The sequence below is a fragment of the Solea solea genome, chromosome 18 (assembly GCF_958295425.1).
Source record: "Solea solea chromosome 18, fSolSol10.1, whole genome shotgun sequence".
In the NCBI taxonomy this organism is placed as follows: Eukaryota; Metazoa; Chordata; class Actinopteri; order Pleuronectiformes; family Soleidae; genus Solea; species Solea solea.
This window is the reverse complement of record NC_081151.1, coordinates 429,962-502,050: the sequence shown is the minus strand read 5'-3', so window position 1 is coordinate 502,050 and position 72,089 is coordinate 429,962. Positions and strand designations below refer to the sequence as shown.

At 42.5% G+C, this 72,089-nt stretch overlaps 1 protein-coding gene across 1 annotated transcript; it reads left to right on the top strand.

Annotated features, from left to right (window-relative positions):
* Positions 1-39,686: 39,686 nt before the first annotated feature.
* Positions 39,687-55,473, top strand: LOC131445328 (uncharacterized). The gene is made up of 33 exons (XM_058616318.1): positions 39,687-39,790; positions 40,055-40,225; positions 40,343-40,548; positions 40,679-40,779; positions 40,888-41,006; positions 41,261-41,416; positions 41,929-42,143; positions 42,227-42,312; positions 42,452-42,579; positions 45,569-45,694; positions 46,004-46,194; positions 46,272-46,363; positions 46,682-46,821; positions 47,161-47,285; positions 47,431-47,557; positions 47,944-48,156; positions 48,620-48,790; positions 49,037-49,183; positions 49,664-49,713; positions 49,793-49,925; positions 50,040-50,122; positions 50,228-50,354; positions 51,037-51,227; positions 51,903-51,993; positions 52,107-52,227; positions 52,378-52,559; positions 52,692-52,847; positions 53,078-53,211; positions 53,296-53,429; positions 53,525-53,619; positions 53,978-54,209; positions 54,451-54,501; positions 55,065-55,473. Exons 1-33 carry the CDS (start codon positions 39,731-39,733, stop codon positions 55,148-55,150), a joined length of 4,440 nt encoding a protein of 1,479 aa, XP_058472301.1. The 5' UTR covers positions 39,687-39,730; the 3' UTR covers positions 55,151-55,473.
* The last annotated feature ends 16,616 nt before the right edge of the window (positions 55,474-72,089 follow it).

Sequence of the window (72,089 nt, the reverse complement as noted above, 5' to 3'; positions counted from 1 at the left end):
GGTGGCTTTTGCGACTAGAGTAACAGTTTTGTTTTGCTTGTCTGCAGTGCAAGGAGACCACGGTTGATGGTGAGTTTGTAAAACAGCGTGCACTGTCAGTGTGATGACAGAATTGCATCTGGAGGCACAATGTCTGACGCTTGTAATTTCTTCTTTTCACAGAGGACCTCGTATGTGCTGCAGTCGATGGGTAGGTGAATCACAGCTTTGTTTGGATCGGTGCAGTTCTTTTAGGTGGCCTAATTAAGGTAACACTCTTTTCTTTGTGATGTGTTTCTCAGATCCCGACTTGAACAAACCCTGTCTACTGCCAATTCCTCTGAAGCCCTGTGCAATTTGACCATCACAATGCATGCCTGTTCCTCGGTAAATGGTTCTTTTCAGTGAAGCTGAGAAAGCCTCGGCTTTGTCGTACATTGCCGTCCTAAGACGAATCTCTGTAAGCCATGGGATTCTTTGCTTCATATCCTTTGTGCTTTTGTTCAAGGCCTCTCATCTCACGCCCAGCAACTTGGCAACCCTGTTGAAATGCTCACTGGAAAGCCAAAAGACATACACTGTCGAGGTCTGGAAGCTTCTCTTCCGAAAAACATCAGCTGCACTAGACCAAGCACTTGAATCATTTGCAACCATGGTAAACCCTGTCCCGTGATTTCATGAATGCTGCGTTTCCCTGGGGGAATTCTGTCTGATCATTAAAGGGACTTTTCTACTCCCAGGCCTCCAACAACAGCTACCCATCCTCCTCAACTGCTCTCGAGGCGCTTGCAGAGGTCAGATTTGCCAACTTCAGCCAGTCACGGTTGCAGAGTGACGAGTTTGTCAACAGCTGGTTCCAGACAAGGCTCCCTCCGTTTTTGGCTTCTCCATCCAGGAACTTCCTATCCTGCCTCAGCTCAAACAACTTCAGCTGCCAAACTTACCAGACTGTGTAAGCAAATACGTGATAAGTTGCTCCACTGTACACCAACCAGGTGGTGGAGGCTCCTGCAGTTTGGCTTTGGTTAGACATTAAAAGTGCTCCTTTCAAATTTCAGTGTCCGGGCATTCAGCAGACAGAAGTCATTCATGGACAGAGAAAGACAGCAAGCAGTCTTCACTCATTTCATCAAACCGTTCCTTTCAAGAAATGGCTCGTCAGGTAAGGGCAAGCAGTCAGGCTCAATACGGTATAGTCCCAGTCCCGATAAATGCAGCATCCCTCCAGTGACCTTTGCTTCTGTCTTCTTTGCAGATCCTGGCTGTGTCTCATCTAGCAACGGAAGCACAGAGTGGCTACAGGCAAACCTTGGTGGCTTCTCTGGTTTTGCAACCCTGTCTGATTTAAAGCTCCTCAATCCCAACGTCTCCGTTGTAAGTGGAGACTGAAGTTGTATTATGCTTCACTTCCCAAACTCAAACGTCTGAGCAATGATTTTTGCAATTACTGCTGTTTGATGACATATTGATGTTCTTTTTTTTTAGGCTGAATCCTTGTCGGTCTTGACTCCCGCTCAGATGGCACAGCTAACACTGACTTCAGGGGCATCCAATGACACGGCGCAAATCGACCTTGTGTTTGAGCAACTCGAGAAAGGCGATGCTCTGGAAAGTGTGAATGAATTCCTGACAGAGCTGACAGCAGACGAAAAGGTATACACCCCTTGGCGCTGGGAGAAGAATAAAATTGCAGGCTTTCAGCCAAGCAAAGGCAACCCGTTGATTTGAGCCTCATCCTCAAAAGCAGTTGTAGGGGGACCCGTTCATGTCGCATATTTCTGTTACTTTCCTCCGGCTATCTCGTGCAGTGTGCTTGAATCATGCTAACCGTGTGGTGCTTATATCCTCTGACGTTGCAATTTGACAGAGCCCTGACTTCCAAGCTGTTGTGAGAGATCGCATAATGAACAGGACCTTCCACATCATGAGCCTCCATTTGATCAACTTCAACACAGCGGACTGGTTTGCTTGGTTCCACGTCAGACTGGTTCCCGTCCTTTCAGGTTTCCGTGCAGTGATGCTCACAGATGTAGCCGCAAATATAAACTGCACAAACTACCAAGTTGTGTGAGTAGAATTTCACAAGCACGCACCAAATTATGAAAACACAACCATGGGACTCTGCAAAATTGTTTCCTTTTGAATTTTTGCAGTGTGAGTGGGTTGGTCAAAGGTTTCCCTGGAATGCCTGAGCACAGACAACTGGGAATCGCAAATGCTATGCTGGCTTACCTCACATCTGCCAGGGTCATCAGTGAGCCAGGTAGGGATGCTGCCGTATACCGTGCCACATGGTTTTCTTGTGTGGACTTGTCCATGGGCTTGAGTTGGCGTCTGGTGTCCGCTGAAATGGCATCGGGAAGAACTCTTGTGTCATCTGCATCAATAAACAAGAATGCTAGGTAATTGTCTGATACACTAACATCCATGTGTTGACCTCAGTTTGTAGGCCAGGAAGTAAGAGCGATGCTGAGTGGCTTGAGGAAAACATGGGTCCATTTTCACAGTATGCAACATACACTGACCTCAAAGCGTTGAACCTCTCTGCGGTAAGTCACACAATTCCTCTCCCAACTTTGCTCGAAAACTTCCAGTGCAAACGGTGTCGGTGTTGCCATGTCAGCGCAAGCAAAGCAGCTTGAGTTGCCTCTGCTTTTGTCATCAGGTGGCGGTTTTGGACGTCCTCTCACCAAAAGAGAAGGCTGAGCTGATCCTGGATCCCGACAGCGGTGCTTTAGAGAATGAGACCATCCTTAGGGAGGTGTTCAAAGGCTTGAAGTCACAGGATGATGAGAAGCTCGGTCAGTTCTTCCAAGCTTTTGCAGACATCAACAAGCAGGTGAGAAATAACCTTGGAGAATGTTATTTTTTGCCAAGTCGTTGCTTGACAAACGGGTCATGCGATACCCTGCCCGAGCCTCGTGAAATGTTTGCAGGGGCGAAGACGTGGCTGAGATGTTGCTCTCCGTGATGCATTTCTGATGTGCTGAAGTCATGTAGTGTTGCAGACAGTGTTTCTAATTCTGTCCCCCATGCACTGGAGTACGAAAAAGCCTTACCAACCATGCTTTCGTTTCAACAGCCAGTTATTAAAATGAACCCTTTCATTTGCAGAGAAACATCACCTTCATCACAAATCCAACTGCACGAGACACCATCCTGAACCTGACCTTGACAGCCCTTGCTCCTGAATTTAAAGCCTTTGAGCCTGAAGACTTTGAGCTGTGGTTCCAGGTCAATTTGGTCAGCGTCATGGCCAGCATCCATCCTGGCAGCTTGGTGGTGATTCCCAGGAACATCAGCTGTGCCTCCTACGAAGCTATGTAAGAAGCCACATTTCTCAAGTCCAAAGTCAGACCCTTCAAGTTTGCGTGATGTGGAAGAGTCAAACAAATGTTTGCTGTCTCCTTTCAGTCTCACCGGTCTCAGGCAAAGCGTAAACACCCTGCCAATGCACCTTTCACACGATGTGAGATCAGGCATAGCATCGTTCCAGGAGACATTCAAGCGTACGTTGACATGCTCTTTCCAAGCCAGTTGATTACCTCCACTGTGAAGATAGCTATACTGACGCCATGCTTCCTTTGATTTTGCTTTCAAACAGGTTGCTCACTTCTCGAATCCTTGGTGGTAAGTTCAATTCAACGAGAGTACTACTGGAATCAAAAACTTAAAGCACTGTTTACTGAGACAGTGCTTTCGCATGTCAACATTGTTTAGAAGACAAGGTTAAAGAATGTAGAATTTAGGTGGCTTTTGCGACTAGAGTAACAGTTTTGTTTTGCTTGTCTGCAGTGCAAGGAGACCACGGTTGATGGTGAGTTTGTAAAACAGCGTGCACTGTCAGTGTGATGACAGAATTGCATCTGGAGGCACAATGTCTGACGCTTGTAATTTCTTCTTTTCACAGAGGACCTCGTATGTGCTGCAGTCGATGGGTAGGTGAATCACAGCTTTGTTTGGATCGGTGCAGTTCTTTTAGGTGGCCTAATTAAGGTAACACTCTTTTCTTTGTGATGTGTTTCTCAGATCCCGACTTGAACAAACCCTGTCTACTGCCAATTCCTCTGAAGCCCTGTGCAATTTGACCATCACAATGCATGCCTGTTCCTCGGTAAATGGTTCTTTTCAGTGAAGCTGAGAAAGCCTCGGCTTTGTCGTACATTGCCGTCCTAAGACGAATCTCTGTAAGCCATGGGATTCTTTGCTTCATATCCTTTGTGCTTTTGTTCAAGGCCTCTCATCTCACGCCCAGCAACTTGGCAACCCTGTTGAAATGCTCACTGGAAAGCCAAAAGACATACACTGTCGAGGTCTGGAAGCTTCTCTTCCGAAAAACATCAGCTGCACTAGACCAAGCACTTGAATCATTTGCAACCATGGTAAACCCTGTCCCGTGATTTCATGAATGCTGCGTTTCCCTGGGGGAATTCTGTCTGATCATTAAAGGGACTTTTCTACTCCCAGGCCTCCAACAACAGCTACCCATCCTCCTCAACTGCTCTCGAGGCGCTTGCAGAGGTCAGATTTGCCAACTTCAGCCAGTCACGGTTGCAGAGTGACGAGTTTGTCAACAGCTGGTTCCAGACAAGGCTCCCTCCGTTTTTGGCTTCTCCATCCAGGAACTTCCTATCCTGCCTCAGCTCAAACAACTTCAGCTGCCAAACTTACCAGACTGTGTAAGCAAATACGTGATAAGTTGCTCCACTGTACACCAACCAGGTGGTGGAGGCTCCTGCAGTTTGGCTTTGGTTAGACATTAAAAGTGCTCCTTTCAAATTTCAGTGTCCGGGCATTCAGCAGACAGAAGTCATTCATGGACAGAGAAAGACAGCAAGCAGTCTTCACTCATTTCATCAAACCGTTCCTTTCAAGAAATGGCTCGTCAGGTAAGGGCAAGCAGTCAGGCTCAATACGGTATAGTCCCAGTCCCGATAAATGCAGCATCCCTCCAGTGACCTTTGCTTCTGTCTTCTTTGCAGATCCTGGCTGTGTCTCATCTAGCAACGGAAGCACAGAGTGGCTACAGGCAAACCTTGGTGGCTTCTCTGGTTTTGCAACCCTGTCTGATTTAAAGCTCCTCAATCCCAACGTCTCCGTTGTAAGTGGAGACTGAAGTTGTATTATGCTTCACTTCCCAAACTCAAACGTCTGAGCAATGATTTTTGCAATTACTGCTGTTTGATGACATATTGATGTTCTTTTTTTTAGGCTGAATCCTTGTCGGTCTTGACTCCCGCTCAGATGGCACAGCTAACACTGACTTCAGGGGCATCCAATGACACGGCGCAAATCGACCTTGTGTTTGAGCAACTCGAGAAAGGCGATGCTCTGGAAAGTGTGAATGAATTCCTGACAGAGCTGACAGCAGACGAAAAGGTATACACCCCTTGGCGCTGGGAGAAGAATAAAATTGCAGGCTTTCAGCCAAGCAAAGGCAACCCGTTGATTTGAGCCTCATCCTCAAAAGCAGTTGTAGGGGGACCCGTTCATGTCGCATATTTCTGTTACTTTCCTCCGGCTATCTCGTGCAGTGTGCTTGAATCATGCTAACCGTGTGGTGCTTATATCCTCTGACGTTGCAATTTGACAGAGCCCTGACTTCCAAGCTGTTGTGAGAGATCGCATAATGAACAGGACCTTCCACATCATGAGCCTCCATTTGATCAACTTCAACACAGCGGACTGGTTTGCTTGGTTCCACGTCAGACTGGTTCCCGTCCTTTCAGGTTTCCGTGCAGTGATGCTCACAGATGTAGCCGCAAATATAAACTGCACAAACTACCAAGTTGTGTGAGTAGAATTTCACAAGCACGCACCAAATTATGAAAACACAACCATGGGACTCTGCAAAATTGTTTCCTTTTGAATTTTTGCAGTGTGAGTGGGTTGGTCAAAGGTTTCCCTGGAATGCCTGAGCACAGACAACTGGGAATCGCAAATGCTATGCTGGCTTACCTCACATCTGCCAGGGTCATCAGTGAGCCAGGTAGGGATGCTGCCGTATACCGTGCCACATGGTTTTCTTGTGTGGACTTGTCCATGGGCTTGAGTTGGCGTCTGGTGTCCGCTGAAATGGCATCGGGAAGAACTCTTGTGTCATCTGCATCAATAAACAAGAATGCTAGGTAATTGTCTGATACACTAACATCCATGTGTTGACCTCAGTTTGTAGGCCAGGAAGTAAGAGCGATGCTGAGTGGCTTGAGGAAAACATGGGTCCATTTTCACAGTATGCAACATACACTGACCTCAAAGCGTTGAACCTCTCTGCGGTAAGTCACACAATTCCTCTCCCAACTTTGCTCGAAAACTTCCAGTGCAAACGGTGTCGGTGTTGCCATGTCAGCGCAAGCAAAGCAGCTTGAGTTGCCTCTGCTTTTGTCATCAGGTGGCGGTTTTGGACGTCCTCTCACCAAAAGAGAAGGCTGAGCTGATCCTGGATCCCGACAGCGGTGCTTTAGAGAATGAGACCATCCTTAGGGAGGTGTTCAAAGGCTTGAAGTCACAGGATGATGAGAAGCTCGGTCAGTTCTTCCAAGCTTTTGCAGACATCAACAAGCAGGTGAGAAATAACCTTGGAGAATGTTATTTTTTGCCAAGTCGTTGCTTGACAAACGGGTCATGCGATACCCTGCCCGAGCCTCGTGAAATGTTTGCAGGGGCGAAGACGTGGCTGAGATGTTGCTCTCCGTGATGCATTTCTGATGTGCTGAAGTCATGTAGTGTTGCAGACAGTGTTTCTAATTCTGTCCCCCATGCACTGGAGTACGAAAAAGCCTTACCAACCATGCTTTCGTTTCAACAGCCAGTTATTAAAATGAACCCTTTCATTTGCAGAGAAACATCACCTTCATCACAAATCCAACTGCACGAGACACCATCCTGAACCTGACCTTGACAGCCCTTGCTCCTGAATTTAAAGCCTTTGAGCCTGAAGACTTTGAGCTGTGGTTCCAGGTCAATTTGGTCAGCGTCATGGCCAGCATCCATCCTGGCAGCTTGGTGGTGATTCCCAGGAACATCAGCTGTGCCTCCTACGAAGCTATGTAAGAAGCCACATTTCTCAAGTCCAAAGTCAGACCCTTCAAGTTTGCGTGATGTGGAAGAGTCAAACAAATGTTTGCTGTCTCCTTTCAGTCTCACCGGTCTCAGGCAAAGCGTAAACACCCTGCCAATGCACCTTTCACACGATGTGAGATCAGGCATAGCATCGTTCCAGGAGACATTCAAGCGTACGTTGACATGCTCTTTCCAAGCCAGTTGATTACCTCCACTGTGAAGATAGCTATACTGACGCCATGCTTCCTTTGATTTTGCTTTCAAACAGGTTGCTCACTTCTCGAATCCTTGGTGGTAAGTTCAATTCAACGAGAGTACTACTGGAATCAAAAACTTAAAGCACTGTTTACTGAGACAGTGCTTTCGCATGTCAACATTGTTTAGAAGACAAGGTTAAAGAATGTAGAATTTAGGTGGCTTTTGCGACTAGAGTAACAGTTTTGTTTTGCTTGTCTGCAGTGCAAGGAGACCACGGTTGATGGTGAGTTTGTAAAACAGCGTGCACTGTCAGTGTGATGACAGAATTGCATCTGGAGGCACAATGTCTGACGCTTGTAATTTCTTCTTTTCACAGAGGACCTCGTATGTGCTGCAGTCGATGGGTAGGTGAATCACAGCTTTGTTTGGATCGGTGCAGTTCTTTTAGGTGGCCTAATTAAGGTAACACTCTTTTCTTTGTGATGTGTTTCTCAGATCCCGACTTGAACAAACCCTGTCTACTGCCAATTCCTCTGAAGCCCTGTGCAATTTGACCATCACAATGCATGCCTGTTCCTCGGTAAATGGTTCTTTTCAGTGAAGCTGAGAAAGCCTCGGCTTTGTCGTACATTGCCGTCCTAAGACGAATCTCTGTAAGCCATGGGATTCTTTGCTTCATATCCTTTGTGCTTTTGTTCAAGGCCTCTCATCTCACGCCCAGCAACTTGGCAACCCTGTTGAAATGCTCACTGGAAAGCCAAAAGACATACACTGTCGAGGTCTGGAAGCTTCTCTTCCGAAAAACATCAGCTGCACTAGACCAAGCACTTGAATCATTTGCAACCATGGTAAACCCTGTCCCGTGATTTCATGAATGCTGCGTTTCCCTGGGGGAATTCTGTCTGATCATTAAAGGGACTTTTCTACTCCCAGGCCTCCAACAACAGCTACCCATCCTCCTCAACTGCTCTCGAGGCGCTTGCAGAGGTCAGATTTGCCAACTTCAGCCAGTCACGGTTGCAGAGTGACGAGTTTGTCAACAGCTGGTTCCAGACAAGGCTCCCTCCGTTTTTGGCTTCTCCATCCAGGAACTTCCTATCCTGCCTCAGCTCAAACAACTTCAGCTGCCAAACTTACCAGACTGTGTAAGCAAATACGTGATAAGTTGCTCCACTGTACACCAACCAGGTGGTGGAGGCTCCTGCAGTTTGGCTTTGGTTAGACATTAAAAGTGCTCCTTTCAAATTTCAGTGTCCGGGCATTCAGCAGACAGAAGTCATTCATGGACAGAGAAAGACAGCAAGCAGTCTTCACTCATTTCATCAAACCGTTCCTTTCAAGAAATGGCTCGTCAGGTAAGGGCAAGCAGTCAGGCTCAATACGGTATAGTCCCAGTCCCGATAAATGCAGCATCCCTCCAGTGACCTTTGCTTCTGTCTTCTTTGCAGATCCTGGCTGTGTCTCATCTAGCAACGGAAGCACAGAGTGGCTACAGGCAAACCTTGGTGGCTTCTCTGGTTTTGCAACCCTGTCTGATTTAAAGCTCCTCAATCCCAACGTCTCCGTTGTAAGTGGAGACTGAAGTTGTATTATGCTTCACTTCCCAAACTCAAACGTCTGAGCAATGATTTTTGCAATTACTGCTGTTTGATGACATATTGATGTTCTTTTTTTTAGGCTGAATCCTTGTCGGTCTTGACTCCCGCTCAGATGGCACAGCTAACACTGACTTCAGGGGCATCCAATGACACGGCGCAAATCGACCTTGTGTTTGAGCAACTCGAGAAAGGCGATGCTCTGGAAAGTGTGAATGAATTCCTGACAGAGCTGACAGCAGACGAAAAGGTATACACCCCTTGGCGCTGGGAGAAGAATAAAATTGCAGGCTTTCAGCCAAGCAAAGGCAACCCGTTGATTTGAGCCTCATCCTCAAAAGCAGTTGTAGGGGGACCCGTTCATGTCGCATATTTCTGTTACTTTCCTCCGGCTATCTCGTGCAGTGTGCTTGAATCATGCTAACCGTGTGGTGCTTATATCCTCTGACGTTGCAATTTGACAGAGCCCTGACTTCCAAGCTGTTGTGAGAGATCGCATAATGAACAGGACCTTCCACATCATGAGCCTCCATTTGATCAACTTCAACACAGCGGACTGGTTTGCTTGGTTCCACGTCAGACTGGTTCCCGTCCTTTCAGGTTTCCGTGCAGTGATGCTCACAGATGTAGCCGCAAATATAAACTGCACAAACTACCAAGTTGTGTGAGTAGAATTTCACAAGCACGCACCAAATTATGAAAACACAACCATGGGACTCTGCAAAATTGTTTCCTTTTGAATTTTTGCAGTGTGAGTGGGTTGGTCAAAGGTTTCCCTGGAATGCCTGAGCACAGACAACTGGGAATCGCAAATGCTATGCTGGCTTACCTCACATCTGCCAGGGTCATCAGTGAGCCAGGTAGGGATGCTGCCGTATACCGTGCCACATGGTTTTCTTGTGTGGACTTGTCCATGGGCTTGAGTTGGCGTCTGGTGTCCGCTGAAATGGCATCGGGAAGAACTCTTGTGTCATCTGCATCAATAAACAAGAATGCTAGGTAATTGTCTGATACACTAACATCCATGTGTTGACCTCAGTTTGTAGGCTAGGAAGTAAGAGCGATGCTGAGTGGCTTGAGGAAAACATGGGTCCATTTTCACAGTATGCAACATACACTGACCTCAAAGCGTTGAACCTCTCTGCGGTAAGTCACACAATTCCTCTCCCAACTTTGCTCGAAAACTTCCAGTGCAAACGGTGTCGGTGTTGCCATGTCAGCGCAAGCAAAGCAGCTTGAGTTGCCTCTGCTTTTGTCATCAGGTGGCGGTTTTGGACGTCCTCTCACCAAAAGAGAAGGCTGAGCTGATCCTGGATCCCGACAGCGGTGCTTTAGAGAATGAGACCATCCTTAGGGAGGTGTTCAAAGGCTTGAAGTCACAGGATGATGAGAAGCTCGGTCAGTTCTTCCAAGCTTTTGCAGACATCAACAAGCAGGTGAGAAATAACCTTGGAGAATGTTATTTTTTGCCAAGTCGTTGCTTGACAAACGGGTCATGCGATACCCTGCCCGAGCCTCGTGAAATGTTTGCAGGGGCGAAGACGTGGCTGAGATGTTGCTCTCCGTGATGCATTTCTGATGTGCTGAAGTCATGTAGTGTTGCAGACAGTGTTTCTAATTCTGTCCCCCATGCACTGGAGTACGAAAAAGCCTTACCAACCATGCTTTCGTTTCAACAGCCAGTTATTAAAATGAACCCTTTCATTTGCAGAGAAACATCACCTTCATCACAAATCCAACTGCACGAGACACCATCCTGAACCTGACCTTGACAGCCCTTGCTCCTGAATTTAAAGCCTTTGAGCCTGAAGACTTTGAGCTGTGGTTCCAGGTCAATTTGGTCAGCGTCATGGCCAGCATCCATCCTGGCAGCTTGGTGGTGATTCCCAGGAACATCAGCTGTGCCTCCTACGAAGCTATGTAAGAAGCCACATTTCTCAAGTCCAAAGTCAGACCCTTCAAGTTTGCGTGATGTGGAAGAGTCAAACAAATGTTTGCTGTCTCCTTTCAGTCTCACCGGTCTCAGGCAAAGCGTAAACACCCTGCCAATGCACCTTTCACACGATGTGAGATCAGGCATAGCATCGTTCCAGGAGACATTCAAGCGTACGTTGACATGCTCTTTCCAAGCCAGTTGATTACCTCCACTGTGAAGATAGCTATACTGACGCCATGCTTCCTTTGATTTTGCTTTCAAACAGGTTGCTCACTTCTCGAATCCTTGGTGGTAAGTTCAATTCAACGAGAGTACTACTGGAATCAAAAACTTAAAGCACTGTTTACTGAGACAGTGCTTTCGCATGTCAACATTGTTTAGAAGACAAGGTTAAAGAATGTAGAATTTAGGTGGCTTTTGCGACTAGAGTAACAGTTTTGTTTTGCTTGTCTGCAGTGCAAGGAGACCACGGTTGATGGTGAGTTTGTAAAACAGCGTGCACTGTCAGTGTGATGACAGAATTGCATCTGGAGGCACAATGTCTGACGCTTGTAATTTCTTCTTTTCACAGAGGACCTCGTATGTGCTGCAGTCGATGGGTAGGTGAATCACAGCTTTGTTTGGATCGGTGCAGTTCTTTTAGGTGGCCTAATTAAGGTAACACTCTTTTCTTTGTGATGTGTTTCTCAGATCCCGACTTGAACAAACCCTGTCTACTGCCAATTCCTCTGAAGCCCTGTGCAATTTGACCATCACAATGCATGCCTGTTCCTCGGTAAATGGTTCTTTTCAGTGAAGCTGAGAAAGCCTCGGCTTTGTCGTACATTGCCGTCCTAAGACGAATCTCTGTAAGCCATGGGATTCTTTGCTTCATATCCTTTGTGCTTTTGTTCAAGGCCTCTCATCTCACGCCCAGCAACTTGGCAACCCTGTTGAAATGCTCACTGGAAAGCCAAAAGACATACACTGTCGAGGTCTGGAAGCTTCTCTTCCGAAAAACATCAGCTGCACTAGACCAAGCACTTGAATCATTTGCAACCATGGTAAACCCTGTCCCGTGATTTCATGAATGCTGCGTTTCCCTGGGGGAATTCTGTCTGATCATTAAAGGGACTTTTCTACTCCCAGGCCTCCAACAACAGCTACCCATCCTCCTCAACTGCTCTCGAGGCGCTTGCAGAGGTCAGATTTGCCAACTTCAGCCAGTCACGGTTGCAGAGTGACGAGTTTGTCAACAGCTGGTTCCAGACAAGGCTCCCTCCGTTTTTGGCTTCTCCATCCAGGAACTTCCTATCCTGCCTCAGCTCAAACAACTTCAGCTGCCAAACTTACCAGACTGTGTAAGCAAATACGTGATAAGTTGCTCCACTGTACACCAACCAGGTGGTGGAGGCTCCTGCAGTTTGGCTTTGGTTAGACATTAAAAGTGCTCCTTTCAAATTTCAGTGTCCGGGCATTCAGCAGACAGAAGTCATTCATGGACAGAGAAAGACAGCAAGCAGTCTTCACTCATTTCATCAAACCGTTCCTTTCAAGAAATGGCTCGTCAGGTAAGGGCAAGCAGTCAGGCTCAATACGGTATAGTCCCAGTCCCGATAAATGCAGCATCCCTCCAGTGACCTTTGCTTCTGTCTTCTTTGCAGATCCTGGCTGTGTCTCATCTAGCAACGGAAGCACAGAGTGGCTACAGGCAAACCTTGGTGGCTTCTCTGGTTTTGCAACCCTGTCTGATTTAAAGCTCCTCAATCCCAACGTCTCCGTTGTAAGTGGAGACTGAAGTTGTATTATGCTTCACTTCCCAAACTCAAACGTCTGAGCAATGATTTTTGCAATTACTGCTGTTTGATGACATATTGATGTTCTTTTTTTTAGGCTGAATCCTTGTCGGTCTTGACTCCCGCTCAGATGGCACAGCTAACACTGACTTCAGGGGCATCCAATGACACGGCGCAAATCGACCTTGTGTTTGAGCAACTCGAGAAAGGCGATGCTCTGGAAAGTGTGAATGAATTCCTGACAGAGCTGACAGCAGACGAAAAGGTATACACCCCTTGGCGCTGGGAGAAGAATAAAATTGCAGGCTTTCAGCCAAGCAAAGGCAACCCGTTGATTTGAGCCTCATCCTCAAAAGCAGTTGTAGGGGGACCCGTTCATGTCGCATATTTCTGTTACTTTCCTCCGGCTATCTCGTGCAGTGTGCTTGAATCATGCTAACCGTGTGGTGCTTATATCCTCTGACGTTGCAATTTGACAGAGCCCTGACTTCCAAGCTGTTGTGAGAGATCGCATAATGAACAGGACCTTCCACATCATGAGCCTCCATTTGATCAACTTCAACACAGCGGACTGGTTTGCTTGGTTCCACGTCAGACTGGTTCCCGTCCTTTCAGGTTTCCGTGCAGTGATGCTCACAGATGTAGCCGCAAATATAAACTGCACAAACTACCAAGTTGTGTGAGTAGAATTTCACAAGCACGCACCAAATTATGAAAACACAACCATGGGACTCTGCAAAATTGTTTCCTTTTGAATTTTTGCAGTGTGAGTGGGTTGGTCAAAGGTTTCCCTGGAATGCCTGAGCACAGACAACTGGGAATCGCAAATGCTATGCTGGCTTACCTCACATCTGCCAGGGTCATCAGTGAGCCAGGTAGGGATGCTGCCGTATACCGTGCCACATGGTTTTCTTGTGTGGACTTGTCCATGGGCTTGAGTTGGCGTCTGGTGTCCGCTGAAATGGCATCGGGAAGAACTCTTGTGTCATCTGCATCAATAAACAAGAATGCTAGGTAATTGTCTGATACACTAACATCCATGTGTTGACCTCAGTTTGTAGGCCAGGAAGTAAGAGCGATGCTGAGTGGCTTGAGGAAAACATGGGTCCATTTTCACAGTATGCAACATACACTGACCTCAAAGCGTTGAACCTCTCTGCGGTAAGTCACACAATTCCTCTCCCAACTTTGCTCGAAAACTTCCAGTGCAAACGGTGTCGGTGTTGCCATGTCAGCGCAAGCAAAGCAGCTTGAGTTGCCTCTGCTTTTGTCATCAGGTGGCGGTTTTGGACGTCCTCTCACCAAAAGAGAAGGCTGAGCTGATCCTGGATCCCGACAGCGGTGCTTTAGAGAATGAGACCATCCTTAGGGAGGTGTTCAAAGGCTTGAAGTCACAGGATGATGAGAAGCTCGGTCAGTTCTTCCAAGCTTTTGCAGACATCAACAAGCAGGTGAGAAATAACCTTGGAGAATGTTATTTTTTGCCAAGTCGTTGCTTGACAAACGGGTCATGCGATACCCTGCCCGAGCCTCGTGAAATGTTTGCAGGGGCGAAGACGTGGCTGAGATGTTGCTCTCCGTGATGCATTTCTGATGTGCTGAAGTCATGTAGTGTTGCAGACAGTGTTTCTAATTCTGTCCCCCATGCACTGGAGTACGAAAAAGCCTTACCAACCATGCTTTCGTTTCAACAGCCAGTTATTAAAATGAACCCTTTCATTTGCAGAGAAACATCACCTTCATCACAAATCCAACTGCACGAGACACCATCCTGAACCTGACCTTGACAGCCCTTGCTCCTGAATTTAAAGCCTTTGAGCCTGAAGACTTTGAGCTGTGGTTCCAGGTCAATTTGGTCAGCGTCATGGCCAGCATCCATCCTGGCAGCTTGGTGGTGATTCCCAGGAACATCAGCTGTGCCTCCTACGAAGCTATGTAAGAAGCCACATTTCTCAAGTCCAAAGTCAGACCCTTCAAGTTTGCGTGATGTGGAAGAGTCAAACAAATGTTTGCTGTCTCCTTTCAGTCTCACCGGTCTCAGGCAAAGCGTAAACACCCTGCCAATGCACCTTTCACACGATGTGAGATCAGGCATAGCATCGTTCCAGGAGACATTCAAGCGTACGTTGACATGCTCTTTCCAAGCCAGTTGATTACCTCCACTGTGAAGATAGCTATACTGACGCCATGCTTCCTTTGATTTTGCTTTCAAACAGGTTGCTCACTTCTCGAATCCTTGGTGGTAAGTTCAATTCAACGAGAGTACTACTGGAATCAAAAACTTAAAGCACTGTTTACTGAGACAGTGCTTTCGCATGTCAACATTGTTTAGAAGACAAGGTTAAAGAATGTAGAATTTAGGTGGCTTTTGCGACTAGAGTAACAGTTTTGTTTTGCTTGTCTGCAGTGCAAGGAGACCACGGTTGATGGTGAGTTTGTAAAACAGCGTGCACTGTCAGTGTGATGACAGAATTGCATCTGGAGGCACAATGTCTGACGCTTGTAATTTCTTCTTTTCACAGAGGACCTCGTATGTGCTGCAGTCGATGGGTAGGTGAATCACAGCTTTGTTTGGATCGGTGCAGTTCTTTTAGGTGGCCTAATTAAGGTAACACTCTTTTCTTTGTGATGTGTTTCTCAGATCCCGACTTGAACAAACCCTGTCTACTGCCAATTCCTCTGAAGCCCTGTGCAATTTGACCATCACAATGCATGCCTGTTCCTCGGTAAATGGTTCTTTTCAGTGAAGCTGAGAAAGCCTCGGCTTTGTCGTACATTGCCGTCCTAAGACGAATCTCTGTAAGCCATGGGATTCTTTGCTTCATATCCTTTGTGCTTTTGTTCAAGGCCTCTCATCTCACGCCCAGCAACTTGGCAACCCTGTTGAAATGCTCACTGGAAAGCCAAAAGACATACACTGTCGAGGTCTGGAAGCTTCTCTTCCGAAAAACATCAGCTGCACTAGACCAAGCACTTGAATCATTTGCAACCATGGTAAACCCTGTCCCGTGATTTCATGAATGCTGCGTTTCCCTGGGGGAATTCTGTCTGATCATTAAAGGGACTTTTCTACTCCCAGGCCTCCAACAACAGCTACCCATCCTCCTCAACTGCTCTCGAGGCGCTTGCAGAGGTCAGATTTGCCAACTTCAGCCAGTCACGGTTGCAGAGTGACGAGTTTGTCAACAGCTGGTTCCAGACAAGGCTCCCTCCGTTTTTGGCTTCTCCATCCAGGAACTTCCTATCCTGCCTCAGCTCAAACAACTTCAGCTGCCAAACTTACCAGACTGTGTAAGCAAATACGTGATAAGTTGCTCCACTGTACACCAACCAGGTGGTGGAGGCTCCTGCAGTTTGGCTTTGGTTAGACATTAAAAGTGCTCCTTTCAAATTTCAGTGTCCGGGCATTCAGCAGACAGAAGTCATTCATGGACAGAGAAAGACAGCAAGCAGTCTTCACTCATTTCATCAAACCGTTCCTTTCAAGAAATGGCTCGTCAGGTAAGGGCAAGCAGTCAGGCTCAATACGGTATAGTCCCAGTCCCGATAAATGCAGCATCCCTCCAGTGACCTTTGCTTCTGTCTTCTTTGCAGATCCTGGCTGTGTCTCATCTAGCAACGGAAGCACAGAGTGGCTACAGGCAAACCTTGGTGGCTTCTCTGGTTTTGCAACCCTGTCTGATTTAAAGCTCCTCAATCCCAACGTCTCCGTTGTAAGTGGAGACTGAAGTTGTATTATGCTTCACTTCCCAAACTCAAACGTCTGAGCAATGATTTTTGCAATTACTGCTGTTTGATGACATATTGATGTTCTTTTTTTTAGGCTGAATCCTTGTCGGTCTTGACTCCCGCTCAGATGGCACAGCTAACACTGACTTCAGGGGCATCCAATGACACGGCGCAAATCGACCTTGTGTTTGAGCAACTCGAGAAAGGCGATGCTCTGGAAAGTGTGAATGAATTCCTGACAGAGCTGACAGCAGACGAAAAGGTATACACCCCTTGGCGCTGGGAGAAGAATAAAATTGCAGGCTTTCAGCCAAGCAAAGGCAACCCGTTGATTTGAGCCTCATCCTCAAAAGCAGTTGTAGGGGGACCCGTTCATGTCGCATATTTCTGTTACTTTCCTCCGGCTATCTCGTGCAGTGTGCTTGAATCATGCTAACCGTGTGGTGCTTATATCCTCTGACGTTGCAATTTGACAGAGCCCTGACTTCCAAGCTGTTGTGAGAGATCGCATAATGAACAGGACCTTCCACATCATGAGCCTCCATTTGATCAACTTCAACACAGCGGACTGGTTTGCTTGGTTCCACGTCAGACTGGTTCCCGTCCTTTCAGGTTTCCGTGCAGTGATGCTCACAGATGTAGCCGCAAATATAAACTGCACAAACTACCAAGTTGTGTGAGTAGAATTTCACAAGCACGCACCAAATTATGAAAACACAACCATGGGACTCTGCAAAATTGTTTCCTTTTGAATTTTTGCAGTGTGAGTGGGTTGGTCAAAGGTTTCCCTGGAATGCCTGAGCACAGACAACTGGGAATCGCAAATGCTATGCTGGCTTACCTCACATCTGCCAGGGTCATCAGTGAGCCAGGTAGGGATGCTGCCGTATACCGTGCCACATGGTTTTCTTGTGTGGACTTGTCCATGGGCTTGAGTTGGCGTCTGGTGTCCGCTGAAATGGCATCGGGAAGAACTCTTGTGTCATCTGCATCAATAAACAAGAATGCTAGGTAATTGTCTGATACACTAACATCCATGTGTTGACCTCAGTTTGTAGGCCAGGAAGTAAGAGCGATGCTGAGTGGCTTGAGGAAAACATGGGTCCATTTTCACAGTATGCAACATACACTGACCTCAAAGCGTTGAACCTCTCTGCGGTAAGTCACACAATTCCTCTCCCAACTTTGCTCGAAAACTTCCAGTGCAAACGGTGTCGGTGTTGCCATGTCAGCGCAAGCAAAGCAGCTTGAGTTGCCTCTGCTTTTGTCATCAGGTGGCGGTTTTGGACGTCCTCTCACCAAAAGAGAAGGCTGAGCTGATCCTGGATCCCGACAGCGGTGCTTTAGAGAATGAGACCATCCTTAGGGAGGTGTTCAAAGGCTTGAAGTCACAGGATGATGAGAAGCTCGGTCAGTTCTTCCAAGCTTTTGCAGACATCAACAAGCAGGTGAGAAATAACCTTGGAGAATGTTATTTTTTGCCAAGTCGTTGCTTGACAAACGGGTCATGCGATACCCTGCCCGAGCCTCGTGAAATGTTTGCAGGGGCGAAGACGTGGCTGAGATGTTGCTCTCCGTGATGCATTTCTGATGTGCTGAAGTCATGTAGTGTTGCAGACAGTGTTTCTAATTCTGTCCCCCATGCACTGGAGTACGAAAAAGCCTTACCAACCATGCTTTCGTTTCAACAGCCAGTTATTAAAATGAACCCTTTCATTTGCAGAGAAACATCACCTTCATCACAAATCCAACTGCACGAGACACCATCCTGAACCTGACCTTGACAGCCCTTGCTCCTGAATTTAAAGCCTTTGAGCCTGAAGACTTTGAGCTGTGGTTCCAGGTCAATTTGGTCAGCGTCATGGCCAGCATCCATCCTGGCAGCTTGGTGGTGATTCCCAGGAACATCAGCTGTGCCTCCTACGAAGCTATGTAAGAAGCCACATTTCTCAAGTCCAAAGTCAGACCCTTCAAGTTTGCGTGATGTGGAAGAGTCAAACAAATGTTTGCTGTCTCCTTTCAGTCTCACCGGTCTCAGGCAAAGCGTAAACACCCTGCCAATGCACCTTTCACACGATGTGAGATCAGGCATAGCATCGTTCCAGGAGACATTCAAGCGTACGTTGACATGCTCTTTCCAAGCCAGTTGATTACCTCCACTGTGAAGATAGCTATACTGACGCCATGCTTCCTTTGATTTTGCTTTCAAACAGGTTGCTCACTTCTCGAATCCTTGGTGGTAAGTTCAATTCAACGAGAGTACTACTGGAATCAAAAACTTAAAGCACTGTTTACTGAGACAGTGCTTTCGCATGTCAACATTGTTTAGAAGACAAGGTTAAAGAATGTAGAATTTAGGTGGCTTTTGCGACTAGAGTAACAGTTTTGTTTTGCTTGTCTGCAGTGCAAGGAGACCACGGTTGATGGTGAGTTTGTAAAACAGCGTGCACTGTCAGTGTGATGACAGAATTGCATCTGGAGGCACAATGTCTGACGCTTGTAATTTCTTCTTTTCACAGAGGACCTCGTATGTGCTGCAGTCGATGGGTAGGTGAATCACAGCTTTGTTTGGATCGGTGCAGTTCTTTTAGGTGGCCTAATTAAGGTAACACTCTTTTCTTTGTGATGTGTTTCTCAGATCCCGACTTGAACAAACCCTGTCTACTGCCAATTCCTCTGAAGCCCTGTGCAATTTGACCATCACAATGCATGCCTGTTCCTCGGTAAATGGTTCTTTTCAGTGAAGCTGAGAAAGCCTCGGCTTTGTCGTACATTGCCGTCCTAAGACGAATCTCTGTAAGCCATGGGATTCTTTGCTTCATATCCTTTGTGCTTTTGTTCAAGGCCTCTCATCTCACGCCCAGCAACTTGGCAACCCTGTTGAAATGCTCACTGGAAAGCCAAAAGACATACACTGTCGAGGTCTGGAAGCTTCTCTTCCGAAAAACATCAGCTGCACTAGACCAAGCACTTGAATCATTTGCAACCATGGTAAACCCTGTCCCGTGATTTCATGAATGCTGCGTTTCCCTGGGGGAATTCTGTCTGATCATTAAAGGGACTTTTCTACTCCCAGGCCTCCAACAACAGCTACCCATCCTCCTCAACTGCTCTCGAGGCGCTTGCAGAGGTCAGATTTGCCAACTTCAGCCAGTCACGGTTGCAGAGTGACGAGTTTGTCAACAGCTGGTTCCAGACAAGGCTCCCTCCGTTTTTGGCTTCTCCATCCAGGAACTTCCTATCCTGCCTCAGCTCAAACAACTTCAGCTGCCAAACTTACCAGACTGTGTAAGCAAATACGTGATAAGTTGCTCCACTGTACACCAACCAGGTGGTGGAGGCTCCTGCAGTTTGGCTTTGGTTAGACATTAAAAGTGCTCCTTTCAAATTTCAGTGTCCGGGCATTCAGCAGACAGAAGTCATTCATGGACAGAGAAAGACAGCAAGCAGTCTTCACTCATTTCATCAAACCGTTCCTTTCAAGAAATGGCTCGTCAGGTAAGGGCAAGCAGTCAGGCTCAATACGGTATAGTCCCAGTCCCGATAAATGCAGCATCCCTCCAGTGACCTTTGCTTCTGTCTTCTTTGCAGATCCTGGCTGTGTCTCATCTAGCAACGGAAGCACAGAGTGGCTACAGGCAAACCTTGGTGGCTTCTCTGGTTTTGCAACCCTGTCTGATTTAAAGCTCCTCAATCCCAACGTCTCCGTTGTAAGTGGAGACTGAAGTTGTATTATGCTTCACTTCCCAAACTCAAACGTCTGAGCAATGATTTTTGCAATTACTGCTGTTTGATGACATATTGATGTTCTTTTTTTTAGGCTGAATCCTTGTCGGTCTTGACTCCCGCTCAGATGGCACAGCTAACACTGACTTCAGGGGCATCCAATGACACGGCGCAAATCGACCTTGTGTTTGAGCAACTCGAGAAAGGCGATGCTCTGGAAAGTGTGAATGAATTCCTGACAGAGCTGACAGCAGACGAAAAGGTATACACCCCTTGGCGCTGGGAGAAGAATAAAATTGCAGGCTTTCAGCCAAGCAAAGGCAACCCGTTGATTTGAGCCTCATCCTCAAAAGCAGTTGTAGGGGGACCCGTTCATGTCGCATATTTCTGTTACTTTCCTCCGGCTATCTCGTGCAGTGTGCTTGAATCATGCTAACCGTGTGGTGCTTATATCCTCTGACGTTGCAATTTGACAGAGCCCTGACTTCCAAGCTGTTGTGAGAGATCGCATAATGAACAGGACCTTCCACATCATGAGCCTCCATTTGATCAACTTCAACACAGCGGACTGGTTTGCTTGGTTCCACGTCAGACTGGTTCCCGTCCTTTCAGGTTTCCGTGCAGTGATGCTCACAGATGTAGCCGCAAATATAAACTGCACAAACTACCAAGTTGTGTGAGTAGAATTTCACAAGCACGCACCAAATTATGAAAACACAACCATGGGACTCTGCAAAATTGTTTCCTTTTGAATTTTTGCAGTGTGAGTGGGTTGGTCAAAGGTTTCCCTGGAATGCCTGAGCACAGACAACTGGGAATCGCAAATGCTATGCTGGCTTACCTCACATCTGCCAGGGTCATCAGTGAGCCAGGTAGGGATGCTGCCGTATACCGTGCCACATGGTTTTCTTGTGTGGACTTGTCCATGGGCTTGAGTTGGCGTCTGGTGTCCGCTGAAATGGCATCGGGAAGAACTCTTGTGTCATCTGCATCAATAAACAAGAATGCTAGGTAATTGTCTGATACACTAACATCCATGTGTTGACCTCAGTTTGTAGGCCAGGAAGTAAGAGCGATGCTGAGTGGCTTGAGGAAAACATGGGTCCATTTTCACAGTATGCAACATACACTGACCTCAAAGCGTTGAACCTCTCTGCGGTAAGTCACACAATTCCTCTCCCAACTTTGCTCGAAAACTTCCAGTGCAAACGGTGTCGGTGTTGCCATGTCAGCGCAAGCAAAGCAGCTTGAGTTGCCTCTGCTTTTGTCATCAGGTGGCGGTTTTGGACGTCCTCTCACCAAAAGAGAAGGCTGAGCTGATCCTGGATCCCGACAGCGGTGCTTTAGAGAATGAGACCATCCTTAGGGAGGTGTTCAAAGGCTTGAAGTCACAGGATGATGAGAAGCTCGGTCAGTTCTTCCAAGCTTTTGCAGACATCAACAAGCAGGTGAGAAATAACCTTGGAGAATGTTATTTTTTGCCAAGTCGTTGCTTGACAAACGGGTCATGCGATACCCTGCCCGAGCCTCGTGAAATGTTTGCAGGGGCGAAGACGTGGCTGAGATGTTGCTCTCCGTGATGCATTTCTGATGTGCTGAAGTCATGTAGTGTTGCAGACAGTGTTTCTAATTCTGTCCCCCATGCACTGGAGTACGAAAAAGCCTTACCAACCATGCTTTCGTTTCAACAGCCAGTTATTAAAATGAACCCTTTCATTTGCAGAGAAACATCACCTTCATCACAAATCCAACTGCACGAGACACCATCCTGAACCTGACCTTGACAGCCCTTGCTCCTGAATTTAAAGCCTTTGAGCCTGAAGACTTTGAGCTGTGGTTCCAGGTCAATTTGGTCAGCGTCATGGCCAGCATCCATCCTGGCAGCTTGGTGGTGATTCCCAGGAACATCAGCTGTGCCTCCTACGAAGCTATGTAAGAAGCCACATTTCTCAAGTCCAAAGTCAGACCCTTCAAGTTTGCGTGATGTGGAAGAGTCAAACAAATGTTTGCTGTCTCCTTTCAGTCTCACCGGTCTCAGGCAAAGCGTAAACACCCTGCCAATGCACCTTTCACACGATGTGAGATCAGGCATAGCATCGTTCCAGGAGATATTCAAGCGTACGTTGACATGCTCTTTCCAAGCCAGTTGATTACCTCCACTGTGAAGATAGCTATACTGACGCCATGCTTCCTTTGATTTTGCTTTCAAACAGGTTGCTCACTTCTCGAATCCTTGGTGGTAAGTTCAATTCAACGAGAGTACTACTGGAATCAAAAACTTAAAGCACTGTTTACTGAGACAGTGCTTTCGCATGTCAACATTGTTTAGAAGACAAGGTTAAAGAATGTAGAATTTAGGTGGCTTTTGCGACTAGAGTAACAGTTTTGTTTTGCTTGTCTGCAGTGCAAGGAGACCACGGTTGATGGTGAGTTTGTAAAACAGCGTGCACTGTCAGTGTGATGACAGAATTGCATCTGGAGGCACAATGTCTGACGCTTGTAATTTCTTCTTTTCACAGAGGACCTCGTATGTGCTGCAGTCGATGGGTAGGTGAATCACAGCTTTGTTTGGATCGGTGCAGTTCTTTTAGGTGGCCTAATTAAGGTAACACTCTTTTCTTTGTGATGTGTTTCTCAGATCCCGACTTGAACAAACCCTGTCTACTGCCAATTCCTCTGAAGCCCTGTGCAATTTGACCATCACAATGCATGCCTGTTCCTCGGTAAATGGTTCTTTTCAGTGAAGCTGAGAAAGCCTCGGCTTTGTCGTACATTGCCGTCCTAAGACGAATCTCTGTAAGCCATGGGATTCTTTGCTTCATATCCTTTGTGCTTTTGTTCAAGGCCTCTCATCTCACGCCCAGCAACTTGGCAACCCTGTTGAAATGCTCACTGGAAAGCCAAAAGACATACACTGTCGAGGTCTGGAAGCTTCTCTTCCGAAAAACATCAGCTGCACTAGACCAAGCACTTGAATCATTTGCAACCATGGTAAACCCTGTCCCGTGATTTCATGAATGCTGCGTTTCCCTGGGGGAATTCTGTCTGATCATTAAAGGGACTTTTCTACTCCCAGGCCTCCAACAACAGCTACCCATCCTCCTCAACTGCTCTCGAGGCGCTTGCAGAGGTCAGATTTGCCAACTTCAGCCAGTCACGGTTGCAGAGTGACGAGTTTGTCAACAGCTGGTTCCAGACAAGGCTCCCTCCGTTTTTGGCTTCTCCATCCAGGAACTTCCTATCCTGCCTCAGCTCAAACAACTTCAGCTGCCAAACTTACCAGACTGTGTAAGCAAATACGTGATAAGTTGCTCCACTGTACACCAACCAGGTGGTGGAGGCTCCTGCAGTTTGGCTTTGGTTAGACATTAAAAGTGCTCCTTTCAAATTTCAGTGTCCGGGCATTCAGCAGACAGAAGTCATTCATGGACAGAGAAAGACAGCAAGCAGTCTTCACTCATTTCATCAAACCGTTCCTTTCAAGAAATGGCTCGTCAGGTAAGGGCAAGCAGTCAGGCTCAATACGGTATAGTCCCAGTCCCGATAAATGCAGCATCCCTCCAGTGACCTTTGCTTCTGTCTTCTTTGCAGATCCTGGCTGTGTCTCATCTAGCAACGGAAGCACAGAGTGGCTACAGGCAAACCTTGGTGGCTTCTCTGGTTTTGCAACCCTGTCTGATTTAAAGCTCCTCAATCCCAACGTCTCCGTTGTAAGTGGAGACTGAAGTTGTATTATGCTTCACTTCCCAAACTCAAACGTCTGAGCAATGATTTTTGCAATTACTGCTGTTTGATGACATATTGATGTTCTTTTTTTTAGGCTGAATCCTTGTCGGTCTTGACTCCCGCTCAGATGGCACAGCTAACACTGACTTCAGGGGCATCCAATGACACGGCGCAAATCGACCTTGTGTTTGAGCAACTCGAGAAAGGCGATGCTCTGGAAAGTGTGAATGAATTCCTGACAGAGCTGACAGCAGACGAAAAGGTATACACCCCTTGGCGCTGGGAGAAGAATAAAATTGCAGGCTTTCAGCCAAGCAAAGGCAACCCGTTGATTTGAGCCTCATCCTCAAAAGCAGTTGTAGGGGGACCCGTTCATGTCGCATATTTCTGTTACTTTCCTCCGGCTATCTCGTGCAGTGTGCTTGAATCATGCTAACCGTGTGGTGCTTATATCCTCTGACGTTGCAATTTGACAGAGCCCTGACTTCCAAGCTGTTGTGAGAGATCGCATAATGAACAGGACCTTCCACATCATGAGCCTCCATTTGATCAACTTCAACACAGCGGACTGGTTTGCTTGGTTCCACGTCAGACTGGTTCCCGTCCTTTCAGGTTTCCGTGCAGTGATGCTCACAGATGTAGCCGCAAATATAAACTGCACAAACTACCAAGTTGTGTGAGTAGAATTTCACAAGCACGCACCAAATTATGAAAACACAACCATGGGACTCTGCAAAATTGTTTCCTTTTGAATTTTTGCAGTGTGAGTGGGTTGGTCAAAGGTTTCCCTGGAATGCCTGAGCACAGACAACTGGGAATCGCAAATGCTATGCTGGCTTACCTCACATCTGCCAGGGTCATCAGTGAGCCAGGTAGGGATGCTGCCGTATACCGTGCCACATGGTTTTCTTGTGTGGACTTGTCCATGGGCTTGAGTTGGCGTCTGGTGTCCGCTGAAATGGCATCGGGAAGAACTCTTGTGTCATCTGCATCAATAAACAAGAATGCTAGGTAATTGTCTGATACACTAACATCCATGTGTTGACCTCAGTTTGTAGGCCAGGAAGTAAGAGCGATGCTGAGTGGCTTGAGGAAAACATGGGTCCATTTTCACAGTATGCAACATACACTGACCTCAAAGCGTTGAACCTCTCTGCGGTAAGTCACACAATTCCTCTCCCAACTTTGCTCGAAAACTTCCAGTGCAAACGGTGTCGGTGTTGCCATGTCAGCGCAAGCAAAGCAGCTTGAGTTGCCTCTGCTTTTGTCATCAGGTGGCGGTTTTGGACGTCCTCTCACCAAAAGAGAAGGCTGAGCTGATCCTGGATCCCGACAGCGGTGCTTTAGAGAATGAGACCATCCTTAGGGAGGTGTTCAAAGGCTTGAAGTCACAGGATGATGAGAAGCTCGGTCAGTTCTTCCAAGCTTTTGCAGACATCAACAAGCAGGTGAGAAATAACCTTGGAGAATGTTATTTTTTGCCAAGTCGTTGCTTGACAAACGGGTCATGCGATACCCTGCCCGAGCCTCGTGAAATGTTTGCAGGGGCGAAGACGTGGCTGAGATGTTGCTCTCCGTGATGCATTTCTGATGTGCTGAAGTCATGTAGTGTTGCAGACAGTGTTTCTAATTCTGTCCCCCATGCACTGGAGTACGAAAAAGCCTTACCAACCATGCTTTCGTTTCAACAGCCAGTTATTAAAATGAACCCTTTCATTTGCAGAGAAACATCACCTTCATCACAAATCCAACTGCACGAGACACCATCCTGAACCTGACCTTGACAGCCCTTGCTCCTGAATTTAAAGCCTTTGAGCCTGAAGACTTTGAGCTGTGGTTCCAGGTCAATTTGGTCAGCGTCATGGCCAGCATCCATCCTGGCAGCTTGGTGGTGATTCCCAGGAACATCAGCTGTGCCTCCTACGAAGCTATGTAAGAAGCCACATTTCTCAAGTCCAAAGTCAGACCCTTCAAGTTTGCGTGATGTGGAAGAGTCAAACAAATGTTTGCTGTCTCCTTTCAGTCTCACCGGTCTCAGGCAAAGCGTAAACACCCTGCCAATGCACCTTTCACACGATGTGAGATCAGGCATAGCATCGTTCCAGGAGACATTCAAGCGTACGTTGACATGCTCTTTCCAAGCCAGTTGATTACCTCCACTGTGAAGATAGCTATACTGACGCCATGCTTCCTTTGATTTTGCTTTCAAACAGGTTGCTCACTTCTCGAATCCTTGGTGGTAAGTTCAATTCAACGAGAGTACTACTGGAATCAAAAACTTAAAGCACTGTTTACTGAGACAGTGCTTTCGCATGTCAACATTGTTTAGAAGACAAGGTTAAAGAATGTAGAATTTAGGTGGCTTTTGCGACTAGAGTAACAGTTTTGTTTTGCTTGTCTGCAGTGCAAGGAGACCACGGTTGATGGTGAGTTTGTAAAACAGCGTGCACTGTCAGTGTGATGACAGAATTGCATCTGGAGGCACAATGTCTGACGCTTGTAATTTCTTCTTTTCACAGAGGACCTCGTATGTGCTGCAGTCGATGGGTAGGTGAATCACAGCTTTGTTTGGATCGGTGCAGTTCTTTTAGGTGGCCTAATTAAGGTAACACTCTTTTCTTTGTGATGTGTTTCTCAGATCCCGACTTGAACAAACCCTGTCTACTGCCAATTCCTCTGAAGCCCTGTGCAATTTGACCATCACAATGCATGCCTGTTCCTCGGTAAATGGTTCTTTTCAGTGAAGCTGAGAAAGCCTCGGCTTTGTCGTACATTGCCGTCCTAAGACGAATCTCTGTAAGCCATGGGATTCTTTGCTTCATATCCTTTGTGCTTTTGTTCAAGGCCTCTCATCTCACGCCCAGCAACTTGGCAACCCTGTTGAAATGCTCACTGGAAAGCCAAAAGACATACACTGTCGAGGTCTGGAAGCTTCTCTTCCAAAAAACATCAGCTGCACTAGACCAAGCACTTGAATCATTTGCAACCATGGTAAACCCTGTCCCGTGATTTCATGAATGCTGCGTTTCCCTGGGGGAATTCTGTCTGATCATTAAAGGGACTTTTCTACTCCCAGGCCTCCAACAACAGCTACCCATCCTCCTCAACTGCTCTCGAGGCGCTTGCAGAGGTCAGATTTGCCAACTTCAGCCAGTCACGGTTGCAGAGTGACGAGTTTGTCAACAGCTGGTTCCAGACAAGGCTCCCTCCGTTTTTGGCTTCTCCATCCAGGAACTTCCTATCCTGCCTCAGCTCAAACAACTTCAGCTGCCAAACTTACCAGACTGTGTAAGCAAATACGTGATAAGTTGCTCCACTGTACACCAACCAGGTGGTGGAGGCTCCTGCAGTTTGGCTTTGGTTAGACATTAAAAGTGCTCCTTTCAAATTTCAGTGTCCGGGCATTCAGCAGACAGAAGTCATTCATGGACAGAGAAAGACAGCAAGCAGTCTTCACTCATTTCATCAAACCGTTCCTTTCAAGAAATGGCTCGTCAGGTAAGGGCAAGCAGTCAGGCTCAATACGGTATAGTCCCAGTCCCGATAAATGCAGCATCCCTCCAGTGACCTTTGCTTCTGTCTTCTTTGCAGATCCTGGCTGTGTCTCATCTAGCAACGGAAGCACAGAGTGGCTACAGGCAAACCTTGGTGGCTTCTCTGGTTTTGCAACCCTGTCTGATTTAAAGCTCCTCAATCCCAACGTCTCCGTTGTAAGTGGAGACTGAAGTTGTATTATGCTTCACTTCCCAAACTCAAACGTCTGAGCAATGATTTTTGCAATTACTGCTGTTTGATGACATATTGATGTTCTTTTTTTTAGGCTGAATCCTTGTCGGTCTTGACTCCCGCTCAGATGGCACAGCTAACACTGACTTCAGGGGCATCCAATGACACGGCGCAAATCGACCTTGTGTTTGAGCAACTCGAGAAAGGCGATGCTCTGGAAAGTGTGAATGAATTCCTGACAGAGCTGACAGCAGACGAAAAGGTATACACCCCTTGGCGCTGGGAGAAGAATAAAATTGCAGGCTTTCAGCCAAGCAAAGGCAACCCGTTGATTTGAGCCTCATCCTCAAAAGCAGTTGTAGGGGGACCCGTTCATGTCGCATATTTCTGTTACTTTCCTCCGGCTATCTCGTGCAGTGTGCTTGAATCATGCTAACCGTGTGGTGCTTATATCCTCTGACGTTGCAATTTGACAGAGCCCTGACTTCCAAGCTGTTGTGAGAGATCGCATAATGAACAGGACCTTCCACATCATGAGCCTCCATTTGATCAACTTCAACACAGCGGACTGGTTTGCTTGGTTCCACGTCAGACTGGTTCCCGTCCTTTCAGGTTTCCGTGCAGTGATGCTCACAGATGTAGCCGCAAATATAAACTGCACAAACTACCAAGTTGTGTGAGTAGAATTTCACAAGCACGCACCAAATTATGAAAACACAACCATGGGACTCTGCAAAATTGTTTCCTTTTGAATTTTTGCAGTGTGAGTGGGTTGGTCAAAGGTTTCCCTGGAATGCCTGAGCACAGACAACTGGGAATCGCAAATGCTATGCTGGCTTACCTCACATCTGCCAGGGTCATCAGTGAGCCAGGTAGGGATGCTGCCGTATACCGTGCCACATGGTTTTCTTGTGTGGACTTGTCCATGGGCTTGAGTTGGCGTCTGGTGTCCGCTGAAATGGCATCGGGAAGAACTCTTGTGTCATCTGCATCAATAAACAAGAATGCTAGGTAATTGTCTGATACACTAACATCCATGTGTTGACCTCAGTTTGTAGGCCAGGAAGTAAGAGCGATGCTGAGTGGCTTGAGGAAAACATGGGTCCATTTTCACAGTATGCAACATACACTGACCTCAAAGCGTTGAACCTCTCTGCGGTAAGTCACACAATTCCTCTCCCAACTTTGCTCGAAAACTTCCAGTGCAAACGGTGTCGGTGTTGCCATGTCAGCGCAAGCAAAGCAGCTTGAGTTGCCTCTGCTTTTGTCATCAGGTGGCGGTTTTGGACGTCCTCTCACCAAAAGAGAAGGCTGAGCTGATCCTGGATCCCGACAGCGGTGCTTTAGAGAATGAGACCATCCTTAGGGAGGTGTTCAAAGGCTTGAAGTCACAGGATGATGAGAAGCTCGGTCAGTTCTTCCAAGCTTTTGCAGACATCAACAAGCAGGTGAGAAATAACCTTGGAGAATGTTATTTTTTGCCAAGTCGTTGCTTGACAAACGGGTCATGCGATACCCTGCCCGAGCCTCGTGAAATGTTTGCAGGGGCGAAGACGTGGCTGAGATGTTGCTCTCCGTGATGCATTTCTGATGTGCTGAAGTCATGTAGTGTTGCAGACAGTGTTTCTAATTCTGTCCCCCATGCACTGGAGTACGAAAAAGCCTTACCAACCATGCTTTCGTTTCAACAGCCAGTTATTAAAATGAACCCTTTCATTTGCAGAGAAACATCACCTTCATCACAAATCCAACTGCACGAGACACCATCCTGAACCTGACCTTGACAGCCCTTGCTCCTGAATTTAAAGCCTTTGAGCCTGAAGACTTTGAGCTGTGGTTCCAGGTCAATTTGGTCAGCGTCATGGCCAGCATCCATCCTGGCAGCTTGGTGGTGATTCCCAGGAACATCAGCTGTGCCTCCTACGAAGCTATGTAAGAAGCCACATTTCTCAAGTCCAAAGTCAGACCCTTCAAGTTTGCGTGATGTGGAAGAGTCAAACAAATGTTTGCTGTCTCCTTTCAGTCTCACCGGTCTCAGGCAAAGCGTAAACACCCTGCCAATGCACCTTTCACACGATGTGAGATCAGGCATAGCATCGTTCCAGGAGACATTCAAGCGTACGTTGACATGCTCTTTCCAAGCCAGTTGATTACCTCCACTGTGAAGATAGCTATACTGACGCCATGCTTCCTTTGATTTTGCTTTCAAACAGGTTGCTCACTTCTCGAATCCTTGGTGGTAAGTTCAATTCAACGAGAGTACTACTGGAATCAAAAACTTAAAGCACTGTTTACTGAGACAGTGCTTTCGCATGTCAACATTGTTTAGAAGACAAGGTTAAAGAATGTAGAATTTAGGTGGCTTTTGCGACTAGAGTAACAGTTTTGTTTTGCTTGTCTGCAGTGCAAGGAGACCACGGTTGATGGTGAGTTTGTAAAACAGCGTGCACTGTCAGTGTGATGACAGAATTGCATCTGGAGGCACAATGTCTGACGCTTGTAATTTCTTCTTTTCACAGAGGACCTCGTATGTGCTGCAGTCGATGGGTAGGTGAATCACAGCTTTGTTTGGATCGGTGCAGTTCTTTTAGGTGGCCTAATTAAGGTAACACTCTTTTCTTTTTGATGTGTTTCTCAGATCCCGACTTGAACAAACCCTGTCTACTGCCAATTCCTCTGAAGCCCTGTGCAATTTGACCATCACAATGCATGCCTGTTCCTCGGTAAATGGTTCTTTTCAGTGAAGCTGAGAAAGCCTCGGCTTTGTCGTACATTGCCGTCCTAAGACGAATCTCTGTAAGCCATGGGATTCTTTGCTTCATATCCTTTGTGCTTTTGTTCAAGGCCTCTCATCTCACGCCCAGCAACTTGGCAACCCTGTTGAAATGCTCACTGGAAAGCCAAAAGACATACACTGTCGAGGTCTGGAAGCTTCTCTTCCGAAAAACATCAGCTGCACTAGACCAAGCACTTGAATCATTTGCAACCATGGTAAACCCTGTCCCGTGATTTCATGAATGCTGCGTTTCCCTGGGGGAATTCTGTCTGATCATTAAAGGGACTTTTCTACTCCCAGGCCTCCAACAACAGCTACCCATCCTCCTCAACTGCTCTCGAGGCGCTTGCAGAGGTCAGATTTGCCAACTTCAGCCAGTCACGGTTGCAGAGTGACGAGTTTGTCAACAGCTGGTTCCAGACAAGGCTCCCTCCGTTTTTGGCTTCTCCATCCAGGAACTTCCTATCCTGCCTCAGCTCAAACAACTTCAGCTGCCAAACTTACCAGACTGTGTAAGCAAATACGTGATAAGTTGCTCCACTGTACACCAACCAGGTGGTGGAGGCTCCTGCAGTTTGGCTTTGGTTAGACATTAAAAGTGCTCCTTTCAAATTTCAGTGTCCGGGCATTCAGCAGACAGAAGTCATTCATGGACAGAGAAAGACAGCAAGCAGTCTTCACTCATTTCATCAAACCGTTCCTTTCAAGAAATGGCTCGTCAGGTAAGGGCAAGCAGTCAGGCTCAATACGGTATAGTCCCAGTCCCGATAAATGCAGCATCCCTCCAGTGACCTTTGCTTCTGTCTTCTTTGCAGATCCTGGCTGTGTCTCATCTAGCAACGGAAGCACAGAGTGGCTACAGGCAAACCTTGGTGGCTTCTCTGGTTTTGCAACCCTGTCTGATTTAAAGCTCCTCAATCCCAACGTCTCCGTTGTAAGTGGAGACTGAAGTTGTATTATGCTTCACTTCCCAAACTCAAACGTCTGAGCAATGATTTTTGCAATTACTGCTGTTTGATGACATATTGATGTTCTTTTTTTTTAGGCTGAATCCTTGTCGGTCTTGACTCCCGCTCAGATGGCACAGCTAACACTGACTTCAGGGGCATCCAATGACACGGCGCAAATCGACCTTGTGTTTGAGCAACTCGAGAAAGGCGATGCTCTGGAAAGTGTGAATGAATTCCTGACAGAGCTGACAGCAGACGAAAAGGTATACACCCCTTGGCGCTGGGAGAAGAATAAAATTGCAGGCTTTCAGCCAAGCAAAGGCAACCCGTTGATTTGAGCCTCATCCTCAAAAGCAGTTGTAGGGGGACCCGTTCATGTCGCATATTTCTGTTACTTTCCTCCGGCTATCTCGTGCAGTGTGCTTGAATCATGCTAACCGTGTGGTGCTTATATCCTCTGACGTTGCAATTTGACAGAGCCCTGACTTCCAAGCTGTTGTGAGAGATCGCATAATGAACAGGACCTTCCACATCATGAGCCTCCATTTGATCAACTTCAACACAGCGGACTGGTTTGCTTGGTTCCACGTCAGACTGGTTCCCGTCCTTTCAGGTTTCCGTGCAGTGATGCTCACAGATGTAGCCGCAAATATAAACTGCACAAACTACCAAGTTGTGTGAGTAGAATTTCACAAGCACGCACCAAATTATGAAAACACAACCATGGGACTCTGCAAAATTGTTTCCTTTTGAATTTTTGCAGTGTGAGTGGGTTGGTCAAAGGTTTCCCTGGAATGCCTGAGCACAGACAACTGGGAATCGCAAATGCTATGCTGGCTTACCTCACATCTGCCAGGGTCATCAGTGAGCCAGGTAGGGATGCTGCCGTATACCGTGCCACATGGTTTTCTTGTGTGGACTTGTCCATGGGCTTGAGTTGGCGTCTGGTGTCCGCTGAAATGGCATCGGGAAGAACTCTTGTGTCATCTGCATCAATAAACAAGAATGCTAGGTAATTGTCTGATACACTAACATCCATGTGTTGACCTCAGTTTGTAGGCCAGGAAGTAAGAGCGATGCTGAGTGGCTTGAGGAAAACATGGGTCCATTTTCACAGTATGCAACATACACTGACCTCAAAGCGTTGAACCTCTCTGCGGTAAGTCACACAATTCCTCTCCCAACTTTGCTCGAAAACTTCCAGTGCAAACGGTGTCGGTGTTGCCATGTCAGCGCAAGCAAAGCAGCTTGAGTTGCCTCTGCTTTTGTCATCAGGTGGCGGTTTTGGACGTCCTCTCACCAAAAGAGAAGGCTGAGCTGATCCTGGATCCCGACAGCGGTGCTTTAGAGAATGAGACCATCCTTAGGGAGGTGTTCAAAGGCTTGAAGTCACAGGATGATGAGAAGCTCGGTCAGTTCTTCCAAGCTTTTGCAGACATCAACAAGCAGGTGAGAAATAACCTTGGAGAATGTTATTTTTTGCCAAGTCGTTGCTTGACAAACGGGTCATGCGATACCCTGCCCGAGCCTCGTGAAATGTTTGCAGGGGCGAAGACGTGGCTGAGATGTTGCTCTCCGTGATGCATTTCTGATGTGCTGAAGTCATGTAGTGTTGCAGACAGTGTTTCTAATTCTGTCCCCCATGCACTGGAGTACGAAAAAGCCTTACCAACCATGCTTTCGTTTCAACAGCCAGTTATTAAAATGAACCCTTTCATTTGCAGAGAAACATCACCTTCATCACAAATCCAACTGCACGAGACACCATCCTGAACCTGACCTTGACAGCCCTTGCTCCTGAATTTAAAGCCTTTGAGCCTGAAGACTTTGAGCTGTGGTTCCAGGTCAATTTGGTCAGCGTCATGGCCAGCATCCATCCTGGCAGCTTGGTGGTGATTCCCAGGAACATCAGCTGTGCCTCCTACGAAGCTATGTAAGAAGCCACATTTCTCAAGTCCAAAGTCAGACCCTTCAAGTTTGCGTGATGTGGAAGAGTCAAACAAATGTTTGCTGTCTCCTTTCAGTCTCACCGGTCTCAGGCAAAGCGTAAACACCCTGCCAATGCACCTTTCACACGATGTGAGATCAGGCATAGCATCGTTCCAGGAGACATTCAAGCGTACGTTGACATGCTCTTTCCAAGCCAGTTGATTACCTCCACTGTGAAGATAGCTATACTGACGCCATGCTTCCTTTGATTTTGCTTTCAAACAGGTTGCTCACTTCTCGAATCCTTGGTGGTAAGTTCAATTCAACGAGAGTACTACTGGAATCAAAAACTTAAAGCACTGTTTACTGAGACAGTGCTTTCGCATGTCAACATTGTTTAGAAGACAAGGTTAAAGAATGTAGAATTTAGGTGGCTTTTGCGACTAGAGTAACAGTTTTGTTTTGCTTGTCTGCAGTGCAAGGAGACCACGGTTGATGGTGAGTTTGTAAAACAGCGTGCACTGTCAGTGTGATGACAGAATTGCATCTGGAGGCACAATGTCTGACGCTTGTAATTTCTTCTTTTCACAGAGGACCTCGTATGTGCTGCAGTCGATGGGTAGGTGAATCACAGCTTTGTTTGGATCGGTGCAGTTCTTTTAGGTGGCCTAATTAAGGTAACACTCTTTTCTTTTTGATGTGTTTCTCAGATCCCGACTTGAACAAACCCTGTCTACTGCCAATTCCTCTGAAGCCCTGTGCAATTTGACCATCACAATGCATGCCTGTTCCTCGGTAAATGGTTCTTTTCAGTGAAGCTGAGAAAGCCTCGGCTTTGTCGTACATTGCCGTCCTAAGACGAATCTCTGTAAGCCATGGGATTCTTTGCTTCATATCCTTTGTGCTTTGGTTCAAGGCCTCTCATCTCACGCCCAGCAACTTGGCAACCCTGTTGAAATGCTCACTGGAAAGCCAAAAGACATACACTGTCGAGGTCTGGAAGCTTCTCTTCCGAAAAACATCAGCTGCACTAGACCAAGCACTTGAATCATTTGCAACCATGGTAAACCCTGTCCCGTGATTTCATGAATGCTGCGTTTCCCTGGGGGAATTCTGTCTGATCATTAAAGGGACTTTTCTACTCCCAGGCCTCCAACAACAGCTACCCATCCTCCTCAACTGCTCTCGAGGCGCTTGCAGAGGTCAGATTTGCCAACTTCAGCCAGTCACGGTTGCAGAGTGACGAGTTTGTCAACAGCTGGTTCCAGACAAGGCTCCCTCCGTTTTTGGCTTCTCCATCCAGGAACTTCCTATCCTGCCTCAGCTCAAACAACTTCAGCTGCCAAACTTACCAGACTGTGTAAGCAAATACGTGATAAGTTGCTCCACTGTACACCAACCAGGTGGTGGAGGCTCCTGCAGTTTGGCTTTGGTTAGACATTAAAAGTGCTCCTTTCAAATTTCAGTGTCCGGGCATTCAGCAGACAGAAGTCATTCATGGACAGAGAAAGACAGCAAGCAGTCTTCACTCATTTCATCAAACCGTTCCTTTCAAGAAATGGCTCGTCAGGTAAGGGCAAGCAGTCAGGCTCAATACGGTATAGTCCCAGTCCCGATAAATGCAGCATCCCTCCAGTGACCTTTGCTTCTGTCTTCTTTGCAGATCCTGGCTGTGTCTCATCTAGCAACGGAAGCACAGAGTGGCTACAGGCAAACCTTGGTGGCTTCTCTGGTTTTGCAACCCTGTCTGATTTAAAGCTCCTCAATCCCAACGTCTCCGTTGTAAGTGGAGACTGAAGTTGTATTATGCTTCACTTCCCAAACTCAAACGTCTGAGCAATGATTTTTGCAATTACTGCTGTTTGATGACATATTGATGTTCTTTTTTTTAGGCTGAATCCTTGTCGGTCTTGACTCCCGCTCAGATGGCACAGCTAACACTGACTTCAGGGGCATCCAATGACACGGCGCAAATCGACCTTGTGTTTGAGCAACTCGAGAAAGGCGATGCTCTGGAAAGTGTGAATGAATTCCTGACAGAGCTGACAGCAGACGAAAAGGTATACACCCCTTGGCGCTGGGAGAAGAATAAAATTGCAGGCTTTCAGCCAAGCAAAGGCAACCCGTTGATTTGAGCCTCATCCTCAAAAGCAGTTGTAGGGGGACCCGTTCATGTCGCATATTTCTGTTACTTTCCTCCGGCTATCTCGTGCAGTGTGCTTGAATCATGCTAACCGTGTGGTGCTTATATCCTCTGACGTTGCAATTTGACAGAGCCCTGACTTCCAAGCTGTTGTGAGAGATCGCATAATGAACAGGACCTTCCACATCATGAGCCTCCATTTGATCAACTTCAACACAGCGGACTGGTTTGCTTGGTTCCACGTCAGACTGGTTCCCGTCCTTTCAGGTTTCCGTGCAGTGATGCTCACAGATGTAGCCGCAAATATAAACTGCACAAACTACCAAGTTGTGTGAGTAGAATTTCACAAGCACGCACCAAATTATGAAAACACAACCATGGGACTCTGCAAAATTGTTTCCTTTTGAATTTTTGCAGTGTGAGTGGGTTGGTCAAAGGTTTCCCTGGAATGCCTGAGCACAGACAACTGGGAATCGCAAATGCTATGCTGGCTTACCTCACATCTGCCAGGGTCATCAGTGAGCCAGGTAGGGATGCTGCCGTATACCGTGCCACATGGTTTTCTTGTGTGGACTTGTCCATGGGCTTGAGTTGGCGTCTGGTGTCCGCTGAAATGGCATCGGGAAGAACTCTTGTGTCATCTGCATCAATAAACAAGAATGCTAGGTAATTGTCTGATACACTAACATCCATGTGTTGACCTCAGTTTGTAGGCCAGGAAGTAAGAGCGATGCTGAGTGGCTTGAGGAAAACATGGGTCCATTTTCACAGTATGCAACATACACTGACCTCAAAGCGTTGAACCTCTCTGCGGTAAGTCACACAATTCCTCTCCCAACTTTGCTCGAAAACTTCCAGTGCAAACGGTGTCGGTGTTGCCATGTCAGCGCAAGCAAAGCAGCTTGAGTTGCCTCTGCTTTTGTCATCAGGTGGCGGTTTTGGACGTCCTCTCACCAAAAGAGAAGGCTGAGCTGATCCTGGATCCCGACAGCGGTGCTTTAGAGAATGAGACCATCCTTAGGGAGGTGTTCAAAGGCTTGAAGTCACAGGATGATGAGAAGCTCGGTCAGTTCTTCCAAGCTTTTGCAGACATCAACAAGCAGGTGAGAAATAACCTTGGAGAATGTTATTTTTTGCCAAGTCGTTGCTTGACAAACGGGTCATGCGATACCCTGCCCGAGCCTCGTGAAATGTTTGCAGGGGCGAAGACGTGGCTGAGATGTTGCTCTCCGTGATGCATTTCTGATGTGCTGAAGTCATGTAGTGTTGCAGACAGTGTTTCTAATTCTGTCCCCCATGCACTGGAGTACGAAAAAGCCTTACCAACCATGCTTTCGTTTCAACAGCCAGTTATTAAAATGAACCCTTTCATTTGCAGAGAAACATCACCTTCATCACAAATCCAACTGCACGAGACACCATCCTGAACCTGACCTTGACAGCCCTTGCTCCTGAATTTAAAGCCTTTGAGCCTGAAGACTTTGAGCTGTGGTTCCAGGTCAATTTGGTCAGCGTCATGGCCAGCATCCATCCTGGCAGCTTGGTGGTGATTCCCAGGAACATCAGCTGTGCCTCCTACGAAGCTATGTAAGAAGCCACATTTCTCAAGTCCAAAGTCAGACCCTTCAAGTTTGCGTGATGTGGAAGAGTCAAACAAATGTTTGCTGTCTCCTTTCAGTCTCACCGGTCTCAGGCAAAGCGTAAACACCCTGCCAATGCACCTTTCACACGATGTGAGATCAGGCATAGCATCGTTCCAGGAGACATTCAAGCGTACGTTGACATGCTCTTTCCAAGCCAGTTGATTACCTCCACTGTGAAGATAGCTATACTGACGCCATGCTTCCTTTGATTTTGCTTTCAAACAGGTTGCTCACTTCTCGAATCCTTGGTGGTAAGTTCAATTCAACGAGAGTACTACTGGAATCAAAAACTTAAAGCACTGTTTACTGAGACAGTGCTTTCGCATGTCAACATTGTTTAGAAGACAAGGTTAAAGAATGTAGAATTTAGGTGGCTTTTGCGACTAGAGTAACAGTTTTGTTTTGCTTGTCTGCAGTGCAAGGAGACCACGGTTGATGGTGAGTTTGTAAAACAGCGTGCACTGTCAGTGTGATGACAGAATTGCATCTGGAGGCACAATGTCTGACGCTTGTAATTTCTTCTTTTCACAGAGGACCTCGTATGTGCTGCAGTCGATGGGTAGGTGAATCACAGCTTTGTTTGGATCGGTGCAGTTCTTTTAGGTGGCCTAATTAAGGTAACACTCTTTTCTTTTTGATGTGTTTCTCAGATCCCGACTTGAACAAACCCTGTCTACTGCCAATTCCTCTGAAGCCCTGTGCAATTTGACCATCACAATGCATGCCTGTTCCTCGGTAAATGGTTCTTTTCAGTGAAGCTGAGAAAGCCTCGGCTTTGTCGTACATTGCCGTCCTAAGACGAATCTCTGTAAGCCATGGGATTCTTTGCTTCATATCCTTTGTGCTTTTGTTCAAGGCCTCTCATCTCACGCCCAGCAACTTGGCAACCCTGTTGAAATGCTCACTGGAAAGCCAAAAGACATACACTGTCGAGGTCTGGAAGCTTCTCTTCCGAAAAACATCAGCTGCACTAGACCAAGCACTTGAATCATTTGCAACCATGGTAAACCCTGTCCCGTGATTTCATGAATGCTGCGTTTCCCTGGGGGAATTCTGTCTGATCATTAAAGGGACTTTTCTACTCCCAGGCCTCCAACAACAGCTACCCATCCTCCTCAACTGCTCTCGAGGCGCTTGCAGAGGTCAGATTTGCCAACTTCAGCCAGTCACGGTTGCAGAGTGACGAGTTTGTCAACAGCTGGTTCCAGACAAGGCTCCCTCCGTTTTTGGCTTCTCCATCCAGGAACTTCCTATCCTGCCTCAGCTCAAACAACTTCAGCTGCCAAACTTACCAGACTGTGTAAGCAAATACGTGATAAGTTGCTCCACTGTACACCAACCAGGTGGTGGAGGCTCCTGCAGTTTGGCTTTGGTTAGACATTAAAAGTGCTCCTTTCAAATTTCAGTGTCCGGGCATTCAGCAGACAGAAGTCATTCATGGACAGAGAAAGACAGCAAGCAGTCTTCACTCATTTCATCAAACCGTTCCTTTCAAGAAATGGCTCGTCAGGTAAGGGCAAGCAGTCGGGCTCAATACGGTATAGTCCCAGTCCCGATAAATGCAGCATCCCTCCAGTGACCTTTGCTTCTGTCTTCTTTGCAGATCCTGGCTGTGTCTCATCTAGCAACGGAAGCACAGAGTGGCTACAGGCAAACCTTGGTGGCTTCTCTGGTTTTGCAACCCTGTCTGATTTAAAGCTCCTCAATCCCAACGTCTCCGTTGTAAGTGGAGACTGAAGTTGTATTATGCTTCACTTCCCAAACTCAAACGTCTGAGCAATGATTTTTGCAATTACTGCTGTTTGATGACATATTGATGTTCTTTTTTTTAGGCTGAATCCTTGTCGGTCTTGACTCCCGCTCAGATGGCACAGCTAACACTGACTTCAGGGGCATCCAATGACACGGCGCAAATCGACCTTGTGTTTGAGCAACTCGAGAAAGGCGATGCTCTGGAAAGTGTGAATGAATTCCTGACAGAGCTGACAGCAGACGAAAAGGTATACACCCCTTGGCGCTGGGAGAAGAATAAAATTGCAGGCTTTCAGCCAAGCAAAGGCAACCCGTTGATTTGAGCCTCATCCTCAAAAGCAGTTGTAGGGGGACCCGTTCATGTCGCATATTTCTGTTACTTTCCTCCGGCTATCTCGTGCAGTGTGCTTGAATCATGCCAACCGTGTGGTGCTTATATCCTCTGACGTTGCAATTTGACAGAGCCCTGACTTCCAAGCTGTTGTGAGAGATCGCATAATGAACAGGACCTTCCACATCATGAGCCTCCATTTGATCAACTTCAACACAGCGGACTGGTTTGCTTGGTTCCACGTCAGACTGGTTCCCGTCCTTTCAGGTTTCCGTGCAGTGATGCTCACAGATGTAGCCGCAAATATAAACTGCACAAACTACCAAGTTGTGTGAGTAGAATTTCACAAGCACGCACCAAATTATGAAAACACAACCATGGGACTCTGCCAAATTGTTTCCTTTTGAATTTTTGCAGTGTGAGTGGGTTGGTCAAAGGTTTCCCTGGAATGCCTGAGCACAGACGACTGGGAATCGCAAATGCTATGCTGGCTTACCTCACATCTGCCAGGGTCATCAGTGAGCCAGGTAGGGATGCTGCCGTATACCGTGCCACATGGTTTTCTTGTGTGGACTTGTCCATGGGCTTGAGTTTGTGGTCTAGTGTCCGCTGAAATGGCATCGGGAAGAAAACTTGTGTCATCTGCATCAATAAACAAGAATGCTAGACAATTGTTAGATACACTAACATCCATGTATTGACCTCAGTTTGCAGGCCAGGAAGTAAGAGCGATGCTGAGTGGCTTGAGGAAAACATGGGTCCATTTTCACAGTATGCAACATACACTGACCTTAAAGCGTTGAACCTCTCTGCGGTAAGTCACACATTCCTCTCCCAACCTTCCTTGAAATAGAGTGCTTAAAGTTTCCTATGAAAAGAAATTTTCAGATTTTACCCATTATACAATTTAATTTAATTGTATGTGAGTATGTTTGGCTGGTTTATGTTTTGAAGAACATTCTAGATTACTATAACAGTGTCTGGGTGAGCTTGTCTCAAACATTAATGCTAATCTTTTGAAATAATATATAAAACTGCTTCACACTGAATATTTATGATTTTAACACCTTTCTCTTAGGTGAATGTCGTAGACTCTCTTTCTTCAACACAAAAAGCTGAACTGCTTCTTGAACCAAACATCTTATCAAATGAAATCCTTGTGAGAGATGTTTTCACAACGCTTACTGTGTCCTCACCTGTGGAAGACCTTGGCACTTTCTTTGGTAAATTTGTTAGTGGGGCTGCAGAGGTGAGTATAAATCATGTGTAGCTTGCTGATTATTCTGACTAAAATAGAAAGTACAACCTGACAAATTTCAACCCTTGTTTCTTTTGTTTTCTTTTTATTTATTTCTCTTTTTTTTAGCAAAACTTGACAACTATTGAGCCAAGAGTGCGTGACACCATCCTGAATCTCACACTATTATCAATTGGCCCAAAACTATCCATGTTCGATGCTCAGGGATTCAAGTTATGGTTCCAGATCTACCTACCCCTGTTCCTCCCAAGCATTGACTCAAGCATGCTTGAAATTATTCCTCAAAATATCAGCTGTGACTCCTATCAGGAGATGTAAGCTCAAATTTACTTCATTCCATATTGACTATGAAAGTAAAATGTTAAATTTAGAGAAAAAAAACCTGTTAATACTTTCTTGCACATTGCAATGAATTGAACTTTTGGGATTTTTTTGTCTTCACAGTGTCAAGGGATGCAACAATGTTTTCAGTTTCTTCACAGTGAGGCAGACTCGGCATGTTTTCAAATTTACAAAGGATTATCTGAGAGGACATACATCCTCAGGTAACTTGGATTTCCTAATTATCTTTGTTAGTACTTATGTGCTTATGTTTATCAATCCACAGTGAAATATTTGGTCACGTTTCATGAAATGAGTATTTTTATTCCTAGGTCTCTCCTGTGTTAAGTCTGTGAATGATGACAGACAGTGGCTTGAAGACAACTTTGGCAGGTTCCTTGTGCATGCCACCTTCATGGATTTTGTGACGTTGAAGAACAATTTCAGAGGAGTATGTTTTGCTATTTAATCTTTTCAGTTTAGTGTTCACCTTGTATTATTTACAATAAGCCAAGATGTGCTAATACATTGGCATTTTAATGATTATTTGCACATTAATATACATGAACAAAAGAGAAAAAAAGTCAACTTCAACTTTCAACATACTAACTGTTCTTTGAATTAATAACAAGTACCGTTCATGCCAAAATAGGTCAGAGGTCCACAGCTGATGTCCACTCACTGAATGTTGCTTGTCACTTTCAGGTGGACGTTGCAGATCTTCTCACTTTCAGTCAGCTGGCCCAACTTGCAGAAGTTCCATCACAGCTTGAGACGAAGGAGGACGTGACAAAGGTCATGACAGTCATCAACCCTGCTTACTTTGGTGCTTTCTTTGACAAAGTCTCACCTGCCATTGAGGTGAGTATCCATTTAACTGAATTTGTTCAGGTTTTTTTATTAGTCAAATAGCTGATTACACACTTAACATGCTGTAGGATTTGGAAACATTTTCTGTACAACTGTGCTGCTCAAATTAATGAGGAAAACTTGGGCAGACGTTTTATGACTGAAGAAGAGGGAGTTTACAGCAGAACTTTATGTACTTTGTTCTCTATGTTGTGAATAAATAGAGAAATCCTGCACTTTTAATAGACATTTTGTTTTTTTCAGTTAGACAGATATGGTGATGTATCACTTATATGATTGTCTTGCAATATATTGATTGTCACAGAATTGTTGTATTGTGATATTATTAGTATCGTGGACCATGTATCGCATATTGTATTGTATCGTGAGGTACCCTGTGATTCCCACCCCTATTTAGCTAATGTATTGGATGTTTGACACAATTATAATATCTTTAAAGTACAATATTATTTCTTTGTAGATAAAACATTTTACACTCTTACAACTTCTTACAAATCCCCTAGATCCACCCAGCCAACTACACAGAAGAGGTGAAATCTGCCTTCCTTGAGGCAGTGTTTGACAGAGGGAACCTGACCTCTCCAGCTATAAATGACACAGAATTCCTGCTGTGGCTCAAAGTTCGACTAAGCCCTCTCCTAGTTGACCTCTCTCCCAGGTTGGTGACACCTTTGTTTGACATCGGGAAGAACAGGAGTTGTAACAGCAGCCAAGAGATGTAAGTATCTGGTGGGGACTATCATTCTGATCAATGTACCGTTTGCATTGCTTTTGACTAATGTTATTCAATCTGAAATTTAGGATCACATTATTGGACACACTACATGTGACACTAAGGAACAACACTCAAAAGGAGATCTTGAGAAACACAATCCTTTACCTCCAAGGTCTGTACATGAGATGATCTCACGACCACCTTGCAGATTAACAGTTACCATGAAAACTATTAAATGAAATTATGTATGACTAATGGAAATTTCCATCTGTATGTGAGTGTACAATAATTACATTTGTGTTTAATTGAAGGTCCAATGCCACTCAAGTGTTACAGTGGTGGGAGCTTTTACATCTTCCTGAGGAACACTTTCCTCAGCTTTGGCTTCCCAGATCTGTCCACATTCACATCTCTTCTGCCACCGACACGGGAATCAGAGGTGATATAGAATATAGATACACTTAGTCTCTTGCTCTCTTGAAGAGAGTGCACTGCTTCACTCTTTGCTCTTTGCTTTACTTTCTTTTTTCTCCATTGTAATCCTGTCCTTTTTCTACAAAATGTATGGAAAGCAGGTCCTGAATACTTCTATATCACTGGGAGCTTAATTTATGAAAGTATCTGAAGGCTACCACTATTATTTAAACTCTTATACTTTGTGAATGTGGCCTATCAGCAGCACAAGCCTGCACTATAGTGACTGGGATTGAGGAGCTTAGCTAAGCTAAGCTAATTAGCAGCAAGATGCCTCCCTTTTCCACAGATGACTTCTCCAGAAGATAGCAATACTGGACATAAAATGCAGCGACTCGAAGTCAACGTAGAGGTAAATGGTCAATATGGAAATGAAACCACTCTACCAATGACCCAAATCAGTGGACAAGAGCAGGCTAACGGACAGCGAATTAGCACCACCAAGAAGCAGGAAGCTGGTGTTAAAGGCAGTGCTACAACCAGGTACCCTAACTGCAACACAACCATGACCAGAGTCAAAAGGAGCACGTGTCTAGGGGTATTTATTTACAAAATAATTTTAAATCAATCAGGAATGTGAAAACATAACAAAAGCAGGAAAATGGCAGGCGCTTCAGTTGGTGTGGAGACACGCCTCAGATGAACGAGAGAGACTCACACTGCAGCAGACCTTCTCTTATAGATAGTGGCTCCACCCCATGTTTAGGATCCACACCTGGAACACATTAGGGAGAGGCAGAGAACAAGAGCAGCCAACAGAAAATATAGACAGGGAGAACTACACCACCCAGAGGTGTAAGAGGACGTAACAGGCAGTAAATCAACCAGCAGTCCTCCCTGGAACACGCTTGGTGCAAAGCCAAAGCATAAATTACGTAAAGATAAATCACTTCCCTCAGATATGGGAAGACGGTTAACAGGCAGAACCCTGCACTGCCATCGCACAGGAGGGTCTCTTCAACCCCAGCACCAAGGAGAAAACCGCCGTGGACCGTTGCTACAACAAAAAGTAAGCGCAAACCAACCCAAGACACAGGGATTCTACTAGAGAACAGATTTGTTCCGCTTTTACAAGACCCTGACTCCCCAAAAGAAAGGTCATCTTCCAGCACCAGAGCACCAGGTATGAGGCTAAATCATATACTACAAGACTGCAGAAAGAGCAAACCACTGGGCCTCAAACGCTGATATTGGGTGACGGAGTTGTGAATAAGATAAAATACTTTTGCAGCAACAAAAGCACCAAAGTACTCGGTTTTACCAATGACATGGTGTCTGAAATCTCAGAGAAGATTCTGGAAATCACTGCTGAGCATCCAACAGTGAAATCTCTTGTCATACACACAGGAGCACATTCCATGTTAACTAACTACAGACCTATCTCAAATCTTCCTTTTATAGCCAAGATCATTGGGAAAGTAGTCTTTAATCAACTCAGCAATTTCTTGAACACCAGTGGACTTTTTGATCAATTTCAGGCTTCAGGCTTCTGACCTCACCACAGCACAGAAACAGCTCTTATTAGAGTGTTAAATGTCATAAGGTTAAATACTGACTCAGGTAAGGTGTCAGTTCTGGTCCTGTTGGATCTCAGTGCTTTATTTGACACTGTGGATCACAGTATACTGTTGAAGAGGTTCGGAACTTGGACAGGACTCAGTGGAACAGTCCTAGAATGGTTCTGGTCATACGTGGAGGAGCAGAGTTATTTTGTGACTACTGGAAGTTATGAATCCAATCGAGTGACTATGACGTGGAGTTCCTCAGGGGTCAGTATACTGTATTTGCTGCCTTTGGGTAAATTTCTGCAGAACTCTAATGTAAACTATCACAGTTACACTTCAATCTCGTTGTACACTGTATAATGACAATAAAGGTGATTCTGATTCTGATTCTGATTATGCAGATGGCACGCAGATATATTTAGCACTGTCCCCAGATGACTACAGTCCAATACAGTCATTGTGTCACAGTGTAGAGAAATTAACAAATTGGATTTCCTTCAATTAAATCAGGACAAAACTGTGATAATTGTTTTTGTCAATAAAGAGAAAAGGATTGCTGTCAGTAAACATCTTGAGTCACTCTCTCTAAAAACTAGGGACCAAGTCCAAAACCTTGGCGTGGTTATAGACTCAGATTTGACCTCGGACTCAGTCATATTAAATCAATCACCAAAACAGCCTTCTATCAGCTTAAGAACATATCCAGAGTGAAGGGGTTTATGTCTTAAACAGACCAGGAGAAGTTGATTCATGCTTTTATCTCAAGTAGACTTGACTACTGCAACGGTCTTTTAACTGGACTCCCACAACAAAGCATTAAACAGCTCCAGCTCATTCAGAACGCTGCAGCTCGAGTTTTAACCAGAACGAAGAGATCAGAGCATATTACTCCAGTTCTAAAGTCTTTACACTGGCTCCCAGTCAGCTATAGAATAGATTTTAAAGTTCTGCTACTGGTCAGCAAATCACTGAATGATTTAGGTCCAGAATACATGAATGACATGTTAGTAGAATATAAACCCACTAGCGCTCTGAGATCTACCGACTCAGGTCAGATAGTGGAGCCCAGAGTTCAAACTAAACATGGTGAAGCAGCTTTCAGCTGTTATGCTGCACACAATTGGAACAAGCTATACCAGCAGAACTGGGCACATTGAGTTGCCTTTGTGTATGAAATGCGCTCTATAAATAAAGCTGCTTTGCCTTGCCTTGCTTTGCCAAAGTATAATTTTTTGGCCTTTTTATGGCCATTGATATGCATGACAAATGAAATAGGGTCGCGGAGTGTCAGTGTGATATTCTTCACGACTATTGTCCACCTCTACCAGTGGTAACACACTAGTTATTATAGTTAGTATTACTTAGTATTACTGTTTATTATCATTAGTATTATTTTTCTTAGCATTGTGATTTTTTAATAATTATTTGCACCCTGTCTTTTCTCTTCAGATTCTAGACACCATCAGTACCTCAGAGCTGAGTCTGTTCCTCAGTGAACCCCATGTGATTGACAACAACTCTGACATCTGTGTCGTTTATAACAAGTACAACAACACTCCTGCCTTCCTGGAGAATGTACGTCCCTTACTTGCAGTTGCAATATTAACATATGTTTTTGCACACAAATTTCACATCTTATCCCAGGTGTTACATCAACCTTAACACATGCGGTAGTCTATACTGTATAGAATACATAGATGATATACATCAAAAACATGATATTTCCTGGTTGCAAATTGTTTATTGCTTTTTATCATTTCATTTAAATAATTCTTTGAGAGTTTCAAGTTTTAATAACTTTGACAGTAAAAAATAAAGAGTTTGTGTGATATCTGTAACGTGCTTCATGAATCATCCTTATTGCTTTCTTTCGTGCACCAACAGGAGGACGTTCCAGACGATGTGAAGAAAGTGACCCTCCCCTGTGTGTGGCCTTCAGCCCTGAGCAGCAACAGCAAATCAGAGGCTAATGCCTGGTTTGACCTCAGGTTGAAGAACTATCTGAAATTCCTCAGCAAGAGTCTCATCAATATCACCATAGTACAGAATGCTTCGTGTTTTGCTTTCCAGAGACTGTAAGTGAACTTTCTCTCTCTTTATTTCAGCACTTTCACTATCACACACGTGCTGATATAGATCAATTTGTTTTTAGAGTCTCTGTGATGGGAACCAACTTCCCATACAACACCTCTGACTTTGGACAGAGTGATGTATACACCACCATCAGAAACTACTTGAGCTCTGGTAAGTTTTACGCACTGTATATGATGAGCTGCTCGTGAGCTGCTACCATCTAAAACTGGTAAAGTGATAGGAACACTGTAGTAAGTACCTCGCCACACAGAGAGCGAGCTTATTACAGCATATGGAGAGCACAACAGGAGTTACTCCACTGTGATTATAATAAATAAATGTCAGCTTATGTAGAAGACAAAGTTTCCTAAAGAGGCGTGGCCTCACTATCTGGCAAACAAGAAATCGCTGTTTCCCTTTTCATCTTCTGTATTAAACGTCTAATTAACTTGTTGAATTGTTAATCTCCTCTTATCTACCCTCCCCCAGGTTCTGTAGGTTCTGAAGCCACATGCTACAATGCCAGTGATCCAGAACTGAACTCTACCGCCTGGTTTGTCAATTACATCGGCAGTTTTGTGACATTCATCACTGTGGATGACTTTACCACCTTCACCTCTGCCAGTGGAGTAAGTGGAGTAAAATTGTGATGATAATAATAATAATAACTTTATTTATTTAGGATGTTTCAAAACAGAGGTTCTTTACAATAAAACAAATTATGGGAGTGTTAAAATAGTATAATATGTAACATGAAGATATAAAATAAAGTGGTAGACAATGGATGGATGGATGTTTACCGTGGTGTCGTAAAAATATGTACTCCGTAGAGAAAAAGGGGGAAAGGCGACCATATTCCACTTTAAGTCAAAATGAGTATGTAAAAAACTGTGTTGACTGAGAGCCAGACAACTACTGTGCAGTAACTCTAGTTAAAAAGCAATTTTCTGACGTATTTATCTTTTAAGGTTGAACTGTTCTTCACGAACCCAGCTAACCTGAAGCTCTTCAACAACACAGCCATCCCAGCAACTGTCACTGACAGTTACATCTCTCAGTTGTTTGAATTCAACCCATCCTACAACCTAATGAAGTGAGTGTCCAGTCATTTTATTTTTATTTTTCAAAATGCACCAAATCAAAAAACATGTGAGTGTCTAAATGAATGTTAGTGTTGAAGAGCTTCACGTGAATACTTACATGAGGTTGAAAGATAACGTGTGGCTCTTTCCTTCTAGGCTTCCAGGCTTTTTCCTGTGCTCTTCTGATGTCCCAGGCGTGGCTTATACTTCTGTGAATGAGGCTGACACCTTACGCATCTTGGACGATCTGAGGACACTCTGCAATGGAAGTGAAAACCCTGAGGTACCAGATCCCAATCATTCCAGAGAGAGAGAAAGTAGTGATTTTCATTTTGTGGATGTAAAAAACAACAACATCACGGTTCATTTTCCTGTTTTTTTGTGTGTTGTACTCAGTTTGTCAGATTTTCTATTAGGTTGACGAAATGTTCAGTTTTGGATTACTTTGGTTTCAGTTTAGTTTCACATTACATTTTATTGTGTTCTCCAGTAAACGTGTGACAAACTGTGGAATGTGATTCAGCCTCTTATGATCCTGAATATGAAGAGGATTAGATGAATAAAGGCTGTCTTTGACTCGAGATTATGTTTCATAAATCTAATCCTGGCACTTTGACTTTCTGATGTTTTGACAATTCTGTGTTTAATTGATTTATTGTGATTGTACAGAGGTCCGCTGCTCTGGCATCCAACATCCAGACCTTCACATCAGAGACATTTGCAACTTTTGGCAGTGCCAGTGCCGGCCTCAATATCAAGCAGATCACCTCTATTAACCCATCAGTGCTGCTTGTCTCTTTATCAACACTGAACATTATCAGCACCTGGAACCAGGAGCAGGCCACAACTATCATCCAAAGACTGACTGAATCAGGCTTCCAGGTATAATGAGCTCTTCTGTCCTTTCAATACAGCTGAAAACGATGAAACATTACATGCTTTGAAGCTCACATGTTGTCTGCATTTGAGCAGATAAAAGCTGCTGCGGTCAGATTTATCTAACCTTTGTTAAATTCCTGTGCCTTGCTGCCATTAGTGATTCACCAACTTTAACAACACACCTGAGCAGATTGAAATACGTCGCAGTTCAAAGTTCACTTGGCTCGTTTGTATGAACAAAAAGAAAAGAAAAATGGTCCATTTTGTGACCCCTGCGCAATTATTGCTACTTTATATATGTGCCCTGGTAGACTCTTAAATGTATTATTTGTCACAAAAGCCAGATTGTGTCTGTTTGTAAAGCTCATGTAAGTTCTCAGGGACTCTGGAGTAAGAAAAAAAGAAGCACATGGATTCATTAACCATAAATGATTCAATTTAAAATGACTGTGTGTGTGTTCAACAGATCAACACGGGATCCTCCCTGCAATCTCTTGGTACACTTGTCGTGGGAGTTCCATCCACGTCAATAAAATCAATACCAGCGTCTGAGCTCCTCCAGATCTCTGGGAACAGCATGTTTGTTTCCAGCATGCTAACAGCCCCAACAGTTGTCCAACAGGCCTTTGTCCAAAAGGTACACAGTCTTTTTGTGATCCAGTACCAAAACAGCACAAAGCCCTGATGTTAAAAACTTAAAAACATGAGGCATTTCTACCAACATGCTCTGTCATACAGAGTATTTGTAAACTGATCTATATGCATTTCATATGTTAAAATAATATGTGCTGACTAACTGAATTGATTTAATACCAGGTTAGTATAAATGTGTGCAGGTAAACACGGTAATAAGAAAGTGATCACATGCATCTTCTTTTTTTAGATCGTGTCTGTGGACTCAAGTCCAGCAAAAGTGGTGCAGAATGTTCCTGATGCCATGGCAACTGAGATCCCACCATCTCTGCTGGTGTTTTCTGAGGAGTCTGTGAACATCACTGTGGTCAACAAAAAGAAGTGGAAGCCAGATCAGGTCAGCAAGCGTAGCACAGAAGAGAGAGAGACGAAAGATGTCAGGATCATCATGGTTACTTTATTAAAAATAGAGAGTGTGTTATGGTGGAGAAGTGTGAGGGAATGTATGAGGTAACCTTTACACAGTAAATGACTCTATTCCTTTACAATAGCATAGAAAAGTAAAAGTAATTCCCAATAGTGAGATGGAAATGCCAACTTAAGTTTTTCTGTTTTCTTAACTATTATTATATTGTCCCCATATTTCACTTTATATGGAGAGATCTTACTAGATTTGATATGTTTAGTGTTTTACAATTTTCACTTAAGTCATAATATATTATTATTATTACATTATTATTATTTGTTCTTGTTGTACCTTTTTACTCACTTTCGTCAACCCTGGTTGTTTTTAAATGTGCTGTGGATTATTTTTCTTTTCTTTTTCTTGGTTGCTATCTAAGTAGCTCTCTTTCTGTTGTTGATCTTGTTTGTCTAGGCTGCCATGTTCTTTGACAGCGTGGGTACATCAGACTTTGACACTGAGCAGTAAGTGAAAAACTCCTACAAGGTCTAATTTATTGTACCTTTATTTTTTCAATACCATTTTTCCACTCTCTACTTGCAGGCTTTCTCCCTCTGTGCTGCAAGGGTTCTCATGCACAACAGTACGGAAAATTAAAAAAACCAGAGTCCACAGGCTCATCCGTTCCTGCAGACCAAGGAGACGCAGAACAAAGGTGGAGCTGAAGGAATCACAGGTAAAATGAAGATGTAATGAGAAGTTGAAAATAAATAAGTTGAATGCATGAAAGTGGAGATGTATGTGTAAAAACAAACAAAAAACAACTTGTTTTTTTTATCATTTTCTACAGCTGACTTGCATGTACAACTTGCTTAATGGAAACATATCCCAGAACTTTGCAGATTATCCTTCGGACATGCTTCTGTACTTCTCGTAAGTCTTTTCTGAGCACAGTTGTTGTACTGAACTTAAGTTGTGCCACAAAAACCCAGTTCATTTCTTCACTGAAGTTTTCCTCTCTATTTCAATCCACTGTAGTGAAGAAGATGTCCAGAACAGCAACTGCAGGTCATACTTTTCTGCAGTAGGTGCTGCAGACTTTACTGTGGCGTCCAGCGTTTTGAGGAAAAACTCAAAGCTGTTCAGACGAGCCAGGAGATGCTTGGTCAGTACCACACACATCATCACATCATCGTCTAACACAACAAAGAAAAACAACAAGACACATTTGCATTCTTTATGAGTTGCCATTAGCTATGTTTACATGTACAAAATACATGTCTTCATCCTGAACAATGCTTTTTTGGAATGGAATTCTCATCAGTGGTCAGACACGTGATGGCACCAAAACAGGAAGACATGATTGATTGTTTATATGAACACAGACTAGAATGAGGATTGACACATACCAGCCCACAAAGATATAAATCCCACTACACACACACAAACAGAGCTCTTTGCCCTTTGTTGTGCAAGACGTTGGATTTTTGTTTCTATAGAACTTCAGTACGTTTCTGTATGTGTTGTACGTCTGTCTTTCCACATCGTTACCTATTGAATGTCCAGGTTTATTTTTAGCAGAAGAATTCACTTCTGAAACAGCCGTTGTAGAACTTGTATGCCTTACTCGTGTCGTGTAACTGTTGTGCTTCCACTTTGCCTGAATCAGCTGTGACATAAAAGGTCTCACTCTGTGCAACATAACAACACAACACTATTATACTGAAAAACACAGAGAGCTCATGTGGAGCTGATAGGCTTCATCAGCATCGTGTGAACTCATTTCATTCACTGCTTTTGCACTGTTACACACATTGTAATTCTATACGTTATTTTCTACTATACAGGGCATAAATAGCTTCACACTGAGAAAAGAGGATGTGGTGGTCATGGGGAAAATGGCCTGCACTCTGAACAACTCTTACATCGAGAACTCTGATCCTGAAATCCTGGAAAATCTCAAAACCTGCAAAGACCTTAATGACGATCAAGTGGCTGCCATGGAGGCACTGCTGCTGTCTGGGAAAACACAATATGGGTACAGGAACTGATTTCACACAGTTTCACATAATTAACAAACTCACAGTGAGCTGAACCTGTTGGAAAGAGTCACACTTTTCAAATGTGCGACATGTGTGGGTTTATTTGTCGTTGTCTCGCTACTGTAGTGAACAGAATTAGGTCAAAAATGTAATTTTTCACTGTATATCACACACTGAATAGGGAAGACAGATGGTGGATTTGATGGTAACAAGAAAAAAATCTGCTTTGGTATCTGACCCAGGCAAACGATAAGATAAGATAGTCCTTTATTAGTTTACATTGTTACAGCAGCAAAGACGGAAAAGATAAAGATAGAATAGCATTTGATAACTGCAAGAAATGCTAGACCACAGGCTATGTTTCCATTACAATGCATTAGAAATTTGAATTGAACTTTCAAAAAAATGTGGTAAAAGAAAATGCACAGTTATCTGTGTTTCCATCAATTGCTGTAAAGCAAATATTTGGAGGTAGTTCACCAAGATGAGCAGCAGGTGGCACAAAAGTCTGTCACCCAAGAATGATAAGAGGGCTGGACTTTTTCATTGGTGACCGGCGAGAATAGACGTGATATACGCTGTCATGATGGCTTTTGCTTTGGCCTGACATGCATGCTCACCTGTGACGGTCTCTGTAGCGACCATTCTAACAATATGTCTTCTGTGTTCAGGGATGTCTCCGTCTGGAACAAGCAAACACTGGAGAAACTGGGGAGCCTCCCTCTGTATTTCACAGGAACGATATGGGGACGTATCGAACGTGTATGTGTATTACTGGAGCTTTGATACTGTTTTATGTTATAACATTTTTTATTATTATTGTCATTTTATAGTTCCATAAGAAATACCGCGTTCATTTTCCAACTTTTTTTCAGAGAACAAAGAAAAGATTCCTCAGGAAATTTATGCCCAAACTGAGGGGAGAAAAATGTAAGAAGAATAAGCTCAAGAGCCTGTTCACACATGTCAGTGCCCGCAGGGTCAAACGAGGAGCAGGTAAAGTTTTAGCCAATGAATGTGTTAATTAATCAAGAGAATTATTATGGTCTTTCTTTATAACTGATTTATCAGGCCATGTAAAAAAACATTGTTTTTTTACCATGTTAATGTAACTTTATCTCTCACCGTCTCACTCATGATTAAAAGGTTGCACCGAGGGCAACATCACCCAAGTCATAGTCAACGACCCGTCCTTCCCCTTCGGCTATGACCAGACACAATTTGACCTCTGCCTGGACGTCCCTGTTCTGAAGGACAATCTTAACTCTATTTGTGAGAAAGTGGATGATGACGATTTCCAGACAACCATTTTGAGAAAACTCAATGAGGTACGTGTTCGACACAGTGATTACATTTCTTGGACTAGTTTACATGATTGTTTTTGTTATCATGTCAAAAAGACGCTGATTTGAACTATTCAACATGGTGAATATATAATTGTAAACTGTTGGTTGTTCCAGGCATACCCATCTGGTGTCTCTGATAATGAAGTCCAAGTTCTCGGCTCAGTGTCCCGTGTGGCAACACTCCAGGACATTTCCAAGTGGAACATCACCACAATCGACACCCTAGCAGCGCTCATGAAACCTGAGGATGGAACATGGGAGGCAGCAAAGGTAATTCTCCAAAAAACCTCTGAAGAAGAATTTAAAATTTTAAGTTAAAACAGTTGTACATAGCTATTATACAGCAGCGCCTCATGTCTAAATCACACTGTATGCATGAGCAGAATTCCCACAATTACAGTTGTGGTTCCAAGTGGCAGGAACCAAGGGGTCGGGGTAGAGAACATGTCACAAACATAAGTATTAGTGTGCTAACTGGGATTTACTGTGATGTCGTCTAGAGCAAAGAAATCATCATGAGATATCTGAATACGTCTGGGAACACTCTGGGCAGTGCTGAGCTCAACATTATTGACTCCAACCTGTGCTCACTGGACATCAGCACTCTGGAGACCATCACCCCGGGGAGTATCAGGTGAGTGTCAGCATGATGCCCAAGCACGGCCACCGTGAGTGAGAGTTTAACAGTTTATGACACTTTCTCCTCGTATCTCATCAGAAATGCCAACACCTTAAATCTGGAATCATGCTCGACTGAGCAGGCCAAAGTCCTGTATGAGATCAGCAACAGTTCCTTCAGCTCACAGCATGGCAATCCAACCTCTTATTACAATTTGATTAAGAACTATTTGGGTGAGAATACATGTTACCTGTCTTAATGGCTTTTTTTCTAGATGTGTGTGGAACTCCTCTCTAACGTCAGGATTTCTTCTCCACTCTGAGTGCAGGTGGAGCGCCTCAGTCAGCTGTAAATGCACTGTCAACGCAGAACCTCAGCATGGATATAGATGTCTTCCGGCACCTGGATCTCAACGTGATCACTGTAAGGATTCTTGCTGAGATCATTAAAAAAATGATTTTGGATGTGTTCTGCTTTTAGGTCACAAAAAAATGTTTTTTATGCAATGTGTATATCATTTACATTTTAAATGGAAGAATGTTAGAATGAAGTGTAATCTGAAACAAAAAGAAATATGAAGATCCACATGAAAACCCAGAGGAACAAAAGCATCTTCATTACTCAGCCATGATGGACAGTAACTTGAAAAAAAGAGCAACATTTTGAAGCATGTAACAGCCTATGAACCTCATTCATAGTGTTTTCAAAGTGTTTTCATGTTACTCGTTGTGTATTGTTAAAATACTATTCTGACAATTTCTCTTCATGGTTTCTTGCACAGAATTTGACTGTGCCCACTGTCCAAGGCCTCCTGGGTGCACACACAAGTGATCTGAAGTTGTTTGAGGACGACCGTGTGGTTCAGGCATGGTTGAACAGCCGGTCGCAGTCAGAACTGGACCTGCTTGGTCTGAACCTAACGACCAACAGAACCACTGCAGCCACTACCCCACCCAACATAAACACATCAGTAACAACTACCGCGTCAAATGGTGCTGTGACAGCAACACAGGGTAAAAGCTCCTTCTTTGTTTGTTTAGCTAGAACAGACAGTGAATGAGAATATTAAATAAATAACTTATTATGTTTTTTTAGTTTTGTTTTATAGTTTTAGTTTATATTTAAAATAGCATGTGTAATAACTTACATCAGGCAGATGCCAGACTCCTCTCTGGAACAATAGAATCCTCAAATATACTGTATACAATGTTTGTTATTTTATCATTGCACCATCTAACTAGATTAATTCCTCAGGAAACGCAGTCAACTCCAACACAACTACAACCACAAATGGAACAACACAAGGTGAGAAACTTCTTCATTTTTATTTGGGATGTTGGACCCAGGTGAATGCACTCATTTGTTCTTCGTTTGCACTATTTTTGCCAGCGCTACAATAGTTGATTTAACTGTTGTTGGCAGTAACGTTTGTTGCTGTCCTTACTTTTAAAACTTGGCACTGTACCACAGATTTTACTGATCAGAGCATCTGAACGATTGATTTAAAGAGAGACCAAAGTAAAAGATGCACATTAGTGACCTCTTAAACATCAACACTGAGAGCTAGAGAGACTCTTCTGGCAAGTATGTGTGAGAGCTCAGGCCCTAATTAAATTAATTAAACAACCATATATATACATATACTGTATGTTGAATATATTATTATTCAACAGGGGTTTATTTTTAGTTTGAAAAATGCTTTATTTATTTTATTTATAATACTCTTTTACAGATGATATTATACTTTACTTTAATACATGTTGTGTTCATGCGAACCCTGACATTGTACATGTTTCATTTCATTCATGCAGGATACATTTTCACTCACTTAATTTTTTTTTGTCTGCCTTTTCTAACTTTTTCTACAGCCACTAGTGACGGAAACCTGGCAAATAATCCAACCTCCATCTTCTTAGCTGCTGTGCTGACAACTGTGCAGCAAATACTTCCTTAACACTTCCTTAAATACTTCCTTAACTACTAACTTAAGTACATTTGAATGTTTAGTAAATGAATGATTTTTTTTTTCCACTGCTGAATGGGATTCATTTAAATTAATGCTATTTATTTGTATCAAAGACAAATAGTTTAATTGCCACAGCTTCGTTAGTTTGTATAATCCATATTAGAAAATAAGAATGGGGATCTAAAGAATATACTTTCCTTGTAATCTGTAATTTTACTCAACATCCTGGGAACTTCATTGCTGGCCATGTTTAAAGACGTTTAATATCTGTAATAAATTCAAATCATCAATAAATGCTTAATAATAAACTATTGTGGCTTCTATTTCTGTCTTCAGCAGACACAATTAATGACAACACAATTAAATCATTCACTGTACTTATAAATCCTAGAGTTTATATTATGTATAAAGAAAGAATGGGCACTGGGCATCAGTGGAGAGAAACAGGACGAAATCTCTGACAGAACCAGGATCAGAGATGTGCAGTCATCTGCCTCGACCGGTTTGGGTGAAAGGAAAATGGGGGACAGAGGAGAGGTGGGGGAGAGAAAGGACAAGAGGGAGATGAGGTAGAGACAGAAGAGAGAGAGAGACCAGGAGCAGATACACAACTGTATCAAGTTACAAGTTTATACAGTCAATGATATCGACTTTTAATTATAGCACAATTATAATGGTGATGATATGTATGATATGGATAGCCTCGAAAACTGGATCTTGATCCTGCAACCTGCAAGATGAGAGATATAAAAAGTCATATTCATACCCTGAGTGTGAGAGAGTGAATGTGCGTGCACCACAGCAAACTCTCCCAGTGTTATGTGACCAGAGGAGGTGCCATAGCGCAAAAAAAAAGTATAACTTGTCGTCCAACATTGGTAAAAAACGTCATAGTGTAGTATGTCGCCCAAAATCGGTCAAAAACGTCATAGTATAGTATGTCGTCCAAATTCAGTCAAAAAAGTCATAGTGTAGTATGTCGTCCAAAATCAGTCAAAAAACTCATAGTATAGTATGTCGTCCAAAATCCGTCAAAAAACTCATAGTATATTATATCGTCCAAAATCGGTCAAAAACGTCATTGTGTAGTATGTCGTCCTAAATCGGTCAAAAAAGTCATAGTGTAGTATGTCGTCCAAAATCGGTCAAAAATCGTCATAGTATAGTATGTTGTCCAACATCGGTCAAAAAAGTCATAGTATAGTATGTCGTCCAAAATCGGTCAAAATCGTCATAGTATAGTATGTCGTCCAAAATCGGTCAAAAAAGTCATAGTATAGTATGTTGTCCAAAATCGGTCAAAAACGTCATAGTATAGTACGTCGTCCAAAATCACTCCAAAAAGTCATAGTATAGTATGTCGTCCAAAATCGGTCAAAAAAGTCATAGTGTAGTATGTCGTCCAAAATCGGTCAAAAACGTCATAGTATAGTATGTCGTCCAAAATCGGTCAAAAAAGTCATAGTATAGTATGTCGTCCAAAATCGGTCATAATCGTCATAGTATAGTATGTCGTCCAAAATCGGTCAAAAAAGTCATAGTATAGTATGTCGTCCAAAATCGGTCAAAAAAGTCATAGTATAGTATGTCGTCCAAAATCCGTCAAAAAAGTCATAGTATAGTATGTCGTCCAAAATCACTCCAAAAAGTCATAGTATAGTATGTCGTCCAAAATCCGTCAAAAAAGTCATAGTATAGTATGTCGTCCAAAATCACTCCAAAAAGTCATAGTATAGTATGTCGTCCAAAATCCGTCAAAAACGTCATAGTATACTATGTCGTCCAAAATCCGTCAAAAAAGTCATAGTATAGTATGTCGTCCAAAATCGGTCAAAAAAGTCATAGTATAGTATGTCGTCCAAAATCGGTCAAAAACGTCATAGTATAGTATGTCGTCCAAAATCGGTCAAAAAAGTCATAGTGTAGTATGTCGTCCAAAATCGGTCAAAAACGTCATAGTATAGTATGTCGTCCAAAATCGGTCAGAAAAGTCATAGTATAGTATGTCGTCCAAAATCGGTCATAATGGTCATAGTATAGTATGTCGTCCAAAATCGGTCAAAAAAGTCATAGTATAGTATGTCGTCCAAAATCGGTCAAAAACGTCATAGTATAGTATGTCGTCCAAAATCCGTCAAAAAAGTCATAGTATAGTATGTCGTCCAAAATCACTCCAAAAAGTCATAGTATAGTATGTCGTCCAAAATCGGTCATAATCGTCATAGTATAGTATGTCGTCCAAAATCGGTCAAAAAAGTCATAGTATAGTATGTCGTCCAAAATCGGTCAAAAAAGTCATAGTATAGTATGTCGTCCAAAATCGGTCAAAAAAGTCATAGTATAGTATGTCGTCCAAAATCGGTCAAAAAAGTCATAGTATAGTATGTCGTCCAAAATCGGTCAAAAACGTCATAGTATAGTATGTCGTCCAAAATCACTCCAAAAAGTCATAGTATAGTATGTCGTCCAAAATCGGTCAAAAAAGTCATAGTATAGTATGTCGTCCAAATTCACTCCAAAAAGTCATAGTATAGTATGTCGTCCAAAATCCGTCAAAAACGTCATAGTATAGTATGTCGTCCAAAATCCGTCAAAAAAGTCATAGTATAGTATGTCGTCCAAAATCACTCCAAAAAGTCATAGTATAGTATGTCGTCCAAAATCGGTCAAAAAAGTCATAGTATAGTATGTCGTCCAAAATCGGTCAAAAAAGTCATAGTATAGTATGTCGTCCAAAATCCGTCAAAAACGTCATAGTATAGTATGTCGTCCAAAATCACTCCAAAAAGTCATAGTATAGTATGTCGTCCAAAATCCGTCAAAAAAGTCATAGTATAGTATGTCGTCCAAAATCACTCCAAAATGTCATAGTATAGTATGTCGTCCAAAATCCGTCAAAAACGTCATAGTATAGTATGTCGTCCAAAATCGGTCAAAAAAGTCATAGTATAGTATGTCGTCCAAAATCACTCCAAAAAGTCATAGTATAGTATGTCGTCCAAAATCGGTCAAAAACGTCATAGTATAGTATGTCGTCCAAAATCCGTCAAAAAAGTCATAGTATAGTATGTCGTCCAAAATCACTCCAAAAAGTCATAGTATAGTATGTCGTCCAAAATCCGTCAAAAACGTCATAGTATAGTATGTCGTCCAAAATCACTCCAAAAAGTCATAGTATAGTATGTCGTCCAAAATCACTCCAAAAAGTCATAGTATAGTATGTCGTCCAAAATCGGTCAAAAAAGTCATAGTATAGTATGTCGTCCAAAATCCGTCAAAAAAGTCATAGTATAGTATGTCGTCCAAAATCACTCCAAAAAGTCATAGTATAGTATGTCGTCCAAAATCACTCCAAAGAGTCATAGTATAGTATGTCGTCCAAAATCCGTCAAAAACGTCATAGTATAGTATGTCGTCCAAAATCACTCCAAAAAGTCATAGTATAGTATGTCGTCCAAAATCCGTCAAAAACGTCATAGTATAGTATAGTATGTCGTCCAAAATCGGTCAAAAAAGTCGTAGTATAGTATGTCGTCCAAAATCGGTCAAAAAAGTCATAGTATAGTATGTCGTCCAAAATCGGTCAAAAACGTCATAGTATAGTATGTCGTCCAAAATCACTCCAAAAAGTCATAGTATAGTATGTCGTCCAAAATCGGTCAAAAAAGTCATAGTATAGTATGTCGTCCAAAATCACTCCAAAAAGTCATAGTATAGTATGTCGTCCAAAATCGGTCAAAAACGTCATAGTATAGTATGTCGTCCAAAATCCGTCAAAAAAGTCATAGTATAGTATGTCGTCCAAAATCACTCCAAAATGTCATAGTATAGTATGTCGTCCAAAATCCGTCAAAAACGTCATAGTATAGTATGTCGTCCAAAATCACTCCAAAAAGTCATAGTATAGTATGTCGTCCAAAATCACTCCAAAAAGTCATAGTATAGTATGTCGTCCAAAATCGGTCAAAAACGTCATAGTATAGTATGTCGTCCAAAATCGGTCAAAAAAGTCATAGTATAGTATGTCGTCCAAAATCACTCCAAAAAGTCATAGTATAGTATGTCGTCCAAAATCGGTCAAAAACGTCATAGTATAGTATGTCGTCCAAAATCCGTCAAAAAAGTCATAGTATAGTATGTTGTCCAAAATCACTCCAAAAAGTCATAGTATAGTATGTCGTCCAAAATCCGTCAAAAACGTCATAGTATAGTATGTCGTCCAAAATCCGTCAAAAAAGTCATAGTATAGTATGTCGTCCAAAATCGGTCAAAAAAGTCATAGTATAGTATGTCGTCCAAAATCACTCCAAAATGTCATAGTATAGTATGTCGTCCAAAATCCGTCAAAAACTTCATAGTATAGTATGTCGTCCAAAATCGGTCAAAAAAGTCATAGTATAGTATGTCGTCCAAAATCACTCCAAAATGTCATAGTATAGTATGTCGTCCAAAATCCGTCAAAAACGTCATAGTATAGTATGTCGTCCAAAATCACTCCAAAAAGTCATAGTATAGTATGTCGTCCAAAATCACTCCAAAAAGTCATAGTATAGTATGTCGTCCAAAATCGGTCAAAAACGTCATAGTATAGTATGTCGTCCAAAATCGGTCAAAAAAGTCATAGTGTAGTATGTCGTCCAAAATCGGTCAAAAACGTCATAGTATAGTATGTCGTCCAAAATCCGTCAAAAAAGTCATAGTATAGTATGTCGTCCAAAATCGGTCATAATCGTCATAGTATAGTATGTCGTCCAAAATCGGTCAAAAAAGTCATAGTATAGTATGTCGTCGAAAATCGGTCAAAAACGTCATAGTATAGTATGTCGTCCAAAATCCGTCAAAAAAGTCATAGTATAGTATGTCGTCCAAAATCACTCCAAAAAGTCATAGTATAGTATGTCGTCCAAAATCCGTCAAAAACGTCATAGTAAAGTATGTCGTCCAAAATCACTCCAAAAAGTCATAGTATAGTATGTCGTCCAAAATCACTCCAAAAAGTCATAGTATAGTATGTCGTCCAAAATCGGTCAAAAACGTCATAGTATAGTATCTCGTCCAAAATCCGTCAAAAAAGTCATAGTATAGTATGTCGTCCAAAATCACTCCAAAAAGTCATAGTATAGTATGTTGTCCAAAATCCGTCAAAAAAGTCATAGTATAGTATGTCGTCCAAAATCACTCCAAAAAGTCATAGTATAGTATGTCGTCCAAAATCCGTCAAAAACGTCATAGTATAGTATGTCGTCCAAAATCACTCCAAAAAGTCATAGTATAGTATGTCGTCCAAAATCACTCCAAAAAGTCATAGTATAGTATGTCGTCCAAAATCGGTCAAAAACGTCATAGTATAGTATGTCGTCCAAAATCCGTCAAAAAAGTCATAGTATAGTATGTCGTCCAAAATCACTCCAAAAAGTCATAGTATAGTATGTCGTCCAAAATCTGTCAAAAACGTCATAGTATAGTATGTCGTCCAAAATCGGTCAAAAAAGTCATAGTATAGTATGTCGTCCAAAATCGGTCAAAAACGTCATAGTATAGTATGTCGTCCAAAATCACTCCAAAAAGTCATAGTATAGTATGTCGTCCAAAATCGGTCAAAAACGTCATAGTATAGTATGTCGTCCAAAATCACTCCAAAAAGTCATAGTATAGTATGTCGTCCAAAATCGGTCAAAAACGTCATAGTATAGTATGTCGTCCAAAATCCGTCAAAAAAGTCATAGTATAGTATGTCGTCCAAAATCCGTCAAAAAAGTCATAGTATAGTATGTCGTCCAAAATCCGTCAAAAAAGTCATAGTATAGTATGTCGTCCAAAATCACTCCAAAAAGTCATAGTACAGTATGTCGTCCAAAATCGGTCAAAAAAGTCATAGTATAGTATGTCGTCCAAAATCGGTCAAAATCGTCATAGTATAGTATGTCGTCCAAAATCGGTCAAAAAAGTCATAGTATAGTATGTCGTCCAAAATCGGTCAAAAAAGTCATAGTATAGTATGTCGTCCAAAATCCGTCAAAAAAGTCATAGTATAGTATGTCGTCCAAAATCACTCCAAAAAGTCATAGTATAGTATGTCGTCCAAAATCCGTCAAAAAAGTCATAGTATAGTATGTCGTCCAAAATCACTCCAAAAAGTCATAGTATAGTATGTCGTCCAAAATCCGTCAAAAACGTCATAGTATACTATGTCGTCCAAAATCCGTCAAAAAAGTCATAGTATAGTTTGTTGTCCAAAATCGGTCAAAAAAGTCATAGTATAGTATGTCGTCCAAAATCGGTCAAAAAAGTCATAGTATAGTATGTCGTCCAAAATCGGTCAAAAACGTCATAGTATAGTATGTCGTCCAAAATCGGTCAAAAAAGTCATAGTGTAGTATGTCGTCCAAAATCGGTCAAAAACGTCATAGTATAGTATGTCGTCCAAAATCCGTCAAAAAAGTCATAGTATAGTATGTCGTCCAAAATCGGTCATAATCGTCATAGTATAGTATGTCGTCCAAAATCGGTCAAAAAAGTCATAGTATAGTATGTCGTCGAAAATCGGTCAAAAACGTCATAGTATAGTATGTCGTCCAAAATCGGTCAAAAACGTCATAGTATAGTATGTCGTCCAAAATCCGTCAAAAAAGTCATAGTATAGTATGTCGTCCAAAATCACTCCAAAATGTCATAGTATAGTATGTCGTCCAAAATCCGTCAAAAACGTCATAGTATAGTATGTCGTCCAAAATCACTCCAAAAAGTCATAGTATAGTATGTCGTCCAAAATCACTCCAAAAAGTCATAGTATAGTATGTCGTCCAAAATCGGTCAAAAACGTCATAGTATAGTATGTCGTCCAAAATCCGTCAAAAAAGTCATAGTATAGTATGTCGTCCAAAATCGGTCAAAAAAGTCATAGTATAGTATGTCGTCCAAAATCGGTCAAAAAAGTCATAGTATAGTATGTCGTCCAAAATCACTCCAAAATGTCATAGTATAGTATGTCGTCCAAAATCCGTCAAAAACGTCATAGTATAGTATGTCGTCCAAAATCACTCCAAAAAGTCATAGTATAGTATGTCGTCCAAAATCACTCCAAAAAGTCATAGTATAGTATGTCGTCCAAAATCGGTCAAAAACGTCATAGTATAGTATGTCGTCCAAAATCGGTCAAAAAAGTCATAGTGTAGTATGTCGTCCAAAATCGGTCAAAAACGTCATAGTATAGTATGTCGTCCAAAATCCGTCAAAAAAGTCATAGTATAGTATGTCGTCCAAAATCGGTCATAATCGTCATAGTATAGTATGTCGTCCAAAATCGGTCAAAAAAGTCATAGTATAGTATGTCGTCGAAAATCGGTCAAAAACGTCATAGTATAGTATGTCGTCCAAAATCCGTCAAAAAAGTCATAGTATAGTATGTCGTCCAAAATCACTCCAAAAAGTCATAGTATAGTATGTCGTCCAAAATCCGTCAATAGTAAAAGTATGTCGTCCAAAATCACTCCAAAAAGTCATAGTATAGTATGTCGTCCAAAATCACTCCAAAAAGTCATAGTATAGTATGTCGTCCAAATCGGTCAAAACGTCATAGTATAGTATGTCGTCCAAAATCCGTCAAAAAAGTCATAGTATAGTATGTCGTCCAAAATCACTCCAAAATGTCATAGTATAGTATGTCGTCCAAAATCCGTCAAAAACGTCATAGTATAGTATGTCGTCCAAAATCACTCCAAAAAAGTCATAGTATAGTATGTCGTCCAAATCACTCCAAAAAGTCATAGTATAGTATGTCGTCCAAAATCGGTCAAAACGTCATAGTATAGTATGTCGTCCAAAATCCGTCAAAAAAGTCATAGTATAGTATGTCGTCCAAAATCACTCCAAAAAGTCATAGTATAGTATGTCGTCCAAAATCGGTCATAATCGTCATAGTATAGTATGTCGTCCAAAATCGGTCAAAAAAGTCATAGTATAGTATGTCGTCCAAAATCGGTCAAAAAAGTCATAGTATAGTATGTCGTCCAAAATCGGTCAAAAAAGTCATAGTATAGTATGTCGTCCAAAATCGGGTCAAAAACGTCATAGTATAGTATGTCGTCCAAAATCACTCCAAAAAGTCATAGTATAGTATGTCGTCCAAATTCACTCCAAAAAGTCATAGTATAGTATGTCGTCCAAATCGGTCAAAAAACGTCATAGTATAGTATGTCGTCCAAAATCCGTCAAAAAAGTCATAGTATAGTATGTCGTCCAAAATCGGTCAAAAAAGTCATAGTGTAGTATGTCGTCCAAAAATCCGTCAAAAAAGTCATAGTATAGTTTAGTTGTCCAAAATCGGTCAAAAAAGTCATAGTATAGTATGTCGTCCAAAATCGGTCAAAAAAGTCATAGTATAGTATGTCGTCCAAAATCGGTCAAAAACCGTCATAGTATAGTATGTCGTCCAAAATCGGTCAAAAAAGTCATAGTGTAGTATGTCGTCCAAAATCGGTCAAAAACGTCATAGTATAGTAATGTCGTCCAAAATCCGTCAAAAAAGTCATAGTATAGTATTTCGTCCAAAATCGGTCATAATCGTCATAGTATAGTATGTCGTCCAAAATCGGTCAAAAAAGTCATAGTATAGTATGTCGTCGAAAATCGGTCAAAAACGTCATAGTATAGTATGTCGTCCAAAATCCGTCAAAAAAGTCATAGTATAGTATGTCGTCCAAAATCACTCCAAAAAGTCATAGTATAGTAATGTCGTCCAAAATCCGTCAAAAACGTCATAGTAAAGTATGTCGTCCAAAATCACTCCAAAAAGTCATAGTATAGTATGTCGTCCAAAATCACTCCAAAAAGTCATAGTATAGTATGTCGTCCAAAATCGGTCAAAAAACGTCATAGTATAGTATGTCGTCCAAAATCCGTCAAAAAAGTCATAGTATAGTATGTCGTCCAAAATCACTCCAAAATGTCATAGTATAGTATGTCGTCCAAAATCCGTCAAAAACGTCATAGTATAGTATGTCGTCCAAAATCACTCCAAAAAGTCATAGGTATAGTATGTCGTCCAAAATTCACTCCAAAAAGTCATAGTATAGTATGTCGTCCAAAATCGGTCAAAAACGTCATAGTATAGTATGTCGCTCCAAATCCGTCAAAAAAGTCATAGTATAGTATGTCGTCCAAAATCACTCCAAAAATGTCATAGTATAGTATGTCGTCCAAAATCGGTCATAATCGTCATAGTATAGTATGTCGTCCAAAATCGGTCAAAAAAGTCATAGTATAGTATGTCGTCCAAAATCACTCCAAAAAGTCATAGTATAGTATGTCGTCCAAATTCACTCCAAAAAGTCATAGTATAGTATGTCGTCCAAAATCGGTCAAAAACGTCATAGTATAGTATGTCGTCCAAAATCCGTCAAAAAGTCATAGTATAGTATGTCGTCCAAAATCACTCCAAAAAGTCATAGTATAGTATGTCGTCCAAAATCGGTCAAAAAAGTCATAGTATAGTATGTCGTCCAAAATCGGTCAAAAAAGTCATAGTATAGTATGTCGTCCAAAATCCGTCAAAAACGTCATAGTATAGTATGTCGTCCAAAATCACTCCAAAAAGTCATAGTATAGTATGTCGTCCAAAATCCGTCAAAAAAGTCATAGTATAGTATGTCGTCCAAAATCACTCCAAAATGTCATAGTATAGTATGTCGTCCAAAATCCGTCAAAAACGTCATAGTATAGTATGTCGTCCAAAATCGGTCAAAAAAGTCATAGTATAGTATGTCGTCCAAAATCACTCCAAAAAGTCATAGTATAGTATGTCGTCCAAAATCGGTCAAAAACGTCATAGTATAGTATGTCGTCCAAAATCCGTCAAAAAAGTCATAGTATAGTATGTCGTCCAAAATCACTCCAAAAAGTCATAGTATAGTATGTCGTCCAAAATCCGTCAAAAACGTCATAGTATAGTATGTCGTCCAAAATCACTCCAAAAAGTCATAGTATAGTATGTCGTCCAAAATCACTCCAAAAAGTCATAGTATAGTATGTCGTCCAAAATCGGTCAAAAAAGTCATAGTATAGTATGTCGTCCAAAATCCGTCAAAAAAGTCATAGTATAGTATGTCGTCCAAAATCACTCCAAAAAGTCATAGTATAGTATGTCGTCCAAAATCACTCCAAAGAGTCATAGTATAGTATGTCGTCCAAAATCCGTCAAAAACGTCATAGTATAGTATGTCGTCCAAAATCACTCCAAAAAGTCATAGTATAGTATGTCGTCCAAAATCCGTCAAAAACGTCATAGTATAGTATGTCGTCCAAAATCGGTCAAAAAAGTCGTAGTATAGTATGTCGTCCAAAATCGGTCAAAAAAGTCATAGTATAGTATGTCGTCCAAAATCGGTCAAAAACGTCATAGTATAGTATGTCGTCCAAAATCACTCCAAAAAGTCATAGTATAGTATGTCGTCCAAAATCGGTCAAAAAAGTCATAGTATAGTATGTCGTCCAAAATCACTCCAAAAAGTCATAGTATAGTATGTCGTCCAAAATCGGTCAAAAACGTCATAGTATAGTATGTCGTCCAAAATCCGTCAAAAAAGTCATAGTATAGTATGTCGTCCAAAATCACTCCAAAATGTCATAGTATAGTATGTCGTCCAAAATCCGTCAAAAACGTCATAGTATAGTATGTCGTCCAAAATCGGTCAAAAAAGTCATAGTATAGTATGTCGTCCAAAATCACTCCAAAAAGTCATAGTATAGTATGTCGTCCAAAATCGGTCAAAAACGTCATAGTATAGTATGTCGTCCAAAATCCGTCAAAAAAGTCATAGTATAGTATGTTGTCCAAAATCACTCCAAAAAGTCATAGTATAGTATGTCGTCCAAAATCCGTCAAAAACGTCATAGTATAGTATGTCGTCCAAAATCCGTCAAAAAAGTCATAGTATAGTATGTCGTCCAAAATCGGTCAAAAAAGTCATAGTATAGTATGTCGTCCAAAATCACTCCAAAATGTCATAGTATAGTATGTCGTCCAAAATCCGTCAAAAACTTCATAGTATAGTATGTCGTCCAAAATCGGTCAAAAAAGTCATAGTATAGTATGTCGTCCAAAATCACTCCAAAATGTCATAGTATAGTATGTCGTCCAAAATCCGTCAAAAACGTCATAGTATAGTATGTCGTCCAAAATCACTCCAAAAAGTCATAGTATAGTATGTCGTCCAAAATCACTCCAAAAAGTCATAGTATAGTATGTCGTCCAAAATCGGTCAAAAACGTCATAGTATAGTATGTCGTCCAAAATCGGTCAAAAAAGTCATAGTATAGTATGTCGTCCAAAATCACTCCAAAAAGTCATAGTATAGTATGTCGTCCAAAATCCGTCAAAAACGTCATAGTATAGTATGTCGTCCAAAATCCGTCAAAAAAGTCATAGTATAGTATGTCGTCCAAAATCGGTCAAAAAAGTCATAGTATAGTATGTCGTCCAAAATCACTCCAAAAAGTCATAGTATAGTATGTCGTCCAAAATCACTCCAAAAAGTCATAGTATAGTATGTCGTCCAAAATCGGTCAACAACGTCATAGTATAGTATGTCGTCCAAAATCGGTCAAAAAAGTCATAGTATAGTATGTCGTCCAAAATCACTCCAAAAAGTCATAGTATAGTATGTCGTCCAAAATCGGTCAACAACGTCATAGTATAGTATGTCGTCCAAAATCGGTCAAAAAAGTCATAGTATAATATGTCGTCCAAAATCACTCCAAAAAGTCATAGTATAGTATGTCGTCCAAAATCGGTCAAAAACGTCATAGTATAGTATGTCGTCCAAAATCACTCCAAAAAGTCATAGTATAGTATGTCGTCCAAAATCCGTCAAAAAAGTCATAGTATAGTATGTCGTCCAAAATCACTCCAAAAAGTCATAGTACAGTATGTCGTCCAAAATCGGTCAAAAAAGTCATAGTATAGTATGTCGTCCAAAATCGGTCAAAATCGTCATAGTGTAGTATGTCGTCCAAAATCGGTCAAAAAAGTCATAGTATAGTATGTCGTCCAAAATCGGTCAAAAAAGTCATAGTATAGTATGTCGTCCAAAATCCGTCAAAAAAGTCATAGTATAGTATGTCGTCCAAAATCCGTCAAAAAAGTCATAGTATAGTATGTCGTCCAAAATCACTCCAAAAAGTCATAGTATAGTATGTCGTCCAAAATCCGTCAAAAAAGTCATAGTATAGTATGTCGTCCAAAATCACTCCAAAAAGTCATAGTATAGTATGTCGTCCAAAATCCGTCAAAAACGTCATAGTATACTATGTCGTCCAAAATCCGTCAAAAAAGTCATAGTATAGTTTGTTGTCCAAAATCGGTCAAAAAAGTCATAGTATAGTATGTCGTCCAAAATCGGTCAAAAAAGTCATAGTATAGTATGTCGTCCAAAATCGGTCAAAAACGTCATAGTATAGTATGTCGTCCAAAATCGGTCAAAAAAGTCATAGTGTAGTATGTCGTCCAAAATCGGTCAAAAACGTCATAGTATAGTATGTCGTCCAAAATCCGTCAAAAAAGTCATAGTATAGTATGTCGTCCAAAATCGGTCAAAAACGTCATAGTATAGTATGTCGTCCAAAATCCGTCAAAAAAGTCATAGTATAGTATGTCGTCCAAAATCACTCCAAAAAGTCATAGTATAGTATGTCGTCCAAAATCCGTCAAAAACGTCATAGTATAGTATGTCGTCCAAAATCGGTCAAAAAAGTCATAGTATAGTATGTCGTCCAAAATCGGTCAAAAACGTCATAGTATAGTATGTCGTCCAAAATCACTCCAAAAAGTCATAGTATAGTATGTCGTCCAAAATCGGTCAAAAACGTCATAGTATAGTATGTCGTCCAAAATCACTCCAAAAAGTCATAGTATAGTATGTCGTCCAAAATCGGTCAAAAACGTCATAGTATAGTATGTCGTCCAAAATCCGTCAAAAAAGTCATAGTATAGTATGTCGTCCAAAATCCGTCAAAAAAGTCATAGTATAGTATGTCGTCCAAAATCCGTCAAAAAAGTCATAGTATAGTATGTCGTCCAAAATCACTCCAAAAAGTCATAGTACAGTATGTCGTCCAAAATCGGTCAAAAAAGTCATAGTATAGTATGTCGTCCAAAATCGGTCAAAATCGTCATAGTATAGTATGTCGTCCAAAATCGGTCAAAAAAGTCATAGTATAGTATGTCGTCCAAAATCGGTCAAAAAAGTCATAGTATAGTATGTCGTCCAAAATCCGTCAAAAAAGTCATAGTATAGTATGTCGTCCAAAATCACTCCAAAAAGTCATAGTATAGTATGTCGTCCAAAATCCGTCAAAAAAGTCATAGTATAGTATGTCGTCCAAAATCACTCCAAAAAGTCATAGTATAGTATGTCGTCCAAAATCCGTCAAAAACGTCATAGTATACTATGTCGTCCAAAATCCGTCAAAAAAGTCATAGTATAGTTTGTTGTCCAAAATCGGTCAAAAAAGTCATAGTATAGTATGTCGTCCAAAATCGGTCAAAAAAGTCATAGTATAGTATGTCGTCCAAAATCGGTCAAAAACGTCATAGTATAGTATGTCGTCCAAAATCGGTCAAAAAAGTCATAGTGTAGTATGTCGTCCAAAATCGGTCAAAAACGTCATAGTATAGTATGTCGTCCAAAATCCGTCAAAAAAGTCATAGTATAGTATGTCGTCCAAAATCGGTCATAATCGTCATAGTATAGTATGTCGTCCAAAATCGGTCAAAAAAGTCATAGTATAGTATGTCGTCGAAAATCGGTCAAAAACGTCATAGTATAGTATGTCGTCCAAAATCCGTCAAAAAAGTCATAGTATAGTATGTCGTCCAAAATCACTCCAAAAAGTCATAGTATAGTATGTCGTCCAAAATCCGTCAAAAACGTCATAGTAAAGTATGTCGTCCAAAATCACTCCAAAAAGTCATAGTATAGTATGTCGTCCAAAATCACTCCAAAAAGTCATAGTATAGTATGTCGTCCAAAATCGGTCAAAAACGTCATAGTATAGTATGTCGTCCAAAATCCGTCAAAAAAGTCATAGTATAGTATGTCGTCCAAAATCACTCCAAAATGTCATAGTATAGTATGTCGTCCAAAATCCGTCAAAAACGTCATAGTATAGTATGTCGTCCAAAATCACTCCAAAAAGTCATAGTATAGTATGTCGTCCAAAATCACTCCAAAAAGTCATAGTATAGTATGTCGTCCAAAATCGGTCAAAAACGTCATAGTATAGTATGTCGTCCAAAATCCGTCAAAAAAGTCATAGTATAGTATGTCGTCCAAAATCGGTCAAAAAAGTCATAGTATAGTATGTCGTCCAAAATCGGTCAAAAAAGTCATAGTATAGTATGTCGTCCAAAATCCGTCAAAAAAGTCATAGTATAGTATGTCGTCCAAAATCACTCCAAAAAGTCATAGTATAGTATGTCGTCCAAAATCCGTCAAAAAAGTCATAGTATAGTATGTCGTCCAAAATCACTCCAAAAAGTCATAGTATAGTATGTCGTCCAAAATCCGTCAAAAACGTCATAGTATACTATGTCGTCCAAAATCCGTCAAAAAAGTCATAGTATAGTTTGTTGTCCAAAATCGGTCAAAAAAGTCATAGTATAGTATGTCGTCCAAAATCGGTCAAAAAAGTCATAGTATAGTATGTCGTCCAAAATCGGTCAAAAACGTCATAGTATAGTATGTCGTCCAAAATCGGTCAAAAAAGTCATAGTGTAGTATGTCGTCCAAAATCCGTCAAAAAAGTCATAGTATAGTTTGTTGTCCAAAATCGGTCAAAAAAGTCATAGTATAGTATGTCGTCCAAAATCGGTCAAAAAAGTCATAGTATAGTATGTCGTCCAAAATCGGTCAAAAACGTCATAGTATAGTATGTCATCCAAAATCGGTCAAAAAAGTCATAGTGTAGTATGTCGTCCAAAATCGGTCAAAAACGTCATAGTATAGTATGTCGTCCAAAATCCGTCAAAAAAGTCATAGTATAGTATGTCGTCCAAAATCACTCCAAAAAGTCATAGTATAGTATGTCGTCCAAAATCCGTCAAAAACGTCATAGTAAAGTATGTCGTCCAAAATCACTCCAAAAAGTCATAGTATAGTATGTCGTCCAAAATCACTCCAAAAAGTCATAGTATAGTATGTCGTCCAAAATCGGTCAAAAACGTCATAGTATAGTATGTCGTCCAAAATCCGTCAAAAAAGTCATAGTATAGTATGTCGTCCAAAATCACTCCAAAATGTCATAGTATAGTATGTCGTCCAAAATCCGTCAAAAACGTCATAGTATAGTATGTCGTCCAAAATCACTCCAAAAAGTCATAGTATAGTATGTCGTCCAAAATCACTCCAAAAAGTCATAGTATAGTATGTCGTCCAAAATCGGTCAAAAACGTCATAGTATAGTATGTCGTCCAAAATCGGTCAAAAAAGTCATAGTGTAGTATGTCGTCCAAAATCGGTCAAAAACGTCATAGTATAGTATGTCGTCCAAAATCCGTCAAAAAAGTCATAGTATAGTATGTCGTCCAAAATCGGTCATAATCGTCATAGTATAGTATGTCGTCCAAAATCGGTCAAAAAAGTCATAGTATAGTATGTCGTCGAAAATCGGTCAAAAACGTCATAGTATAGTATGTCGTCCAAAATCCGTCAAAAAAGTCATAGTATAGTATGTCGTCCAAAATCACTCCAAAAAGTCATAGTATAGTATGTCGTCCAAAATCCGTCAAAAACGTCATAGTAAAGTATGTCGTCCAAAATCACTCCAAAAAGTCATAGTATAGTATGTCGTCCAAAATCACTCCAAAAAGTCATAGTATAGTATGTCGTCCAAAATCGGTCAAAAACGTCATAGTATAGTATGTCGTCCAAAATCCGTCAAAAAAGTCATAGTATAGTATGTCGTCCAAAATCACTCCAAAATGTCATAGTATAGTATGTCGTCCAAAATCCGTCAAAAACGTCATAGTATAGTATGTCGTCCAAAATCACTCCAAAAAGTCATAGTATAGTATGTCGTCCAAAATCACTCCAAAAAGTCATAGTATAGTATGTCGTCCAAAATCGGTCAAAAACGTCATAGTATAGTATGTCGTCCAAAATCCGTCAAAAAAGTCATAGTATAGTATGTCGTCCAAAATCACTCCAAAAAGTCATAGTATAGTATGTCGTCCAAAATCACTCCAAAAAGTCATAGTATAGTATGTCGTCCAAAATCGGTCAAAAAAGTCATAGTATAGTATGTCGTCCAAAATCACTCCAAAAAGTCATTGTATAGTATGTCGTCCAAAATCGGTCAAAAACGTCATAGTATAGTATGTCGTCCAAAATCCGTCAAAAAAGTCATAGTATAGTATGTCGTCCAAAATCACTCCAAAATGTCATAGTATAGTATGTCGTCCAAAATCCGTCAAAAAAGTCATAGTATAGTATGTCGTCCAAAATCCGTCAAAAAAGTCATAGTATAGTATGTCGTCCAAAATCACTCCAAAAAGTCATAGTATAGTATGTCGTCCAAAATCCGTCAAAAACGTCATAGTATAGTATGTCGTCCAAAATCACTCCAAAAAGTCATAGTATAGTATGTCGTCCAAAATCACTCCAAAAAGTCATAGTATAGTATGTCGTCCAAAATCGGTCAAAAACGTCATAGTATAGTATGTCGTCCAAAATCCGTCAAAAAAGTCATAGTATAGTATGTCGTCCAAAATCACTCCAAAAAGTCATAGTATAGTATGTCGTCCAAAATCCGTCAAAAAAGTCATAGTATAGTATGTCGTCCAAAATCACTCCAAAAAGTCATAGTATAGTATGTCGTCCAAAATCCGTCAAAAACGTCATAGTATAGTATGTCGTCCAAAATCACTCCAAAA

What these genes read in the sequence shown, in the direction of transcription:
- LOC131445328 (XM_058616318.1), top strand. Translation starts at nt 39,731, where the DNA reads ATGGGTCCATTTTCACAGTATGCAACATACACTGACCTTAAAGCGTTG. An exon ending in AAGCGTTGAACCTCTCTGCG is followed by an intron (nt 39,791 to 40,054) that starts GTAAGTCACACA and finishes CCTTTCTCTTAG; the next exon opens with GTGAATGTCGTAGACTCTCT. An exon ending in TTTGATTAAGAACTATTTGG is followed by an intron (nt 53,430 to 53,524) that starts GTGAGAATACAT and finishes CTCTGAGTGCAG; the next exon opens with GTGGAGCGCCTCAGTCAGCT.